The sequence below is a fragment of the Triticum aestivum genome, chromosome 6B, assembly GCF_018294505.1.
Source record: "Triticum aestivum cultivar Chinese Spring chromosome 6B, IWGSC CS RefSeq v2.1, whole genome shotgun sequence".
Lineage (NCBI taxonomy): Eukaryota > Viridiplantae > Streptophyta > Magnoliopsida > Poales > Poaceae > Triticum > Triticum aestivum.
Window position 1 is genome coordinate 554,335,815 of NC_057810.1, and position 72,089 is coordinate 554,407,903.

At 44.3% G+C, this 72,089-nt stretch overlaps 1 non-coding gene and 1 pseudogene across 1 annotated transcript; both read right to left on the reverse strand.

The window, feature by feature from the left end:
• Positions 1 to 5,818: 5,818 nt before the first annotated feature.
• Positions 5,819 to 5,901, reverse strand: LOC123140285 (small nucleolar RNA SNORD24). Its single transcript, XR_006469913.1, has one exon. It is a non-coding gene; the product is annotated as a small nucleolar RNA SNORD24 (small nucleolar RNA).
• Positions 5,902 to 8,088: 2,187 nt separating this feature from the next.
• LOC123139370 (uncharacterized) lies at positions 8,089 to 28,001 on the reverse strand (annotated as a pseudogene).
• Between the last annotated feature and the right edge of the window lie 44,088 nt (positions 28,002 to 72,089).

Here is a 72,089-nt window from a genome sequence, read left to right on the forward strand (position 1 = left end):
CAAAGACACTAGAACATGTCTTCAAAGGCATGAGAGCAGAGGGATTACATCCAATATCCATAACACAAGTTACTGAGGCAAATATACCCTCTTAAAAGGTAGCATTGATGTTCATAAAGTACTCCCTCCGTCCCAAAATTCTTGTCTTAGATTTGTCTAGATACGGATGTATCAAGTCACATTTTAGTATTAGATACATCCGTATCTAGACAAATGTAAGACAAGAAATTTGGGACATAGGGAGTAGTTGAAAGTAATCTATAACAAATCAGTGTCAACCTCTCGCATGTTTTGGTCAAAAGAGGAATTTAGAACCGTCATTTGGCACACTAAAATCACATGCAAGATCACCCAGAAAGTTGTACTACCAGTACTAGTACTGCGTGTTTGATGAAAAAACACGATCAAGATCGAGACAAAGTTCGTCAACAAGAGACATTACCTGGACTTGCTTAATGAGGGATCCCGGAGAGGGGGGCTTGGACAGGGCGATGGCTTTGAGCTTGTTTGCGGTAGTCGCGGCGGGGTGCTTGCGCTTCTTCGTACCATGAGCCTCGACAGTTTTGGCCAGAGCCATAGACATCACGTCGGCCGGTGCTCCGGCGTCCATCCAAGAGAGGAAGCTGAGAGAGAAGAGTGAAAGGAGGAACGAGATGAGGGAGAAGCGAAGCGAGTGGGGTTTTTCTTCAAGAGAGGAAGCTGAGAGAGAAGAGTGAAATGATGGTTGCTTCGTCCGTCCAACTTACAGCTGGAAAGGAGGGGGCTTTGTGATTTGACAGCTCATTGGGCATTACTGCAGCAGTTCGATCGAGGTAGTCTACCGTCACTCTACTACGGAGTAATTTAGTGCATGGCCGGTGGACCCAGGTGCTGGTTGTCCCACACGTCGGCGAAAGTGAGTAATTTAGTGCATGGCTGGAGGAGGATCCGCACGGTAGCGCGTGTCCACTGTTTTTCATTCTGAAGAAATAAATGATTATAGCAAGCGTTTCCACTCTTACGACGGAGGAGTGAAAAACACAGCAGCCACTTGAACATACATAGTGCTCCTACTACTAGGCATGTGCAGTGGTTCATACGTCAGTACTACACAATCTTGTTGCTAGTGTTGTGCGCATGTCAACTACTCCTATATGTAACATAGTACCACTTTTTCGACTGTCCGGTCGAGAATGAACGGTGAGATCAATGTTAACAGAACTAGGTCCATAGCGCACGGAGAGTACGGTGCTACAGTACTCCACGAAACATGAACCATATGAAGCACATCCTATAGTGTTAAACAGGGTGTATGAAGGGTGCATGGGATGGGAGCAAAAGTTCCCTTCTCGACCCACTTTTGGGTGTTTGGTAGAGTGCATGAAGGGTGCATGAGTCCACACTAGTAGGTTGACAAAAATACACGAAGAGGAAACAACTATATTGAGATGAGAATGCAACCAAACACACCCACACGCTTTGTGCTATAGTGACGGATCTGCACCGTCTGAGTTTGATCCAACGGTCATATTGCGCCGAGACATGGACATGCCCATGCAGAGGGCGCCTAAACACCACCGAAGTCCCTCTGCTTCTCGAGGCGCACGATGTTGGTGATGCAGGGTGCAACCGCCCGCAGAGCCCGCTCCCGGTCGACGGGAGCCAGCTCGTCAAAGATGGCGTCCAATAGCACGAATGGATTCCGGTGATGGAGCCCTGAAAGGATTCGCCCGGCAACGGTGACGGCAGCGCGCAAGCCCTCCTTGTCCAGCTCAGCCCCCACCATCGCCCGAAGAAGGCTTAGCTCCTCGGAGATATAGGTGAAGAAGGAGAGCAGGTCAGGAAGCCGCAGCTCGTTGAAGTCGACCGGGTGGTCGAACGGGTTTAGCCCGACGGCCGGCATCGTCACGCTGGCACGACGGTAGGCGTCGCGCAGCCGCAACACGTGCATGGCAACTTGGTTCACCAAGTGGCTGAGGCGATCCTGGATCTCGTCACGATCGGCCCGCTCGCGCTCCAGCCGGCTCCCCTGACGACCTATCATATCTCCCGCTTTCTGCAGCAACGCCGCCGACGCCTCGAGCATCTTTGTGGTGGACGCCTGCCGCTTTTGAAGCTCCATGAACTCCCGCACATAACACAGGAGCATGGCACTCCTCTCCTCCTTGAGCTCACGGATCTCCACGTCCTTGGCCCTGAGCTCCCATCCTTGGCATGGAGCTCCTGTGTCAGGCGCCTCACCTCGGACTCCGTGATCTGCTGCGCCGCCATGGCACCAGGTAGAAGCAATGGGGAGAGGAAGCAAAGGGGGCGAAATGGCTGAAAGGCAATGCAATCTACGGGAAGGCGGACGGAGCCAGCCGAGGAGCGGGGAATCTTTTGGTTTTCACCACGGTAAAACACCAGTCGACGCCTTCTCACATCAGGGAGCAGTGGGTTTTTACAGGCGTAGTCATCGTGACTAATTGCTACCGTGCCTGCTCCTGTCAATCAAAAAATTAAAAATCCTGCCGCGCCTGCTCCCGTCAATCAAAAAATTAAAAATCCTGCCACACCCAAACACCAGAGCACCGCCGCGGTGGATATTTAAATTTACCTGCCTGCAAGTAGATAAAAAAAGGGGTGAAAAAACAAATGTGGCGGCGGCCTAGCTAATCGGTCGAACTAGCCCAACCAGCTAGCCACCATGCTCGGCGGGAAAGGTGGTCTTTCGTGATTTGATGACTCATTTACTTGCTTCGGTGCTACGACCGAGGAGGACCCAGAAAACGTGCGGTAGGGCGTCCCACGTCAGGAACAATATATGCGTGCACCACCTGGGAGGACCCGGAACCGCGCGGTAGGGTGTGCCACGTCTCGGCTCGGAGGAAAAATGTGCGTGTAAAAATATACTGTATCAGACGTTGTACCTATGGTTCGACCATGGGACCCAGCCAGTCGGTCGAAAACACCCCACTAGCCACACAGCTTCATCATGCAAACGTGGCACGGTTAGCTCCGTCTCGACCAGCCGCAACATCTCTTGTTCTAGGCGATTCTTCTATTTCCAAGCTTTTTTTAGTTGTAATAACACCACAGTAAGCTAGCGCCGCTCTTCGTGTGTGCCCGTGCAAAGGTTAGACGATGGAGAGAAGAGAGATTGAGATCGCAGACCTGGGACCCAGCCGTAAGTGAGAAAATGGTCATGCACATGTTGACGAGGCACTCCCTCTACTCTACTCAACGCAAGTACTATATAAAATCAAGTTATGGGACAAAGCCAACAACCGTTCGTTTTTTCAGGCTATCGACTTATGCTTTGTAGTCCAGGTTGCCAGTTCGAATCTCATCTTTCAGATTTGTTAGTTTTAGGTCCAAATTTGATTAATGACAAGTGGGACCCTCGTGTGTTGTTCCGATATTTCAGTGTAGGATGGTTTTTTTGAACAAACACTTTGCATGGCTAGACAAGTAACAGCACGAGTTACACGTATTTTGCAAGTTTACAAACAAAAATGACAGCGGAATGGAATATCACATCCACCCAGCAGCTTAGATACTATGGTGATATGAGTTTTTACACCGTTGGAAGTGAGATCCAATGGCTTGGGAGTAGTCTTTGTAATTATGCGCAATTTCCAAACTCTGCAAAGTTTTTTTTGCAAATAAAACATTCAGGCCTCGTGTGTGCCGCTGCATCTTCGATCCAACGGCTCCCCGGTGCTAATATTAGGTGCTCCTTGTAGCTTAATTACCCGCTACGGTGATATGAGAATCTAGTTCGTATGATCAGTGCACTACAAGAAATATGTCAACTTGTGACCAACACTATTGGTTACTGAATGGTCACTGTTTTCAATTTGTGACCTTTTTGTGACCAAAAATATAAGGTCAAAAGATGGCGGTCGTAAACTGACTATAGCGACCTTTCTTCTGGAATGGTCGTAGACGTTTATGACCAAAATACGTCTACTATGGCGTTTTGGTCACTAGCAACCTCCCCAAGCCACGTAGGCATCTAGCTGGCAATCTGATGTGGCACAAGATTCAGCCCGGTCCAATTCAATTTTCTACATGGCCCAAGCCCAACAATTCGGCCTTTTTAATATTTATTTTTCCTATTAGTCTATGCTAGCTACATGGGCCTGGCCCAACAATTCAGCCTTTTTATTTCTAGATGCACCCTTTTACAACGTATGATCTTTTATTTTTTGCCATTTTATTTTCCACTATTTTACATTTGTCCCAAATATCATAATATCATACACTGGTACCACACGTCAGAAATTTCAAATGTGCTCAAATTATTTTGATAAGTGGGTCGCATGAGTCATGTTTTCATTTCACACATTTTCAAATCAGATACATAATTACTATTTCATATGAAACAGTAATTGTAATTCTGAAACATACATGAAATTCACAGAGAGAAGATACATTAAATCACATACATAATTACTATTTCATTCACAAACAGAGAGAAGATACATTAAATTCCCAGATAACCCAGCTATTATTACATAACTTGCTATATAAGAATGTCTTGGAGCTTCTTTGAACATCTTTCGTCTTGAATTTACTCAAAATATCTGCCAACAAGAAAACATAACAGCAAGGATAGGGTGAACAACAACAACAACAACAACAACAACAACAACAACAACAACAACAACAACAACAACAAGGGGTGCTATTTAGTAGTAAGATCAAGTTTGGAATGTAAGAATGCTTTGTTGTGTCGCCAACAATCACCATGTAAGAATGCTTTGTTGTGTTAATACATGCACATCAAGTGAGAGTGGCATTCTGCTCTTACCACAGCGGCACAAGTGAGATGATGCCCAATACGACTTGCTTCTCCACAAGACTCGACCAACAGCACGCATCCTTGAAGGAACCAGTGGCACTGCTTGCTCCCTTTGCCCAGCTCCTTGCTGCGGAGGACAGCTGGGACTCGGATGTGGAGATCCCTGTGCACAGCATATTGTGTCAATGCTTGCAGCAAATAGAAGGACCTCACATATCATAGAATTTGCAGCAAGTTCAAACAGATGTAATAGATAATCCCAGCTGTAATTGATAACTAAAATCTACAACAGCTCAAAGTGGCAGTAGCTAAAACACAATCTCAGAAAAAGCATATAATTGATGTGACATAACAAACTAGACAACCAAGAAATTGATGTGACATAGCTAGTTTCCAGCAATATCCAATGACAAGTTGATGTCACATATATGTATCTATCATGCAACAACAAATACAGGACATTCAAAACAGAAATGCACTGGTGTAGCCGATGAGCAGTTAATAGTCCTAATTCAGGTTATGTTATCAAATGAGGTATTTCATCAGGACATCTAGGGACATATGTAAAAGATCCTCAAATAATCAGCAGACGCCACAATTAGCTCATTCTGGTCATCAATGAACACATCCCCTGCGTATGTAGACACACACCAAGACAAACTAAGCATTAACTTGTGAGGATCAGAGCAACCTACCTACTACAGTAACTTACAACGATGAGCAAGTGAGTGGGTGACAACTAGTTATCACAACAAATGAAGGAGGATGTGTAGGATATATAATCCGCGAGCTAGGAAAGAAAGCAAGTATGCTTATTACATAGTAGTGGTTGAAAAAAAATCCATTCATGGCATAGTTTCGTCGACCTGGGAGCTTCGCCAGTTGCTTTCTCCTGTCGTAGGAGATCTTGGCCTTCTCCTTCCTCTTTTCCTCCAGCTCCTGAATACCAGGCCAGAGAGTGATGAGAAACGGTATGCACAAACATCATCTCATAATGAACAAAAATTGGCAACAGCGGATGTACTGTACTGATAACATCAGACTAGAAATAAGAGCCTTAGAGATCTTGGTGGTTAAGATCATCAAGTGGGATAAACCCATTAAGAGTAGCAAATATTTTGATAACATCACATGCTTTGTTTGGCACGCAGAAAATTAATCAGTTGAAGCAGAGGCGATGTTTGGCATCACTGCATTTTACAGTTCCAAAACAGACAGACAGATTCAGGAATCGGAAGCAAAGCAAGTATACGTATATAGGAATCTCTACTTGGAACCTAGAGTAAGAAGCACGGCTAGAAGAGCCCAAGAATTAATTAATCATGTGTTATTCTTTAACTGGAATGTACGTGCATCATCAACAGAGAGGTGTGAGCTCTGGACTTAATTGGTTGTGAGAATGGACTGGACTATTACAAATACGTGCATCATCATCAGTTCCGTGAAGCAAATCTACATATCATATTTCTAGAATGGGCGCACCCAGTTACTCACAAGTAGATTCAAACCCAACTTGTAATGCAATGATGTTTCTTGTACAGTATTACTATAGTTACCTAAATTGCCATGGGAATACTGACAGCAGAAACAGGGGAATGAGAAGTAAGTTAAATTAGAGCTAGCAGTTCCAAACAATCACTAAAAATAGCAGCAAAAGCAGACACAGATGCCCGCCAGAGCCATTCCCACAGGCAAAGCAAGCACCTTAAGCCCTCTCGCCACGGATCCTTGAAGAGACCCACCAGGTAGGTCTCTGCAGCCTCCTGAAGGGCCAGCACCGCATGGCTCTGGAAGCGGAGGTCAGTCTGCACAGACAGAACAGGATGGTGCTTTTAGTTTACTTGATGCATCATACTATAAGAATTGACACAACAGGAGCATCACAATGTAGTGCACAAGTTGATTTATAACCTTGAAGTCCTGGGCAATCTCCCTAACAAGCCTCTGGAATGGAAGCTTCCTGATGAGTAGCTCCGTGCTCTACTGGTACTTGCGGATCTCACTGCAAAGTCAAGCACAAAATTTACTCATTTGAGAATACTTCAAAACAAAACTATAACACATGCTAGAATAGGTTGGAAGATTTTACACATCGAAGAGCAACAGTTCCAGGGCGGTGACGGTGAGGCTTCTTCACTCCTCCAGTTGTGGGAGCAGACTTACGGGCAGCCTGTCAAAAAGCAAAGTAGATCACATGGTTAAATTAACAATAATACCATGATAGTCCATATACATCAGTAGGATATCTGGTCATAAGCTGGCAATGAAGGTTGAGGTTCAAATTATACCTAGTTCAATTTACCTAAACCATAAATAAAGACATGGCATAGGTAAACTATCAATATTGCAGTCACAAACCTTGGTGGCTAGCTGCTTCCTAGGAGCCTTTCCTCCAGTGGACTTACGAGCAGTCTGCTTAGTACGGGCCATGAGCAAAACCTTGGTTTACCTGAAGCAAAAACAGAACATAGTCAATTCTATAAATTGAATATCACAACAACACAACTATAGTCTTATCATAACCAGTAAATTGTGCCTGGCACCTTGTTGCTAGCAAATCCATTCAATAACTATAGAGTCCCAACAATCATCAGCCTAGAATACCTACCAAAATTTTGTACATCAAAAACTAACAACGTCATACAACACAGCTATACACCCCTTCAGATAGAAAGCAGTGTATTTCTAACTAAAACTTTTCATTCAAAAGATTAGACCCAAGATAGAATTCCACTTCATATGAAAGTCCTGATCTACCTTTACCATAGTTTGTTCACTCGAAAGACACATATAAAGGTGACACACTAAAAAACTACAGCCTAGTACTTTTTTAACACTAAAGAAAACAAGGCTACCATGATCACCTAATTTTGCAAACAGAAGCAAGAAAAGAAACAGCAGTCCACTGATAAAAATATGCTTCCTTGTTATCACATGTAATGGTTGAATATCAACTTCGCATAGTTATGTGCATATGATTTTAGTAATTATCTAACTGGCAAGTTGATACAATTCAAATACAATAAATGTGAATGTGCATGTACTCAATGTGCATGTACTAAGAAGCCAAGAACACTGAAGAATTTACTGAATGTGCATGTACTGCGACTAGTATGTGTGTCTATCTGCAAGTGATAGTAGTAGCTAATATGTGCAATCTAGATGTATAGCACGAGGACACGGTCCCAGTCCCAGCTAGCGCTATCGGAATCTGCCCAGAATTTCTCCCCGCCCGGAACCAATCTGGCAATTGTGCTATCTACTGTAACTAATAGCACACCAAAAAGTGAAAATAACATAAGTAAGAAGCACAGTTGCAGTGATTACAATTTGGCATGAACTTTCTCAAGTGGGACAGGCACAATTTGTAGAGTGTGCTCAAACAAGAGGTAGTTATTCATCTCATCAGCTACAATCTTGGCCACCTGATATACCAAGAACTAACGGTTGGTACTGCAACTCTCTCGGACGAGTACTAACTAGAAAGACCACCATGGGGACGGGGAGGGTTGGATGGAAATCTCACCAGGATGAGGTCGAAGATGAACCAGGAGGTGCCGAAGAGGAACACGGACAGGAACGGCAGGAACGGCATGAACTCCAGCCCTCTTCGACCAACCTCTGCACATGCACAACCACACGCATGGCTCATGACCGAGTAGTCAACACGTACACCAAACTGTTGACTGTGGATTTCAGAAATGTGTGTGTGCGTACCGTGAAGACGGTGATCCGTGAAGCTGATCGTGACGTCGACGCAGGGCACGGTGATGGAGCCAAGCCGCAATGCCGCTGCCGAGGACGACGAGGGAGAGGACCAGGACCCCCGCTCGCAGTCGGTGGTGGCGACCATGTCCACGACGGCCTCCGTCTCGGGCCGCGGGATGAGCACGCCGTCTCGGACGGCGACCACCAGGTCCTTCCAGTGCTTGTTCCCGAGCAGCGCGCTGGACGGGGAAGGGCCGGAGGCATCGGCGAGGAGCCAACTGAGATGGCGGTGGAGGTGCGGCGCCGAGGGCGGGACGAGCGCGGCGGCCCTGCGGTGGAGGGCGCCGACTAAGGCCTCCGGGACGGGCGGAGGAAGTGCGGCGGACGTTCTCCAGGAGGCGACGAGGACTGGGTGGTGGCGCGCGGGCGCGGGCGGCAGGGTCGGATCGGAATCGGGAGGGATGGGATCGGGGAGAGGGAGATAGGGCATAGGGTGGCGAGAGATGGTGAGGGGAGGGATGGACGAGGTCGGCAGCAGTGGGTGAGGAGGACGGCGATGTCGGCGGTGGGTGGGAACAGAGGGGAGAGGACTGGATCGGGAGGTGGCGGCGGCGGCAAGGAGATGGGGACGAGGGAGGAGGGGTGCGATGGGGGAAGGGGTCGATGGGATCTGAGCTAGGGTTTGGGCAGCGGGTGGGGGTATCTCTTTTTCATTTTTTTTCTTTTTCTGTAGATAGATGGATGGATGGATGGACGGCCGCCATGTCATCAATCCGTGGGAAGAGTTGTGATTGGTTTAAAAAAATCAGTGATTTAAAATAGTTTCCAAGTACTAAAAATAGAGGTATTTTGTGAAGCAGTCATCCATTTTTTTTTGCAAAAGGGCACCACACAAATTTTCACTAGAGTTAGATCGCATTTTATGGATGAGGACCAATTTGTATGCATTTCCGATATTTCTAGCTATTTTTCATCATTTTCTGAGTGCCCAAAATGAGTTTTTTTGTGAAGGACCTATAATATATTTGTTGCAAAATTGTACCAAATAAATTTTCTAAAATACTAGGACATATTTAATGCACAATTGACAAAATGGTTGGGTGTAAAAAGTTTTGATCCACCTCTGGTGAAAAAGACAAATTTCCACCGATTCAGCTAGAAACGGGTCAAATTTAAACTGTAGCTGCCTTATAGTTTGCTCTTCATTTTTCCCAAAAATTATTTCTAGGTACATAAGTATCTATTTATTCGGAGAAACACCAAAAAAATTCCAAGATTCAACCACTAGATAGGAATGGTCAAGCCCGCCGTTTTGACCGCATTTTGAAACGGGCATAAAAAATTCAAAAATACTCAAAAAATTGGAAAACCTTCGCATTGTGTCATTATATGTGACCAAGTTTGCAGGAAAAATAATAAACTTGTAATACGGTAATTATTTTTAAAAAGTGTTCTCAGAAATGAGCTATCAAGTGTGAAGATTCATGGCTTTCAAGCCAAATGATCAATATTATGGCCACATTCATGGCATAGTTTGTTCAAATGATCTCATTGTGCACAAGGGTGCATCTTGGAATTCCAAACAATGTTGCCTAAGGAAGTTTTCATTTTCTTTGCACGGAAAATTTATTTTCCATTTTCTGAGTGCCCGAAATGAGATTTTTTTGAAGGACCTACCATATATTTGTTGCAAAATTGGACCTAATCAATTTTATAAAATATTAGGCCATATTTAATGCACAACTGACAAAATGGTTGGGTGTCAAAAGTTTTGATCCACCTCTGGTGAAAAAGACAAATTCCTGTCGATTCAAGTGGAAGCAGGTCAAATTTGAACTGTAGCTGCCTCGTAGTTTGCTCTTTATTTTTTCCAAAAATCACTTTAGGTACATAAGTATCTATTTAATCACAGAAACACCAAAAAATTCCAAGATTCAACCACTAGATAGGAATGGTCAAGCCCGCCGTTTTGACTGTATTTTGAAACGGGCATAAAAAATTTGAAAAAAATCAAAAAATTGGAAAACCTTCGCATTGTGTCATTATATGTGACCAAGTTTGCAGGAAAAATAATAAACTTGTAATACGGTAATTATTTTAAAAAAGTGTTCTCAGAAATGAGATATCAAGTGTGAAGATTCATAGCTTTCAAGCCAAATGATAAATCTTATGGCCACATTCATGGCATAGTTTGTTCAACTGATCTCATATTGTGCACAAGGGGGCATCTTGGAATTCCAAACAATGTTGCCTAAGGGAGTTTTCATTTTCTTTGCACGGAAAATTCATTTTCCATTTTTCGAGTGCCCGAAATGAGTTTCTTTGTGAAGGACCTACCATATATTTGTTGCAAAATTGGACCTAATCAATTTTATAAAATACTAAGCCATATTTAATGCACAACTGACAAAATGGTTGGGTGTCAAAAGTTTTGATCCACCTTTGGTGAAAAAGACAAATTCCTGTCGATTCAGGTGGAAGCGGGTCAAATTTGAACTGCAGCTGCCTCGTAGTTTGCTCTTTATTTTTTCCAAAAATCATTCTAGGTACATAAGTATCTATTTAATCAGAGAAACACCAAAAAAATTCCAAGATTCAACCACTAGATAGGAATGGTCAAGCCCGTCGTTTTGACTGTATTTTGAAATGGGCATAAAAAATTTAAAAAAAATCAAAAAATTGGAAAACCTTCGCATCATTGTCATTATATGTGACCAAGTTTCCAGGAAAAATAATAAACTTGTAATACGGTAATTATTTTAAAAAAGTGTTCTCAGAAGTGAGATATCAAGTGTGAAGTTTCATGGCTTTCAAGCCAAATGATAAATCTTATGGCCATATTCATGGCATAGTTTGTTCAAATGATCTCATATTGTGCACAAGGGGGCATCTTGGAATTCCAAACAATGTTTCCTAAGGGAGTTTTCATTTTCTTTGCACGGAAAATTCATTTTCCATTTTCCGAGTGCCCGAAATGAGTTTTTTTTGTGAAGGACCTACCATATATTTGTTGCAAAATTGGACCTAATCAATTTTATAAAATACTAGGCCATATTTAATGCACAATTGACAAAATGGTTGGGCGTCAAATTTTTTGATCCACCTCTAGTGAAAAAGACAAATTCCAGTCGATTCAGTTGGAAGCGGGTCACATTTGAACTGCAGCTGCCTCGTAGTTTGCTCTTTATTTTTTCCAAAAATCATTTCTAGGTAAATAAGTATCTATTTAATCAGAGAAACACGAAAAAAAATCCAAGATTCAACCACTAGATAGGAACGGTCAAGCCCGCCGTTTTGACCGCATTTTGAAACGGGCATAAAAAATTCAAAAAAAAATTAAAAATTTAGAAAACCTTCGCATTGTGTCATTATATGTGACCAAGTTTCCCGGAAAAATAATAAACTTGTAATACGGTTAATTATTTTAAAAAAGTGTTCTCAGAAATGAGCTATCAAGTGTGAATATTCATGGCTTTCAAGCCAAATGATTAATCTTATGGCCACATTCATGGCATAGTTTGTTCAAATGATCTCATATTGTGCACAAGGGTGCATCTTGGAATTCCAAACAATGTTGCCTAAGGGAGTTTTCATTTTCTTTGCACGGAAAATTCATTTTCCATTTTCCGAGTGCCCGAAATGAGTTTTTTTTGTGAAGAACCTACCATATATTTGTTGCAAAATTGGACCTAATCAATTTGATAAAATACTAGGCGATATTTAATGCACAATTGACAAAATGGTTGGGTGTCAAATTTTTTGATCCACCTCTGGTGAAAAAGACAAATTCCCATCAATTCAGCTCGAAGCGGGTCAAAATTGAACTGCAGCTGCCTCATAGTTTGTGAAAGTGCTAGTTTCGACTAGAGGGGGGGTGAATAGGCGATTTTTATGAAAGTCTTCAAAACTTGAAGTTTCGAAGACAAACAACAGAAACAACCTAATCGATATGCAGCGGAAGATAAACTACCCTAAACAAGCCATAGTCAAGTATATAATGATGTGAAAGTACCGGACTAATAGCAGTTAGGTAGTAAGGATCAAGATGGAAGATAGTGTGAAGCCAATCAACAATAGTAGTCAAGCAATGAAGTCAAACAGATAAACAGATGGGCAATGACTTCACGAAGACAAACTTAAGTAAGGTTGGAAGGGATAGAACCAGTTGCTTGTTGAAGACACAGGATTTGTTCGACCAGTTCCTGTTGCTGTGACAACTGTACGTCTGGTTAGGGAGGCTGAGATTTAACTCAGAAGACCGTGTCTTCACCTTATTACCCTTGAGCTAAGGACACCCAGTCCTCGCCCAATCACTCTGGTAAATCTTCAAGGGAGACTTCCAAACCTTCACAGACTTCGTTCACCGGCAATCCACAATGACTCTTGCATGCTCAGAACGCGACGCCTAACCGGCTAGAGGATTCACAGTCCTCAAGTGTAATAAGTCTTCAGGTCACACAGACAGAAAGACTTCAGTGATGCCTAACACTCTTTGGCTCTGGGTGTTTGGGCTTTGTCCTCGCAAGGATTTCTCTCTCTCAAATGCTTCGAGGTGGGTTGCTCTCAAACGACAAAAGCCGTGCACAAACTCTGAGCAGCCACCAATTTATGGTGTAGGGGGTGGGCTATTTGTAGCCACTAGGCAACCCGACCTGATTTGTCCAAAATGACCCTGGGTCACTAAGGAACTGACACGTGTTCCAACGGTCAGATTTCAAACACATGCGGCAACTTTACTTGGGCTACAAGCAAAGCTGACTCATCCAGCTCTGGATAAGGTTTGCTCTCATTGTCTTCGCTCGAAGACATAGGATTTGAGTTGAGCATCACATCAGTCACTCTGACTTAGTTTACTTGGACCCCTCTTAACAGTATGGTGGTTCCTATGACTCAACAAAGAAGAAAATGAAACAGCGAAACCACACAGTCTTCGCGCTCCATAGTCTTCACACAATGTCTTGTCATGTCATAGTCTTCAATATGAATATCTTCTCTTACCACCATTGTCTTCAATGTCTTCATACATTTTTAGGGGTCATCTCCGGTAGGTAAACCTAATTAATGAGGGACACTACCAGTGTTATCCTGCAATTCTCACAAACGCATTAGTCCCTCAACCAACTTTGTCGTCAATACTCCAAAACCAACTAGGGATGGCACTAGATGCACTTACAATCTCCCCCTTTTTGGTGATTGATGACAAACTGATTGAAGTTTTCAACGGGGATAAAGTATGTGAAATTGTAGGGATAGGGAATTGTCTTCATAAGTTGCAAGGGCTCCCCCTGAAGATGTGCATATAAGTAATTTGCTTTTGGAATGCAAATGCACATGGCAGGTTGTACTTGTGGAGATCCACTTCAACTTATGAAGCTAATTCATCATGCATGAAATGATATAGCAAGTAAAATGACATGCATAATGAAAAATGGACGTCTGCAGAATGATCTAAGTGCGGAAGTTATCATCGCACATGCGGAATTTATCATCGCATCACAGTAAAGCAAATAAGTAACAGAAGTAGCAGACGACCATCAAGTTTAGGTGTTACAACTCAAAGAACCAAATGTTTCAAAACGCAAGAGTTGTAAGCACGCAGCAAAATATAATGCAACCGCCCATATGAACCCGCTTGAAGACTATCAACTCATACGCTTCTCCCCCTTTTGTCAGTAATGACCAAAAAGGTTTGAAGACATAGAGCATCTACTCGCCATGAGTAGGTGAAGCAGATGGGTCATTGTCGTTGGTTGGCGTTGCAGATGAACTTGGTGCAGTGTCGATGCGCGCAGTTGTAGGAGGTGGTGAAGTAGCATCGTCTTCATCATCGATCACTCTGGCATTAACTGTTGCCGCGGAAGAGGAATATTCAGAGTCTTCAAGAGATGGAGTTCGACGCAGGGTAGCAGTCCGTGGAGGAGTGGAATCAAACTGGAATCTTTCATTGAAGCCATCATCTTGAAGATCAGCTTCAGCACTGAGTAATGTCAAGCTCTTCCATGATCTCCGGCAAGTCTCATGAGCAACAAAGGCATTCTTGGTGGCAAGGTTGCGAATGCGATTGACATCCACCAAGAGGCTTTGCATCTGTCTCTTGAGCCAGAAATGATGCTTATCCTGTTTCTGATGAAGGGCCACAAGAAGTTCTCGGTCATTGAGAACACGAGAACACTTCCGAGGCCTTTGGGCAATGGTGCTTTCAGTGGCTTCAGTGGGCGCTCTGTGAGGCAGACGAGTATTACCTGCCAGTGGATAGATTCTTGTCGCTGCTTGAACACCTTCAATAGGCTGAGTGAAGCTTTGGTGCTCAATGTTCTAAAGACAAAGTGGCGTCTTGGCAGGGTCAGAGTATATAGCATCAACTGACATATCAACCTCTGGCAGAAATATTATATGATTGCGAGCAGAGGGCTGATAATTGACAAATGAGTGTCTCTTGATGAGGCGCATGACCCATGGAGCATAAAACTTCAGACCAAATAGGTCAGAGCCGGAAGCAGCAAGTTGCCTGATGAAGAATTCCTGAGTGCTGAAGCTGATGCCATTGAGAATATAGAAGACCAAAGTCTTCATAGCTCCTTCAAGCTTGGCCGCTGATGAATGTCCCTTGACTGGCCATAGAGTTCGCCTGATGATATGATATATGGTGCGAGGCAGATACTCAAGGTCTTCAACAAATAAATGTGTGGGATACTCAGCGTCATATGGCAAAGGCTTCATCATGCTTAGCATTTGGCTCATATTGGGTTCTGGCTTATGAAAGATGCTCTCCACAGCATTGCGGTGCAGTTGACAGTCGGGCTCATATAGTTCTCCTGGAGTGGCTAGCCCTGTAAGCTCGATGATATCCATAGCTTTGGCTTCATGATGAACATTTCCAGTCATCCACTTGAGAACCCATGTCTTTATGTCTCTGTTGTAGCCACGAATGTGCAGAGTGGCATAGAATTGAAGCAATAGCTCTTCATTCCAATGTTCTTTGTCTGTCACAAAGTGGAGCAGACCAGCATCATGAAAGCAATCAAGTGCTTCTTCCAAGCACGACAGTCCAGCAATAGCTTCAGTGTCAAGATGCATATGAGGGAAAATGCGCCCTTGATCATATAACACGCATGAGTCATAGCTTCTCTACTGATAGCTCCAGAACCGATCTGATGATATCCTTGGCTTGGAGTATGGGTTCTTGGTGTTGTCAAAGAAGGTATTGTGGCTTTTGAAGCCATTAGCATTGAAGGACCCTGGTGAGTTGGTAGTACCTGGAAACCCTGGCAACCTGGGCTTTGGCTTCTGGACCTGAGGCCGATGCTCAACATGATAATCAAATTGGGGTCCTGAGGCAGAAGGCGGAGGCACCAGAATGGGCCATCGGACAGTGGTAAGCTGACCGTGATTGTATGCTTGCTCAATAGTGTGAGGCCTTGGTGGCGGAACATGAGAAGGGGCAACATCAGAGGAGTCAGGCTGCACAACAGGTGTTTCAGGAGCAGTTGTCATATTGGTTTCTGGTGCAGCATCCTCATTGGCTTCAGGTGCGGCAACCTCATTGGTTTCAGGTGCAGCACCCTCATTGGTTTCAGGTGCAGCACCCTCATTGGTTTCAGGTTCTGTGCCCACACTTGCTTCGGGCACACTAGTTGGTGCAGGCTCCACATTGGCGTCAGTCATGACTACGTCATTGGCTTCATTGGCGTTGGTGGTGGCAGCCTCAACATTGTCAACCTCCTCTTGACGAACAGGAGGGTCGGGCATAGGCACGTTCTCATCTGGAACTGCTTCTTCTTCTTCAATAGCTGGGGGAGTTGGTACACGTACTTCTTCTTCATTTTCCTCGGCTGATGCAGCCGGAATGTCTTCAGCAGCATGTGCTTCAGACTCGGAGACATTCACAGTTGGAGCAGGTTCAGAAAATACTTGCCGTGCAACAGGTGAACGTTGCACTTCTCCTTCTGGAACGCTCGACAGAGGGACTTCAGGCCTTTGTCCTCTGTGAAGCCTGCGAAGTGTTGGCTTCAAGTTAGGAGATGGAGTTGGCTGAGCCTGAAAGTCTTCATCCTCTTCTTTCACTGGGGGTGTAGCTTGTTGTTGTTGTTGGGGAGTACCGGGGAGTCTTGTTGTTGTTGTGGGTGATCAGCCCACGATGCATCCTGAGCAATTGGCGTCAATGGACGACCAATGCTGATGAGTTCTCTGTTCGTACGAACAGGCGATGATACCACTTGATGTTCGATCTGATGAAGAACTTCATCATCATTTACATTGTCATCTTGACTAATGTCTTCAGCAGCGGTGTGTTCAGCTACTGGAATATCTTCAGCTGCATGAGCCTCTGTGGGAGCAGGCTCATGGACTACCATTCTTCGTTCTTGATGTACTGACACATGGCGAAGCACGGAAATGGGTTCAACGACTAAGGGCTTTGTGGAAGCAGCCCTAGTCTTCTTGGTCTTGCGCTTCTTCTTGGAGGGAGCAGCATCAGAGGCTTCAGTATGCTTTCTCTTTCTGGCTTCAGCCTCTGTAGCCCTCGTCTTCTTCTGTTCTGAAGCTGTTGTGGTGACCTTTGGCTTCGAGCCAGTCATGCTGCTTGGGAAGATAATGTGAGGGGCTTCTTGGCTTGAAGGTTCAGGCTGATCAGCAGGGCGCTTGTTCTTCTTCTTTGCAGCCATCCTGGGGTCAATGCCAGGACGGCCAAGTGACTTGCGCTTCTCAGCCTCATTGTAGGCAAGCACACACTTATCAGCCAAAATCTTCATGCGTTCTCGTGAGCCCTGAGCTTCTTGGCGTTTCTGGAGAAAAGCTTCTTTAAGCTCATTCAGCATGACCTTGAAGTTTCTGACGTCTTGAACACTTAGCTTGGCCACATGCTTCTTGAATTGAGCCTTCTCAAAATCAATCTTGTTTTTGAGCTCAACGATGCGCTGAGCAAGAGCTAGCTCAGAAGCAATGGCGCCATTGAAGGCGACACTGAGGCCAATTGGAAGTTGTAAGTCTTCAAAGCCGACGTTGGGGGTGTCGAACCACTCATCAATGAAATTGTGGATGATGGCCACATCAAAGAGAGGCAAGTTGCTGAAGATTTCAGCTTCTTCTTTGCTCTTGATCAGCTGCTCAAGGGCATCATCAGCAAGATCTTCATCACTTGATAGATCAATGGGTTCTTCACGCAGAATTACGGCAGGAGTCAAAGCTCTTTGATCAGATGGTCTAACAAGTTGCTTCTTCTTGTCCGTTCTCTTGGAGACACGGGAGAGATCTTCAGATTGCACACTGGCTTCAGGAGGTGCAGTGGCTAGTAGTTTCGCACGTGAAGTCTTGGGAGGTGCAGCTGAGGTTGAAGCCTTTGACTTCTTTTGCTTCTGCGGCTTTGGAGGAGGAGCAGGGACTTCATCAGAGTCAGCACCATCGTCAGAATGATCTACTCTGGCGCCTTGGACCATGATGTAGGTGATGAGGCCGTCAAGGTTGGCGTAGGGGCCAATGACATTGGGATTAGCATCACGGGAGCCGTCAACACGGGGAGCAGAGGGACCTGGATTGAAGTCCAAACACAAGGACTTCTTGTTCTTCTTGGCCGAAGCCACAACAAACTGGTAGTTGCGCTTGAAGAGAGAGTCATCACGACACCATAGTAGTGAGGTGGGATCTGCGTTCGCTGGCTGTGGCCCATGGACCATGCAAGGATAGAAGCCTTGATCAATGGCTTCAGCTAGGCTCTTGGGTTGAAGGCCTCGATAGAGGATATCACCCCAAGATCTCTTGATGGCATTCTTCTCTGCATATTCCTTTGTAACAAACTTGTACTTGAACCACTCCTCTGCCCAATAGTGTCGAATCCATTGGATTCACGTCTTCCTATGATGATAGTTCTCTCCAGGATTTGTCTTGTATAGTTCTGCTAAATCATCAGGCAGATCTTTAGATGTTCCTTCTCTGCGCTGTCTGCCACCCTTCCTTGCTGAGTTTTCTGCAGCCATGAACTTCAAGCTGAAAGGCTTTAATACGTTCAAAGGCTTCAGAGATTTGCGCTTGCTGGTCAAGCAGGAACTGGCTTCAGGAGAATTTATATGATGCTGTAAGTATTCTACAAACGAATGCAGACTATGAGAACTAAGGGATCCTCCCACGGACATGTACCTGTGATAGCATTAGAGATGCGGGGGAAGGGGAAGAGGTCATATGCATTCTCAGAAGATTTTGAAGATAAATCATTTTGAAGACATTGACCTCATGATGCAAAGACATTTACTTATATAGGTGAGTTGGTTCCAGATTTGTACCAATCCGTGAATAAGTACAAGTGAGGAATCAAACTAGACAAGAAATCTAAGTGAATCGACTAAGCAGTATGAGATGCAGACGGAATAGATCTAGCTTGAACAGACAGAAACTACTTTTGGTAAACAAGATGAATCTTGAAGATCAAAAAGGTGGTAAAAATAGAGTTATAATTACCACACGAAGAATTGCTAGATGGAGGAATAGGAGACCGAGTAGTTCAGCCCACCGTGCCCTAACTTGGCGACGGAGGACACCTACGGCGACAGCGGAGAGGACGATGTCCACGGCCGGCGTGAGGACGGCGTCGGAGAAGTCGCAGCAGCTAAGCGCTTCGTTGTCGGCGTCGTCGCGAGCTAGCGGTGGCGCTAGGGTTTTGACGGAGGTGTAGAGGTGGGAGAAGGATTTCTTTACCGCAGGGGACAAGTATTTATAAGTAGGTGAGAGACACAACGCAATTACGCTGGTGCCCCTGGCGGTTCATATGTGAGGGGTACGTGGCAAGCATGCAACACACTCAGGGTTGTCCCACGTTCCCACGCCTGCCAAGCATGTCGGAGAGTTGTTCTGGTTTCTCCGGATTTCAACAGTAAAAATAAGTCATTTAAAACAGATTTAATGTTTGTCTCTTTGCCTTCTGCTGACTAGGACGCAGAGAAGACATTCGACAGTTTCAACAGAATGCATATGATTTGGACAGATAGATTTTGAGATAGGAAGCATAGAGAGGTTAGGGTCCGATCACATTCACTTAGTTCAAAAGATCCAATCTTGAAGACATAGCTATAAGTGAATGCTGTAGAGGACAGAACACTAGTATATATAATATATCAGAAAGCAATCAAATCATCATAGTGCAGAAAGTCAGGAAGACAAATTGAAACTGAAGACAAACCAAATGTGAAGTCATTGCAATATAACGCCTCGAGTGAAAACACTTCAAACAAAGAGCTGGTGGTGGCGTTACCCACCGTATAGGAAGTATTGGACCCAGACAGGGCGCACAATTATCGTGGCGCTCCGAAGTCAAATTCCATGTTAATATATTCACACTCAGAGTGTAAATCTTCATTGATTGAAGATATACATTACTTTGTGTGTTGCACATCTAAGTCATCAACATGCACAAGTGTTAGGATGTGTGCCTGATCACAGGACATTAGAGGATTCCAAGATATTTAGCTCACACGTAACTTGCAAAACCTTTTCTCATCCAAGGGCTTTGTGAAGATATCTGCCAGTTGCTCTTCAGTGTTGACGTGAATGATATCGATATCTTTCTTCATAATATGATCTCTGAGAAAGTGATGACGAATTTCAATGTGCTTTGTCTTCGAGTGTTGGACTGGATTGTTGGCTATTTTGATGGCACTCTCGTTGTCGTAGAAGAGAGGTACTTGTTTCAGGTTGATGCCATAATCCTTGAGAGTTTGCTTCATCCATAGAAGCTGAGCACAACAGGATCCAGCAGCAATGTATTCAGATTCAACAGTTGAGAGAGATACACAGTTCTGCTTCTTCGAAGACCAACAGACAAGTGATCGACCAAGAAAATGACATGTGCCAGATGTAGACTTGCGATCTACCTTGTCACCAGCATAATCAGCATCCGATAATCCAACCAAATCAAATTTTGAGCCCTTGGGATACCATAATCCAAGTGTTGGGGTGTAAGCCAAATATCAAAGAATTCGCTTCACGGCTAAGTGATGCGATTCCTTTGGTGCCGCTTGGAATCGAGCACACATGCAAACACTAAGCATAATATCTGGCCTAGATGCACATAAATAAAGCAAAGAACCAATCATGGAGCGATATACCTTTTGATCGAACTCTTTACCATTATCGTCGGGACCAAGATGCTGTTTGGTTGGCATTGGCGTCGTGTAGCCTTTGCAGTCTTCCATTCCAAACTTCTTCAGACAATCTTTGAGGTATTTCTCTTGAGATATGAAGATTTCATTCCTCTGCTGACAAATTTGAAGACCAAGGAAGAACTTCAGCTCACCCATCATGGACATTTGATATTGCTCTTGCATCATGTACCCAAACTCATCACTATACTACTGGTTGGTGCAGCCAAAGATTATGTCATCCACATATATTTGGCACACAAACAGTTCACCATCATATGTCTTCATGAAGAGAGTGGGATCAAGAGATCCAGGTTTGAAGCCTTTGCTCTTCAGGAAGTCTTTGATTGTATCATACCAGGAACGAGGGGCTTGTTTGAGGCCATACAGTGCCTTGTTTAGCCTGTACACCATATCAGGATGTTTTGGATCTTCAAAGCCACGTGGTTGTGCGACATATACTTCTTCTTCGATCTTGCCATTGAGAAATGCACTCTTTACATCCATTTGATATAGCAAGATATTGTGATGATTAGCGTAGGCTAGCAGTATGCGAATAGCTTCAAGCCTAGCAACAGGAGCAAATGTTTCATCGAAGTCAATTCCTTCAACTTGAGTGTATCCTTGAGCCACAAGACGTGCTTTGTTTCTGACGACTTGACCATGCTCATCTTGCTTGTTTCGATATATCCATTTTGTTCCAATAATGTTATGCTTGCGAGGATCAGGTCGCTTGACAAGATCCCAGACATTATTCAGTTTGAACTGTTGAAGTTCTTCTTGCATGGCTTGAATCCATTCAGGTTCCATAAAAGCTTCAGCAACTTTCTTGGGTTCTGATATTGACACAAATGAAAAGTGCCCACAGAAGTTTGCTAGCTGTGTTGCTCTTGATCGAGTGAGCGGACCAGGTGCATTGATGCTGTCAATTATCTTCTCTATTTGAACTTCATTTGCAACACGAGGATGAACAGGATGAAGGTTTTGCTCTGGCTATTCATTGTCATTATTGGGAGGATTGTCTTCGGACTGAGCATTGTCTTCAGGTTGATTTGGTGCAGAGATGATAAGTTCCTCTGCAGGCTGTGCTTCAGAGGGCATGATTTCACCAGTTCCCATCAGCTTGATAGACTCGTTTGAAGGAGCTTCATCAAGTGTACTTGGCAGAATCTCTCTCTGTGAACCATTGGTTTCATCAAATTTCACATCCACAGTTTCAACGATCTTGTAGAGATACAGGTTGAAGACTCTGTAGGAGTGTGAATCCTTTCCATAGCCAAGCATGAAGCCTTCGTGAGCCTTAGGTGCAAATTTTGACTTGTGATGGGGATCCTTTATCCAGCATCTAGCTCCAAATACTCTGAAGTAACTGACGTTCAGCTTCTTGCTAGTAAGTAGCTCATATGATGTTTGTTCAGAAGCTTATGAATGTACACACGGTTGATGATGTGACATGCTGTATCAATAGCTTCAGGCCAGAACTTTCTTGGTGTCTTGTACTCATCTAGCATTGTTCGAGCCATCTCAATGAGGGTTCTGTTTTTGCGCTCAACGATGCCATTTTGCTGAGGTGTGTATGGAGCAGAGAACTCATGAGTGATTCCCATTGTATCCACATACAGATCAAGTCCAGTGTTCTTGAATTCAGTGCCATTGTCACTTCTAATGTGCTTGATCTTCACACCATAGTTGTTCATAGCTCGATTTGCAAAACACTTGAATACATCTTGCACTTCATTCTTGTAAAGAATTATATGAACCCATGTGTATCTTGAGTAGTCATCAACAATGACGAAGCCATAGAGACAGGCAGTTGTTGTGAGGGTGGAGTAGTGAGTAGGTCTGAACAAGTCCATGTGTAACTGCTCGAAGGGTTGAGATGTTGTCATGATTGTCTTCGAGGGGTTCTTTGCCCTTGTCATCTTTCCAGCTTCATAGGCACCACACAGATGATCCTTCTTGAACTTGACATCCTCGATGCCAATGACATGCTTCTTCTTGACGAGTGAGTGTAAGTTCCTCATGCCAGCATGTCCCAGCCTTCGATGCCAGAGCCAGCATTCTGAAGATTTTGTGAGAAGACATACGGCAAGCTGTGGACCAGTGTCAGTAAATGTGATGTGACTCTTGTCGGATGGACGTAAGGTTGAGTCCATGAGAAGACTTCGATCACCAGTCATATGATTTTTGCATCCACTGTCCATAATCCACTCTGAAGCTTTTGGTGATGTACCCGACAGTGCAGTTATGAGGAGAGGCTTCACAAGAGTGTTGTGAAGCATAAGCATTTGACACATATAGGGACAGTCACATCTTATATTAAGCTTAGGACATAGCATGACTAATACGAAATTCAGATGTGAAGCATATTGAATGACATTTTATCGTGCGTCCTAAATCAGTTTTAGGTCCCCAGCAATAGTATCGGACGCCATTGATTGCTGGCTGGAGACCATTTTCTGCAAAAGAGAGTTAGTTCTTCTTTGCCACCCACATCTTTAGTGGGGGCTTAGAAGCAATGAGTCTAAGTGCAGCATCTAAGAATTTTGGCTTTGAAGCCCTAGCAAATAGCCTTGCAGGAGATGAATGATACTCATATGAATAGGCAGAAAAGTTCTTAGTCCTATGAACATAGCGGTTCGAAGATACACGCTCATATTCATAAGTCTGAGCATGATTTCCCTGCAAAACATTGGCATTAGGGTGACTCATGTGAGTCCTGTATCTGTATGAAGCCTTTGGGCCATATGAAGCTATAGGTCCGGGGTTTGTCTTCTTCCTTGGTGGTGTCATGACGACATTCACAAGAAGATTCTCAATGTACCGCTTAGGTACCCAGATCTTCTTCATAGGTGGTCCATTCCTGCAGTTAGTACCAATGTACCTGGCAAACACTTCACCATTCTGATTTTTGAACAGCTTATAGTTTGCATCAAAGGATTCATCAATAATAATAGGATTAGCACAGGTAAAGCCAGATAAGGTAGATGGATCTACTGAAGGTTCCTTTGCAGCAACCCATGTGGTTTTGGGGTACAGCTCAGGCTTCCAGTACGAGCCATCAACATTCATTTTCCTTTCGAACCCAACACCCTCTTTACTAGGGTTTCGGTTCAGAATCTGCTTTTTGAGGACATCGCAGAGAGTCTGATGTCCCTTCAAACTTTTGTACATCCCTGTTTCAAGCAATGTCTTCAACATAGCATTTTCATCAGCAACAGCAGTGGTATCCTCCGCAGAGGGGTTAGTAACCACATCAGTAGGTGAAGACAATGAAATAGTAGCAGCAGTGGAACATTCAGCAACAGATGTAGCGTTATCACGCTCAATGCATTTTAGACATGGTGGTTCAAATCCATCCTGAGCGGAACTGATCTGTTGAGCGCGAAGTGACTCATTCACTTTTTGAAGATCTTCATGAGCCGCTCTCAATTTCTCAAGCTCTTGTTTCCTTTGAAGATAATCATAGGAGAGCCTTTCATAAGTAGTTGAGAGTGATTCATGACGACCTTCAAGTTCTTGGTACTTAGCATGAAGATTTTTTATGTCATCAACTAAGGACTGTGAACATGTCATTTCAGCGTCCAGCAGGTTATCGCTTTTGTCTAACAGTTTTTGAGTATGTTCCATAGCCTTTTGTTGTTCAGTTGCAATTTTAGCAAGTGTTTTGTAGCTGGGTTTGGATTCACAATCAGAGTCATCTTCACTTGAAGTTTGAAAGTAAGCATCGCGTGATTTTACCTTGGCACCACGTGCCATGAAGCAGTAGGTGGGAGTAGAATCATCTTCGTCATTAGCTTCAGCGTTGGTGTGGAAGTCATTGTCTTCAGTGTTGAAGATGGACTTGGCAACATAGGCTGTGGCTAGAGCCAGACTTGCAACGCCAGGGTCAGACTCCTCTCCAGACTCCACCTCCGCCTCCTCCGAAGCAGACTCCTCCTCTGAATCCATTTCCTTGCCAACAAAAGCACGAGCCTTGCCAGATGAGCTCTTCTTGTATGATGAAGACTTGGAAGAAGACTTAGAAGACTTTGAGAATTTCTTCTTCTTGTTGTCATCAGAATCATATTCCTTGCTTTTCTTCTTCTTCTTCTCATTGTCCCACTATGGACACTCAGATATGTAGTGACCAGGTTTCTTGCACTTGTGGCAGGTTCTCTTCTTGTGATCATGTGTGGAAGCTTCATCATTCCTTGAGCTAGATCGTGAAGACTTTCTGAATCCTCTCTTCTTTGTGAATTTCTGGAACTTCTTCACAAGCATAGCAAGCTCCCTTCCAATGTCTTCAGGATCTTCAGAACTGCAGTCAGATTCTTCTTCAGATGAGGAAACAACTTTTTCCTTCAAAGCACGAGTTCGGCCATAGCTTGGACCATAGATATCTCTTTTCTCAGATAGCTGGAACTCATGTGTGTTGAGCCTCTCAAGTATATCAGACGGATCGAGCGTCTTGAAGTCAGGACGTTCTTGTATCATGAGGGCAAGGCTGTCAAAGGAGCTGTCAAGTGATCTTAGTAGTGTCTTGACGATTTCATGCTTGGTAATCTCAGTTGCGCCAAGAGCTTGAAGTTCATTTGTGATATCAGTGAGGCGATCAAACGTAAGATGGACATTCTCATTGTCGTTTCTCTTGAAGCGGTTGAAGAGGTTGCGAAGAACACTGATTCTTTGATCTCTCTGGGTTGAGACGCCTTCGTTGACCTTGGATAGCCAGTCCCAGACTAGCTTCGACATTTCCAAAGCACTCACACGGCCATACTGTCCTTTGGTGAGATGACCACAGATGATGTTCTTTGCAGTAGAGTCCAGTTGAATGAACTTCTTGACATCAGTGGGGGTGACACCTTCACCAGTTTTGGGAACGCCATTCTTGACGACATACCAGAGGTCGACATCAATGGATTCAAGATGCATGCGCATCTTATTCTTCCAGTAGGGATATTCAGTTCCATCGAACACGGGGCAAGCAGCGGAGACCTTGATTATCCCTGCAGTCGACATAGCTGAAACTCTAGGTGGTTAAACCGAATCACACAGAACAAGGGAGTACCTTGCTCTTATACCAATTGTAAGTGCTAGTATCGACTAGAGGGGGGGTGAATAGGAGATTTTTATGAAAGTCTTCAAAACTTGAAGTTTCGAAGACAAACAACAGAAATAACATAATCGATATGCAGCGGAAGATAAACTACCCTAAACAAGCCATAGTCAAGTATATAATGATGTGAAAGTACCAGACTAATAGCAGTTAGGTAGTAAGGATCAAGATGGAAGATAGTGTGAAGCCAATCAACAATAGTAGTCAAGCAATGAAGTCAAACAGATAAACAGATGGGCAATGACTTCACGAAGACAAACTTAAGTAAGGTTGGAAGGGATAGAACCAGTTGCTCGTTGAAGACACATGATTTGTTGGACCAGTTCCAGTTGCTGTGACAACTGTACGTCTGGTTAGGGAGGCTGAGATTTAACTCAGAAGACCGTGTCTTCACCTTATTCCCCTTGAGCTAAGGACACCCAGTCCTCGCCCAATCACTCTGGTAAGTCTTCAAGGGAGACTTCCAAACCTTCACAGACTTCGTTCACCGGCAATCCACAATGACTCTTGGATGCTCAGAACGCGACGCCTAACCGGCTGGAGGATTCACAGTCCTCAAGTGTAATAAGTCTTCAAGTCACACAGACAGAAAGACTTCAGTGATGCCTAACACTCTTTGGCTCTGGGTGTTTGGGCTTTGTCCTTGCAAAGATTTCTCTCTCTCAAATGCTTCGAGGTGGGTTGCTCTCAAACGACAAAAGCCATGCACAAACGCTGAGCAGCCACCAATTTATGGTGTAGGGGGTGGGCTATTTATAGCCACTAGGCAACCTGACCTGATTTGTCCAAAATGACCCTGGGTCACTAAGGAACTGACACGTGTTCCAACGGTCAGATTTCAAACACACGCGACAACTTTACTTGGGCTACAAGCAAAGCTGACTCATCCAGCTCTGGATAAGGTTTGCTCTCATTGTCTTCGCTCGAAGACATAGGATTTGAGTTGAGCATCACATCAGTCACTCTGAGTTAGTTCACTTGGACCCCACTTAACATTACGGTGGTTCCTATGACTCAACAAAGAAGAAAGGGACAATTGCATTTTTACACCTAGTTGGTTCCTACCCATGGGTTTTGCCCTTACTTTTCGAGCTTGCTCAGTTTTTCCCTTAGTTTTTCCATTGAGATCCCTTGAATGCCCTTTGACCGTTTGACCAAAACTTTGAAAATTCATAACTAATTCATATGAACTCAGAAAAATGCAAATAAGATATCAAAATGTTCAGATAAACATTACCTTTATGGGCATGTCATTTGCATTCAGGACAAAAGCATCATTTAAACTACCCGAGGTAATTAATGTTATTAACATTATTAAAAATAAATAGGTATAAACAATTTTTTTTCATGAGTAAAAATTATATGCAAATGTAGGTGATGTTTTCTGAACATCCTGATACCTTATTTGCATTTTCCTGAGTTCATATCAACTTGTTATGAAGTTTCCCAATAATGGTCAAAGTCGTTAGAACATTCATAACAAGTTGATACATACTCAGAAAAATGCAAATAAGTTATCAGGATGTTCAGCAAACATCACCTACATTTGCATGTAATTTTTATTCATGAAAAAAATATTGTTTATACCTATTTATTTTTAATAATGTTAATAACATTAATTACCTTGGGTAGTTTAAACGATACTTTTGTCCATAATGCAAATGATATGCCCATAAAGGTAATATTTATCTAAACATTTTGATATCTTATTTGCATTTTTCCGAGTTCATATGAATTAGTTATGAATTTTCAAAGTTTTGGTCAAACGGTCAAAGGGCATTTGAGGGATCTCGATGGAAAAAGTAAGGGAAAAACTGAGCAAGCTCGAAAAGTAAGGGCAAAACCCGTGGGTAGGAACCAATAGGGGTAAAAATGCAATTGTCCCAAGAAGAAAATGAAACAACGAAACCACACAGTCTTCGCGCTCCATAGTCTTCACACAATGTCTTCTCATGTCATAGTCTTCAATATGAATATCTTCTCTTACCACCATTGTCTTCACTGTCTTCATACATTTTTAGGGGTCATCTCCGGTAGGTAAACCGAATTAATGAGGGACACTACCTACGTTATCCTGCAATTCTCACAAACGCATTAGTCCCTCAACCAACTTTGTCGTCCATATTCCAAAACCAACTAGGGGTGGCACTAGATGCACTTACAGTTTGCTCTTTATTTTTTCCAAATATCATTTCTAGGTAAATAAGTATCTATTTAATCAGAAATACATGGTTTGATGGCGAGACATCGAGGTTTGGACGGTGGCCGAGGGCCCCAACTCTAGAGCGCGTAAGCTCGCATGCCCACCGCGTGGTCACCGCGTGACCATGGTGTTGCCATGTGTTCTGGGCGGGCTAGGCATGTCTAGTGGGTTGGGAACGGCCCAGGTAGGTTCTAGGAATAAAATCACAACATAAGGTTCTCACGAGGAGACCGATCGATGCTCAAACTTGAATAAGCAGCCAAGTGTTTGATTTGCGGTATGGGAAATGCACATGGATAATGGGCGTGAGTTTTGGCTGAGGATGATCACTTACTAAGAAGACCATCTTCACAAATTTTCACCTCAAAAGGAGGAGCTTAGGTGGTACTTGCTTTGCAAAGTACCACACTGGACATAAATACAAATGTTGAAGCTGGGCTCAAAATAATGAATGGATTGAGCTGGCATTTGGTGGAGGATGATTATTTGGGCATAGGAAAGCACTGTAGAAAATGGATACCATTTGGACATGCCAAAGTGGTACTTCCTTCACAAAGTGCTGCTTTGAACATGATAGGAAAATGAATATTGTTGAGTTATTTTAGAACTAGGCAAGGAAGGTTTTTGACATATTTGATGAAGATATGATCCAAAAAATTTATGAGAATTTTTTGGGAATTTTTGGAATAACAGAAATACAGGTTGCTTCACAACCTAGGGCCAAAATTGACACATGGACATGACACATAGGCAAAACTGATGAGATGGTGCCTAGTCATCACAACCCACCACAATCTACAAGGCTATGACCATCTATATTGGTCGTTAACAACTAGAAATAAGGTAGCAGACCTGCACAGTTTGCTTTGTGACCATTTCGTGTAAGGAAATTATGACCTTTCTGACCAAAATGGTCGCAATGGTTTAGGGTTTGGAGCCCCCCGAACAGCTTTTAACCAATTGGTCTCAAATGGTCATAGATCTATGACCAATTCTTCCAGGGTCACTGATAGAAGGTCACTAGTTGACATATTTCTTGTAGTGGTGATCAGATGGCACATGCATAGTACTTGTATTTTCTGCGCATTTCTCAAACTCTTTCAGCAGTATATTGCAAAAACATTCAAACCTCCTATTGTGGGCCATTAGATCTCAGTGAACTTGTATCACCATAGAATCTATGGTGCGGGGGCACCTCATGCTCTCCCGTGCAAGAAAACATAAGGTGTTATCGCAGCTTGGATGCTACGGTGATACGAGCTTGGAGGTCGTTTGATCTGAGATCCAATGGCATCTGAGCAGTCTTTGTGCTTGTAAGCAGTGGCCGAAATCTTGAGGGGCTTTTCTGCAAAAAACCATTCGAACCACCGAGGAGGTGTTGGGTCACAAATCCAACGCCTCCGAAGAGCTTGTATCACCAAAGCATCTAAGGTGTGGTGGCACATGATATTCTTACATACAGGAGAATTTGATGTCCTCCTTCATCTTAGATGCTACGGTGATACGAGTTTCGAGGTCGTTGGATATGGGATCAAAGGGCATCTAAGTAGTTTTTGTAAAAATTGTGTGCAATTCTCAAACTCATCAGGGTTTCCTGCAAAAAAATTAAGACACATCATGTGAGCTGCTATATCTCAGATCTACAAGCTCCAAGCAACTCATATCGGCATATAGCATGTAAGGTATGGGGGCACATGATATTCTCATGGGGAGGAGGGGTGGGGGTGCACAACCAATCGGTGGTTGGGAGGGTGGGGACAAATATAATCTAAACAACCCTAAACAGAGCTCCACAATTTTATCTAAGGTCGAGGGGTTGACCCCCGACAATCATAGCTCCGCCTAAACACAACATTTGCATGTACTGTAGTACTAGACTTAGTATTCATGTTTCAGTTTCATGTTCATTTTAAGTATTGAACTGAGGACCATGGATGTCTTACATTTTACTCCCTTCGTTCCTAAATATTAGTCTTTTTAGAGGCTTCAAATGGACTGGCACATACAGATGTATATAGACATATTTTAGAGTCTAGATTCACTCATTTTGCTCTGTATGTAGTCACTTGTTGAACTCTCTAAAAGACTAATATTTAGGAATAGAAGGAGTATTTTTGAACTCGTGTCATACATGCATGGGATGGAAAAATAGATGCACTATACTTATTGGATTGTTATTGTGTTCGTGCGTGTGTTACTCTGTGTGTGTGTGTGTGTGGTCATATGCTTGATACATACAAAGTTTTCTCACCTCTATATTGTTCATCTTTTAAATTTGAATTTGCATTGGCAAACTTAGTAGGGATACCATGAAATGTGAAATCCACGTTGAGATCACTATATCACAAATTCACTCTAATTCAACGACTCGTCATAAATCAATTACCACGTTGAGATTAGTATTTGCAAGGAAAATCTGGGTATTGTAATACACATAAATTCATTCGGCAATTTAAAAGGTTCCTTTCGCGTTCTCAAATGGTATGACCCAACGGCATACCAGCCAGACCTTGGCTCGTGTTGATCCTAAAAAAAGGGCTCCTGTCTTCGGTGGCGTGCGTGGTACACACATTAGGCAACCCCAACCAGTCGAGCCTCAGCGTTTCAAGTCAAAATATCTGGCGGCCAGAATTCCAGCCCTAGGAAATTCCTCTCATGTCCCAGGTCCATAATGACTACCGATGAACAACAGAGGGATGCTTTAGTAACTAGACAACGTTACCTACCGTGCCGAGCACGGTTCAATTCCCTCGGTCGCCGCTCGTCAATGTCACCCGTTAACTGCATTCCCTACTACTACTACTACACCAGGATGAGCACAAAATTGAGCCCCTTTGTTCGTGCATAGTACTTGAGTTAATATATCAGGCAATGCACTGGTACGGAGAGATTATCCTTTTACTCCCTCCTTTCCGGTTTATAGGGCTTATCTCAAAATTTTAGTTTTCCCATTTTATAAGTCTCAATTTGGTTGTTCCCCATCACATGTTCAGATTTCAAGGTGCAATAAATCATTACATGCATGCATGTACTTTATGCATGCATGCATTGCAATTAATGCATTCGTAAACACAATTTTTGAGGAAAACAAGCTCATTAATTGAGTAGTTCTGCAAACTACAGCAATTTTTCCACAACTCACCATCTACCTTAGTTGGTGAGATTTTTGAATTGAGCCCTATAAACCGGAAAGGAGGTTTAACTAAGCAAAATGTTTGACCAAATCCTTTCTTAAGAAATACAACATGACAGATGTACGGCTTGAAAATTTATTGCATGATGCAGGTTATGATATTGTTTCGAATCCTGGGTCTTAAATTTCAGAAAATCCAAAAGTGAGCATAAATTCTTGAAACTGAGCATGGTCACGTGATATGGCACATATATTACTTCGTAAGTTTTTTCTTCAATTCGAGACAAGCTGCTTATGACAAGTTGCACAGATGAAGAGCGAAGGTATTTTAGAACAAAGACCTGTCACGTCAAGGTGAACACTTTCACTATTGAAACCATGGGCATGCACGAGTCCCCTCTTCTCATCGGCAGGTGCCGTCCCAGCAAGCGTGTGAGTCGACGGGAGGCGTGCGAGCAGACTGCTGCGCTGGCTGTCAGGGAGGCGTGCGAGCAGACCGCTGTGCAGTCTCACCGGGAGGCGAGCCCTTTGACCACGCTCCGCCGCCCACCGTCGTCCCAACTGCTCCGACTTTTAATGTCGCCGGCGCCACAGTTTAAAGTCAACCCCGCACTACCCGGTATCGCTACAATCCTCTCTCTTCCTCTCCGATTCTCCTGTCGTCTACCTCCAACTAGCCTGACCTAAATGTACGCCATGCCGCATCACGATGGTCTGCCCTTAGTGTTCCAGTTTCATGAGGAAGACACCCAACCGGAGTCTCAAAAACATAAGGCGCTTTGGGATGAGCTTGAACTGGCCTTGCGGGAAGACGTCGCGCCTGTCCCCGCTCCCGTTCCGGCTCCCGTCGCCCCGACTGCGCCAGCGCCCATCCCCGTGGCATTGATGGGCTGGGAGCCGCACATTGTCGCCGAGCTTGATGCCACGGGGTTCCACGAGGTCTCCGCCGACTTTCACGCGCCCGTGCACCTGCCAGCGCATGCGCCTGCGCGTGCACTGACATGCATGCCCGTGCCGATGCCCGTGCACCTGCCAGCGCATGCGCCTGCACGTGCACTGACGTGTGCGCCCGTGCTAGTGCCCATGCACACGAATGTCTCCGTCGCGCCGTTGATAGCGCCTGTCCCCGCGCGGGTACCAGTGCCCCCTCAGCGGCATGGATGGCCGCCATCGACCGCTTCCTTGCACCAACGCCAGTCGCCTCCTCCTGCCAGTTGACTCGCTCCAAAGTCCAGAACATTTTGGCCTTCCTTGAAGCTAGGCCAACGTCCAGGAGTACGCCAACAACGGCGCAAGACGTCGCTGTCGCTGTCGGTCAGTGGCCCGACGACACACATAGCACGGCAGAGGAGCCGCTTCCCACCGCGAGACGCCGCCGCCGCCTCCGCATAATCTAAATTTGCCATGAAAAACGTTCGGATTGCCATGCTTAAAATCCAAACATTTATCATTTCCCGTTTATTTTATATCGATCGTCGTATAATTTAAAGTCGGGGTCAGACTGAACGAAATGTATGGTTTGATCGATTGAATGTTCTGCTAGAGCCGTATCAAATTAAATATAAAACATCATCAAGCCACATGTATTCCTTGTCATCCAACGACCTAGACTGCTTCAATGTCGAGCGCTCAACACGTTTAGCGTGCAGTTAATTTCATGCCAAAAATAGTGCTAATCACATGACAACACGCAAATAATATCCTAGTAGTTAATATCCGCATGCACTTAATATGCTTCCAAATTAACGTGCATTGCACGTACACACTGACTAGTGCTGCTAGTACGTGAAACTGGTGCCGTGACTTGTGAACGCGTCAAGATATGGTCAACGACAACATCGCCCGCGAGTTCTTCCTGTTTGCCCGTGCGTCTAAATGCAGAAGGGGAGGAAAGAGAGAGAGCACACATGGAACCCACCAGTAAGTGAAGGCGAACAGTACTAAAAATAATATTACATGTTATCCATTAATTAGGCTGTGGTAATATAAAAACATTATGTGAACAAAGGGGGTACAACAAACATTTCTATTCTACGTATGTTGCCTATTGACGTGCGACTTGAAGGCTCGGTCGCATGTTCGATCCTCGTCCTTTATTTTTTTAATTTGTATATGGCTTCAAATTTGTTTCATGACATGTGGGCCCCTTGGTGTGTAGTTTGTAGCACTTTAATTTTTGGGTCGAAGTTTGTTCCATTCCAGGTGGACTATCGGTGTGTAGTTTTGTAGCTTATTTATAATAATTAAAGAGAACAACATAGTTTTTTCAATAATACCATGGTGCAACATTGAAGGTGAGAAAGGACGTGCGAGAGAGCGATGACCGAGCCAGAGGGAAATCAACTAGGGGAGTTGCGTGGGTTGCAATGGCGTTTGGAGTAGTTGTGGGCCGAATGCTACGAAAATATAATCTAAACCGACCGGAATAAATGCCTACACAAATTAATCCAAGGTTGGAGTGCCCCTCGCAATGTAAATAGCTTCGGCTTTGCGAGGGTTGGAGAGGTAGTAGCTTCAACGCGTGGAAGATATGGTATGAGAAAGCGAGGTCAATCGAGAGACATATAGATAGAGAGACAAAGTGAGTGTGGTCCGACATTCATTGAACAAATATATATGCTCCGGAGAGATATTTTCCGATTGAGCTTTTGGTAAGGGTGAGGGCTGTAAGATAGAGCTTGAGAGATGATCCAGTCACAGACGTGTAGATATATTTTGTGCGTGGGAGGAAGCAAGGTCAACCGATCACATAGGGTCGCCGTGCGATCGAAAGAGTGAGACGGGTTGGAGAGAGTGACCTAGATAGACGATGTGTGTGAGAGAGTATACAATGTGAATAGGTCGAATTGGGCTCACACATGGTGATATATCGATTTTGTCCGAGAAAGAGCAAGGTAAATCGAGACATACAGAGAAAGAGAGAGAGAGAGAGAGAGAGAGAGAGAGAGAGAGAGAGATAGAGATAGAGTGAGCGTGGCCCACCATGAGGTCGAAAGAGTGGCGGCGGCTTGAATGGACTGACGTAGATAGACAATCTACGTGAGAGAGTATAGAGTGTGTCGATCGAGGCCCGAACAGGTAGATATATCATGTGTGTGTGTGAAAGAAAACGAGGTTAAATGAGACTCAGATAAAGAGAGCGAGATTGAGGGAGTGTGGCCTGCCGTGCGGAAGAAAGAGTGAGACAGTCTCGAGGGAGTGACCTAGATATACAACGTGCGTTCGTGCGCACGAGAGGTTGGGGGGGCCAGATAGGCAATGCATGTATTTAGCGCGAGAGGGTGAGAGGGAGAGGGGGAGAGAGAGAGAGCTCGGCATGGGGTGCAATGGCGGGTGCGTGAGGTAAATACATTTGGTAACAGGAGTGGAAAAATGGATTGTGTAGTTGCGAGACTTAGAGATCAAAACATGGAGAGAAAGAATGAACGTGTGTTGGAAACCGATAGCTTGCTAAGGTGGTTAGGAGAGGAAGATTGACCGATACAGGAAGTATGTAGCGTTTGTGCGCGCGGGGGGGGGGACTAAAAACAACATTTGAATGTACATAGTATGAGACTTAATATCGATGTTTCAATTCGGTGTACATTGTAAGATTTGAACCGAGGACCAGGCATACGGGTAATTATTTCGAATTCGTGCCATACTAAGTTTCGAAAAGTTGACATTGGCTCAATTTGTTGTTCTATTTTGTAGGTCATATGTTTGAATCCATCCAAAAGTTTTCTCACTACCACGGTGTTCATCATATACATATGAATTTGTATTAAAAAAGTAGCGTGGATACAGTGAAATGCGAAATCCATGTTAGAATTGGAGATCGCTACGTGACACACACTCTAATTCAAATAACTAACTACGTGAGACACACTCTAATTCAAATAACTAATTATGTGACACACTTTAATCCACGTTAGCATGGGTACCATTTCAATTTTTTTTCAAATAACTCCTCATTAATTAATTTATAGTGCTCCCTCTGTTCACTTTTATAAGACCTTGAAGACATTTCAGACAATGTGCAAAACAATTCATTTTAAGTTGTCTGAAACGACTTACAAAAGTGAACAGATGCAGTATCTCGTTTCGAATGACTAATTATTGCAAGAAAAACACGGGAATGGTAATACATACAGATTCGTTTGCAAATGGAAGAAGATTCATTTGTATTCTCAAATGTAGGCGCACCAGGCAGACCAGGGTTGTGTCGGGGTGGACGCTGCTTCGATGCCTTAAAGGCAACAACCCTCGGGTGACTGACATGTGGGCCAGCCACCTGTTGGGCCCACATGTCATGGACACAAAGGCAGGTGCCTTAAGGCACCGGAGCGTAGTCCTTTCGGGGTGGTCGCGTGTGTCGGACGGACGCGTAGCACCCAGCCACCCACCCTCCCCCCCAAAAAAGGACGACAACAATATTAGTTCGCGCTTCCACATTTTGGATTGAAATATCTGGCGGCACCAATTCCAGCCCTGCAAAATCTCCCTTCTCCACCGTCCCCTTCCGTGCCCAGATTGCTCAAATCCCTAATTCGCCGCCATCCCTCGAATCGCCCCTCGTCTCGTCTCTTTCCCCACCATTCCCCACCTCTGTGCCGGACGACAACGACGAAGACGATGGTCATGCTTCACCACCGCACCGGAGCTACCTCATCTACGCCCTCGTCCGCCGCACTGGGTGGTCCACCGACAACGTCGGCCGCCGCAACCGACGTGCCTCACAGACACCGAGTTCCACCGCATCAGGTGCGCTTCACCGACGCCGTCTCCCAGCTCACCGGGTCTACTTCACCGAGCACATCGTCGCACCTCCGCCCCCCGAGGTCGTTGGGGCTTCACCAACGGTCTCATCCACCGCATCGTAGCGCTCCGCTGCCACTCAAGATCTGCATCCGTGCGCGGCCAGCCAACGCCAGCGCATCACCCTCAATGGCTCTGAAGTGACCCACACTCTAGCTAGGCGAACATGCCCAAACACCGGCCTGAACTAGGTATCCACACATCACTCCCTTATGCACTGTTCCGACGATGTTTGGATATCCTTTCACTGGTCTCTTAGCTTACACGCCTATGCAACTCTAACTTTACTCTTATTTCTTCTGGAGATATCATCTAAAACAAGCAAATCCATTTTTTAGCGAAGCATGACGGGGCTACGGGATCTGATACACATCCTGCACACCCGTATAACCTTGTAAGTATCTGTCCTCCGGTACAACATCAAGGTCGATTCCTCTTATTTGATCAAACATTCGCCGTGTCAAAAATGCAGAGAGGGATGCAAGGAGCACAAGGCCTGCACATCCAAGCAAGTGGTAATATGGACTTGTACATGGAACATCCCAAGCGCAAGCAGAGCTGCAGTGATCCTGTACAATGAGCTAGTGTAAGTCCCTGCATTTCATTTAGTTCATACTGGCATTCGTGTATGATTTGTGTGCAGTGGCTGATCCACGAATTCAAGTTACTAGGGGCGAACATTTAACTTAAAAAATATGAAGGCACTTGCACTCCGGAAATCAACATAACTTGAGAAATGTGAAGCTACATACACTTTGAAAACCAGCTAATGATCCAAAGTAGTTCAGATTATAAACACTAAATGATGCAAGCACCAAAAAATACAAAATGCAACATGGTGTACAAGGACTACAAACATGGTCTGTACCTGCTTGAATTATTCATTCTCTAGCTGAAAATATCAAAGTGTAATTGCACGTATAACCAGTGCGCAAATATCAATATATCTATCCCGCGCAAGTAGGTCAATAGTTTCAAACAACAGATTAGAAAAATATTTATGCTATATTGTCATGATACGGGGACTTTCTGGTAGATGGCCTCGACGTTTCCTCAAGCTATGAAAATGCACTATAATTTGCTTGTCATCAATGCCTGCAAATGTCTGTCTCTCTCAACATAATAGATCATCATTAGACACTAAATCCTTCAATGAACTTGCAAAATGCTTGCATTAGATCCCTCATTAGACACTATATGTTCATCACCAGGAGCCTGTAAAATGTTTGCATCAAATCCTTCATTAGCAGTCTGTTCATTAGACACTTCAGGCTCAAAAACAACATGAGCTTGTATGTTTGCACCGGAAACTTGATTAGATACATCGAATTCAGTCAGTTCGGTATTGAATGGGGGAGTTATAAAATAAGTAGAAATTGGTTTCATTTTCTCATAAATTCCCTACATACAAGCAGTTTTACAACACGGTCAGGTTTAATCAGGGATGTGATGTACCTGCTCGTTGCGCATGCTACTCTTGCAAGCTGCGATTGTCCGTTTGCGCAAGCTCGATGCCATGCCCGTGCTGCCGTCGCTGCCTCCCATGCAGGCTACACCCAGGGTTGGATCTTCATCTTCTTGTCCTTCCGTTCGCTTGAAGCCCGGCGACCGCCCTCCAACGAGGGCGTGAGGAAGTGCTGTGTCGGTCTGTCCAGCGGTGGCTAGGTTAGGAGCGAACCAAACTGGAGGCTGGAGCGAATGAATTGGGATTTTCCTGTTGTCGATCGATATGGAAGGCGCTCGTTTGGGCCGCGAGCCTGCTATAGGGCCTGCCTTGCACTTATGTTATTGGCCCATCCAAATTGAAACATTGTTCTTCATTTTTTACATTGCCTGCTCGTGCGTTGGGACGAACAAAACTAGCGTGGGCCAACCTGGACGACTCAAACTAGGTGCACACTTTCCAGCCACCTGAGGCGGCCGCCAATACCCGCCCCTATGGTGGCGTCGCCCCTTTTTGCGTCTATGATTGGATAGTAAAAAATATCCCAGTGGAGCTTTTGATTTACCCACAGAATGGTTGAATTGCTTGTTTCTATGAACTGAGTTCGCCAATAATATGAAGGATGCCAGTCTTTTCATCCTATTATAGATTGCTTAGATCTCGATATGCCAAAAGTAATCGCATGAAATATACAGTAAAAGCCAGTGTGATGTGTTGGGCTACAACTAGTCTGACTACACGTCCTCATATAACATATCAAGGACGCACCATCTTACCAGATTAACCATTTGAATTACCCATGCAGTGTGGGAAGAAAAAAGTATTGGGACTGCGTATCCACGCAATTGATGCCATGGACTCCTTTGTACAACCTTGTAAGCAAAAAAGAAGTTGTAGTGTGCTTGTACAAAGAACTAGCGTAAGTTCAGTTACCTGCTTCTCGGAATTTTAGTTAGCCACTTATTGCAAAATTGTTCAATTACATTGCTTCGCTTAATTTAGTTTGCTACTAATTACATAATGGCACAACCTGTTAATCATATTGTAGAGTGCGCCGATCTATGTGTTTGATACATACTGTTAAGAATTACCTGTTTGCCTTAACTTAAATATGTACTTGTTTGTTTAACTGTTTTGCTGCTGCAACAACGGGTTACAATGATGTTAATAACTGAAACTCTTTAATTCCTTGTTTGTTTAACCGGTTTGCTGTTATAGCTCCCAGTTGAGATGTTTTGCTAACTTCAACTTTTCTGAATCCAGTCAGAACTTTAATGGCAAAACAGGTTAGCCCAAGATCAAAGAGCGAGGTCCCCATGGACGTTGCATCATCCCACAGCAGTGGAACCGGCCCAATCGTGCTTATGAATTGCCAACTGCTGATGCTCTAGAGGCTAAACTAGTGGTAGAAAGAGATTCTGCTTCTGCACTTAGAGATGAAGTTGACATGTTGAGGAAGCAAACAGCACAATCACAAGCAGTACTCAAGACAACCATTAAATATTTGGTGGATTTCAAAACGAAGCAAGCTGAGACTGACTAGATTGTTAAGGTCCTGAAGGAAAAAAGGAAATTAAATTCCTACTTGGTAAATCATAGATGAAATGTTCTTTCCATAGTTGAATAACCTTTGTGTTGTCTGTTCATGTAATCAATCAAACTATTTGTTTTAGAGATCATGTAATAATTTTTTTTTGTTTTTGGTTTGTAATATTATTTGAGCAAAAGTCTGCATTAATTGATAAGACTCGGAGACATTTCATTTGGATTGCTGTGCCAGACCTACAAATATGCCAATTGGGCTGAATGTGCATTCAGCAATAGTAGTAGTATAGATGGACCATAAGTGGCACACATCGGAAAGAGCCAAGATGCTGGCTAAAAAAAGATGATGTTGTAGCCAAAAAAAAGTACAGCGGCCTGGCTTATGTATGTTAGTTGATATTATTGATCCATATACTCTGTAAGTGTTTATATGTCTGTTAGTTCTGTACATTCTTGGTTGATTGACTCGGTATTTGAATCTTGATACATCGCTTGTGTACATATCTAAATGGGAGTACACATTATGATGCGTGTGACATTTGAGTTGGACATCAAGTGTTCCAAATATTTGAATTCACGTTAAACTGGATACTAGTTTCTGAATTTGAGTATCGGCATTTGTAAAGCATATTCATATATGACGGTGGAATATATCTTTGTCGTCCTTTTGAAGATATATAAAAACACATAGAATGATTTATAAAGATTCATATAGGAATACAAAATGGATTCGGATTTAGTTGCTAGGGTAAACGTGGATGCTTATTGTCCCAAAATTCAAAAGAAGCAGCAAAATGTCCACTCCCACGTCGTCTGCCCGAAGCCAAGTGTTTGGGAGATAGAAATTACTGTCTACCCATTACACGGACAATCCATCGGCCTGATTTCCACTGCTCTAAATAGGGGTAGGTTAGTAACTTCAATTAGACGTGACACGACTGCCTCTGAGCCCATTCCAACACGGTGGGCGTCAAACATGGGCGGGAAAACACATTTGATTCAAGCTCGTCCGAAAGACCTCTGTTTCTCCCTCCATTCCCCATTCATACATGGTGGGCGGCAAAACAAACTCGACTCGGCCGAAATCGATGTACGCAAATATTTTCAATAGGGGCAGGTTTGTAACTTCACTCAGACGTGACACAACCGCCCTACCTGTCAGCCCCGTTCATACACCATGGGCGCCAACCACCCTCTCCTCGCCCGAACACCCCATCCTCACACCAGTCTCCGTCCTCCACCACATCCATCGCCGCCGTCCTCCACCACATCCATCGCCACCGTCCTCCACCATGTCGGAGCGCCTACCAAGACCGTGCCGTCCACTCCTAGAGATGGACGTTTCTCATCCATGACGATGGACCAATAGCCTTGCATCGCGTCCTCTCGCTTCATCAGCGCCGTCGTCCTCTTTACCGTCGCAGATTTGCTTCAACGCCACCGACAGCCATCGCAACCCCGATGCCTACACGGCACCGCAAGAGAGGTGGTACTTCATATCTCCTCAACCTTTTGATCTCAACCAGAAAATAGATCTTAACTTGGTTACTCTACTTTCTTTTCAGCTCTTAGAATTTAGTTCTTAGTTTGAACCAAACAATGGATGCTAAATATCATTTCTCCGGTTTGCAGCTTCAAATCTGCCATGGCACAGCCATTATACGGTTTAATTCATCTTGCTTAGGGTTTAATTGATCATGTTGGTTCCGTGGTGGTTTCTTTAATAGAAGTTGGAGGGAAAACCCTCTTTTGCTAAAAAAATATGATTAGAGTTTCCCATTTTATGATCACTATACGATCAGAATATGTGCTTCGTGTCATAATAACACTGCTCCACGCATCAAGCTAAACAAGCTTAGATGTTCAAATACGAAACTGATATTATTAAAATAGAGTTGTTTAATTGGTTAGCTAAATGTTCCTAAATTAGTTTTGAAAATGCATGTTCGCCGCTCGGGTGTGTATCTCTACAGGGTGCCCACGGTGGGCCAGCCCACCCTGAGATTTTGCATTGTCCCAGGCCCCGATTCCCCTCTGTTCTGCTACGCACTTCCGATCTCTGCTCGCCCCAGCCGCCTACCTCGCCGGGGACTTGCCGTGCCCAGACGGCATGACTCTAGGAGGAGACGCCAGACTAACAGGAGGCCAGGAGCCGCTCGCCCAATAGCGTCACCGCTGCCCGGGCGCGCCGCCGTGCCTACCTTCCCAGTCTGTTCAGGGCTCAGGCGTGCAGCACCCACCAAGCCAACCCGATTTATCCTGAGATACGTCCTCAACACTCAGCAGCCACTCCTCATCACCCATTTTCTAATTGATTCATTACTCATTAGGCAGGACTGTCACTAGGGTTTGTTGTGTGCTCAGTTCTACCTACACTTAATGGTTAAGATGTATTTTGGTAATCTTTAGTACCTCTAAAGTTCACAGGGTTTTGAAAATTCCGGCCCTCGGAACAGAAACTAGTCCTTTTGGATTGTTGGTCATAGTGACATTGACCTAGATTACTACTGCAAGCCAGGTTTCTTGACAATTTTACTTGGCTTTCTTACTCATTCGATATAATATCCAATTATTCACGTCGATTAGTTGCAAACAATAAGTGCTAGACAAACTTCTTCATTCAGATTTTGGACGGTCTCTTACTGTAGTTACAATTCTGCATACTTGTCCTACTAAGCTCACAAGTAAATGATTGATTCACTACATGTATGCTTGCGTTGTCATATTTGTTGTCAATATTATTTTACGGTGGACCACCTTGTTTCTAAATACTGGAACCGTAGACCTGAGTGAATAGTATTTCTCTATGTGATCTCTTCCATCATGTGTGGGTAACGAACACTGCATTGTATATAAAGAAAGTGTCATTTCCAGCTTTTACATAGGTTTCGATCTTTTACATGGAATACAATCTGCCTACTTGCTTTGTGTCACACGACCAACACTCCACCCTTGAAGCTAAACATTACGCCACTCATAATTGCTTAGTTTATTTGTTCAAATACGAATTTCATATGATTCTAATGTTCCTACTTCAGTTTTGAAATGTGTGCCTGCCTGTTATAGAGACATAAGGGGTTTGTATTTCTGTGTGTGGTCTGGTCAGCACGGTTGGGGAGGTGAACTTTGCATATGCATGGGTTTATAGGGAGACACTCTCCGAGTTAAATCCGTAATGCATTCCATAGATAATCTGACTACTTTTTATGTTTTCATGAATCTCAGGTTCTGAACAACATCATAATGATTATGAGCTTGCGCGCATGAAAAGAATAAAGCAGAACAATGCCATGGCTGTCAAACTTGGCATTAAAGGACTGAAATCAAGTCTGGATGCAATGCAATGCAAACGCTCTCCACCTACAGATTCATGCTCAGAATTTGATCCTAACAGTGATTCTGAGCTAGAGGGAGACCTAAGTCAATGTAGCTCCCTAGTGGAGGAGTCAGAGGAAGATGCCCTATCTTATTCACCCATCAAGGTACTTGCTCTAACTTTCAAAGGTTATATTGCTCGCACATATCTTGCAACTGATGCTTTGCATTGCTTCTACTTTGTTGAACTTCCATTAGCTTAGTTTACACATCGTGTATTTGAATACGGCCTGCCTATCAATTTTCAGTACATATTCCATCTGTCATCATACCATATTTATCCATTCAAATGTTGTTCTTGTGTATCAGCCATTCAAAAGGAAGAGGGTGATTGCTGATCGTGGAGGAGCACAAGCCAAGTATTGGAAAAGGTAGTGGCACCTGATAAATCAAATAGCCCATTAGGTGTAGTTGCAATATCACCTGACCCACAAAATACCCCAACTCTAGCAGACTCTAGCCCTACTACACTTGTCATTTCTGATGCCCCAACTCAGCAGACCCCAACTGCAGCAAACAGTATGATTATGCCAGTTGACATAGCACCAGCTGTACAATGCAAAACCCCCATTCCAGCAAAGAGTACACCAAATCCAATTGCCAAATCCCTTTTCAAACCAGAGAGAGCCCCAATTGTAGCAAATAGGACCCCATGTTCCATTTCTTCCCAGTTTAGAAGACGAAGCTTATGTTGTTGTCAAGAACTTTGTGCGCATCTTTCCTTCATGGAAAGATTATACCGCAGACACAGAACAATTTCCAGTCTTCCTCCGCAACTTACGCGTATGTAATGTACTAATGTTATTCATGGTCATTACTGCATAAGTTTCTGCTGAAAGAAGACACAAGATTTCATTCTTTTAAATAGGCGAGGAGCAAACTGGATTGTGATGACGAGCAAGAGTAGGTTGCGCTTTTCAAGCACTCGTTGATGAAGTATCGTTCCTACCTGAGGCAAGCGCACTTCGATGGCAAGCCCGTGAACGAAATTTCTGTAAAGTCTCCGGTGCTACATTTATCCGACGGTGACTGGAATAATCTTGTTACACATTGGTCTTGGCTGCAGCATAAGGTACTGTCTATGATATCACACCACAATTTGAACTACATTTCTGCATTTGCCTTAATGTCTCACTTGTACAAAAACTGTTAGCAGAAGAACATTCGTTCTCAAGGGACCATAGAATCTCGCAACCATACTGCACACTGCATTGCTCTCGTGAGTACCTCTTGCCCTGTATGACCATACTTACTTTCATAGCTGTTTCATTATGTAGCATCACCGCACATGTTAGCCTCGTAATCGCCCATTTGGTGGACATTATAAGATCCGTATGGACTCTTACACAAATTTAGAATCAACCCAATGCTTTTGAAGAGGTTTAGCTCTGCAATCCTCTTGTAAGGACTGAACGTGGTCTATCACTGTACTTACATTAACAGCTACTCCCTCCATCCCATAATATAAGAACGTTTTGTAAGTACACCAATGTTCAAAACACTCTTGTATTATGGGAAGAGGGATTGGTTCAATTTGTAGCATTCTGCATCTTATCCCCCTCACCCACTGAGGGAGTCCTGGACTAGGGGGTGTCTAGACAGCCGGACTATCATCGTCAGCCGGACTCCAAGACTATGAAGATACAAGATTGAAGACTTTGTCATGTGTCCGGACGGGACTTTACTTGGTGTGGAAGGCAAGCTTGGCGATACAGATATGTAGATCTCCAACCATTGTAACCGACTCTGTGTAACCCTAGCCCTCCCCGGTGTCTATATAAACCGGAGGGTTTTAGTCCGTAGGACACAACAACCATTACAACAATCATACCATAGGCTAGCTTCTAGGGTTTAGCCTCCTTGATCTCGTGGTAGATCCACTCTTGTACTACCCATATCATCAATATAAATCAAGCAGGAGTCGGGTTTTACCTCCATCGAGAGGGCCTGAACCTGGGTAAAAACATTGTGTCCCTTGTCTCCTGTTACCATCCGCCTAGACGCACAGTTCGGGACCCCCTACCAGAGATCCGCCGGTTTTGACACCGACATTGGTGCTTTCATTGAGAGTTCCTCTGTGTCGTCACCGATAGGCTTGATGGCTTCTTCAATCAACAACAACGCCGTCCAGGGTGAGACTTTCCTCCCCGGACAGATCCTCGTATTCGGCGGCTTTGCACTGCGGGCCAATTCACTTGGCCATCTGGAGCAGATCGAAAGCTACGCCCCTGGCCACCAGGTCAGATTTGGGAGCCTAAACTTCACGGCGGACATCCACGGAGACTTGATCTTCGATGGATCCGAGCCGCAGTCGAGCGTGCCGCACTGTGTCGAGGGGCATGACCTAACTCTGCCGCCGGACAGTACCTTGGAGGCCGCACACGAATCCGCTCTGACCCCTAGTCCGGAGCCGATCGCGCAGATCGAGGACAGGTGGCTGGACACCGCCTCGGGACCTGCAACTTCCACGGCGATGGAGCCGAACACTATTCTCGTCCCTTACAAAGCTCGTGACCCCAAGGTGCCAGACTCCCTGTCAGACTCCGAACCGCCCGCGCCTCTGCCAATCGAATCCGATTGGGCGCCGATCATGGAGTTCACCGCTGCGGACATCTTTCAGCACTCACCCTTTGGCGACATCCTAAATTCGCTAAAGCGTCTCTCGTTATCCGAAGAGCCCTGGCCGGACTACGGCCAGGATGGTTGGGCTGCGGACGACGAAGAAATTCAAAGCCCACCCACCACCCACTTTGTAGCCACTGTCGACGATTTAACCGACATGCTAGACTACGACTCCGAAGACATCGACAGTGTGGACGACGATGCCGGAGACAATCAAGAACCAGCGTCTACAGGGCACTGGAAGACCACCTCGTCATATGACATATACATGATGGACACCCCAAAAGATGGGGACGGCGAAGAAGCAGCGGAGGCCGATTCCTTAAAGAAACAGCCCAAGCGCCGACATCAGCGGCGCCGCTCTAAATCCCACCACAACAAGAATGGAGATTCCGGCACTGGAGATAATAACACCCCAGAAAGTGCCGAAGACAACCCCCTCCAGTACAACTCATCACAGGTGGACAGGGAAGCCAGCCCTCGAGAGAGAGCGGCAGACGAGTAGTTAGAGGATGACAATTACATGCCTCCCTCCGGAGACGAGGCAAGCCTCAACGACAACGAATTTGTCGTGCCCGAGGATCCCGTCGAACAAGAGCGATTTAAACACAGGCTAATGGCCACGGCGAATAGCCTAAAGAAAAAGCAGCAACATCTTCAAGCTGATCAAGACCTGCTGGCTGATAGATGGACCGAGGTCCTCGCGGCCGAAGAGTATGAACTCGAACGCCCCTCCAAGAGCTACCGAAAACGCAAGTTGCTCTCCCGACTAGAGGAGGAAGCATATATACCTTCATCACCAGCGCACAATACGGCAGACCGACCACCCCGTGGTCGGGACAGGGAGGCACCTAGGCCCTCCACCAAGACCATACCCCGGCATCGCTCAAAAAGTACGAAGCCATGAGGGAACGAATCGGACTTGCGGGATATATTGGAGGACAAGGCAAGGCAATCCAGATCTATCTATGGATCACGTGGGCGCCCCACGACCCACGACGAATACCGTCGCACCGGATACAGCAACTCCGGCCGGGCCAAACACAACAGACAACGCTCTCTTGAGCTACGTCGTGATATTGCTCAATACAGAGGCGCCGCACACCCGCTATGCTTCACAGACGAAGTAATGGATCATCAAATCCCTGAAGGGTTTAAACCCGTCAACATTGAATCCTACGATGGCACAACAGACCCCGCGGTTTGGATCGAGGATTATCTCCTTCATATCCATATGGCCCGCGGCGACGATCTCCACGCCATCAAATATCTCCCGCTCAAGCTTAAAGGACCAGCTCGGCATTGGCTTAACAGCTTGCCCGCAGAGTCAATTGGGTGTTGGGAGGACCTAGAAGCCGCATTCCTCGACATCTTCCAGGGCACATATGTGCGACCACCAGACGCCGATGACCTAAGCCACATAATTCAGCAGCCAGATGAATCGGCCAGACAGTTCTGGACACAGTTCTTAACCAAGAAAAATCAAATCCTCGACTGTCCGGATGCAGAGGCCCTCGCAGCCTTCAAACATAACATCCGCGATGAATGGCTGGCCAGGCACCTAGGACAGGAAAAACTGAAATCCATGGCAGCCCTCACATCATTAATGACCCGCTTCTGTGCGGGACAGGATAGCTGGCTAGCTCTCAGCAACAACCTCAGCAAAAACGCTGGCAGTCTGGATACCAAGGATCACAATGGTAGGTCGCGTCGAAACAAAAACAAACGTCGCGTTAACGGCGGCAACAATGAGGATACGACAGTCAACGCCGGATTCAGAGGCTCTAAACCCGGTCAACGGAAGAAGCCATTCAAAAGAACTACTCCGGGTCCGTCCAATTTGGACCGAATACTCGACCGCTCATGCCAGATACATGGCACCCCCGAAAAGCCAGCTAACCATACCAACAGAGATTGTTGGGTATTTAAGCAGGCAGGCAAGTTAATTGCCGAAAACAACGACAAGGGGCTGCATAGCGACGATGAGGAAGAGACCCGGCCGCCGAACAGTAGAGGGCAGAAGGGTTTCCCCCACAACTGCGGACGGTAAACATGATATACGCAACCCATATACCCTAGAGGGAGCGGAAGCGTGCACTAAGGGACGTATATGCGATGGAGCCAGTCGCCCCGAAGTTCAATCCATGGTCCTCTTGCCCGATCACTTTCGATTGAAGAGACCATCCGACCAGTATCCGCCATGGCGGATTCGTCGCATTGGTTTTAGACCCAATCATCGATGGATTTCACCTCACGAGAGTCCTGATGGACGGCGATAGTAGCCTGAACCTGCTTTATCAGGATACAGTGCGCAAGATGGCCATAGATCCCTCAAGGATTAAACCTACAAAGACGACCTTCAAGGGCGTCATACCAGGCGTTGAGGCCAATTGTACAGGCTCAGTCACACTGGAAGTGGTCTTCGGATCCCTGGACAATTTCCGGAGCGAGGAGTTAATCTTCGACATAGTCCCGTTCCGCAGCGGCTATCACGCCCTGCTCAGACGAACCGCGTTCGCAAAGTTCAATGCGGTGCCGCATTACGCATACCTCAAGCTCAAGATGCCAGGCCCTCGTGGAGTCATCACGGTCAACGGAAATACGGAACGCTCCCTCCGGACGGAGGAACATACAGCGGCTCTCGCGGCAGAAGTACAGAACAGCCTTCTAAGGCAATTTTCGAGTCCGGCCGTTAAACGACCGGACACGACCAAACGCGCCCGGAGCAACATCAAACAAGACCACCTGGCACGTTCCGAGCAAGCGTAGCAATGCGGTCCCAACCCCAGCCCTCACATGATTGCAAGACAAGCCCTCTGCGTACATCATTACGCTTTGAAGATACCATGGGCATAGGGGGAGGGGCACGACCACAACAGACCCACCGTGCGGCTCGACCACACCAGGGGATCCCAAATGTGTCGCTCTTTTTGTTTTTACTTCTTTTTATATACAGGACTCCGTTCACCAGAGGCCCTGTCCGGCGGCGAACCCGCCGAACTCACGATGCAACAGCCAGGGAGGGAAAAAGGCTGCGACGAACACTCAGGTGGTCTCCATTACGAGCATTAAATTTGATTATATACACCAGTCCGCAGCCCACCCCTGGAGGGGGACATGTTTAATTAGTCCAATCCCTTGCTTACCGCACTATTTGTATCATTCTGCACTCATTATACCTGGGGGCTTCTTTACCAGAAGCTTAATTATAAGGGCTCCTGTGCTTACCCCTACGTTCCCGATTGTTCGGCTATGAGGTAAAGGGAGCACCTCTGCGATTGTTACTGCCGGGTCAGCCGGATGTGTACCTCAGACTGGGTGAAGCCGAAAGCTAGCGTTCTTAAGGGAATATTCGGTCGGTGACTTGAAAGATGATTTTTTACCTACTTATTTATTTGCCCCCAGATGTTTTCCTACTCTTTTCGCAGTCCGGACATGCACTTTAGGGCATGCCTCCCAGGGAAAGGAACCCTTAACGGAACTATTCTCCCTGGAAGATGTTTCTTACTAACCATGTAATATTACATAACTAGTTGGGCACTTGTCTGATAAAGCACTAATGACCCCTACGCCTGGTCTCCATGCATGCCCCGGTTGTTTTTTAACCGAGAAGGTATTCAGACACACTCCGGACTCTAGGGTCCCGAGGTTGAAGCGAAAAGGTCGGCAAAGACAAACGATCTACAATCTGGCTAGAAGGCATTTTACATGTCATTTTAAAATACATTGTCAAATCGATTGACTGTATTCCTCCTCAATCCCGTCTAACAGGCTGTCTAATTTACAGCCCCGTTGGGAAAATTTAGCGGCCAACTCTACTTGGCCATATACTAAACTCACAGGGATCTCCTTCCCATCGGGCCCCACCGGTCCGACCTCGGCCATGTGGTTGGGATCCGCCTTCTTGTACCGCGTCTTCACCATGGCCCAGGCCTCCCTGGCACCTTGGTGGCAGGCCGAAATCTTCCATAAATGGAAGCGCTGCCGCACTCCCTGAAGCTTCTCCGCAAGCTCCCCAAGGCCCTTGGGTAGGGAGAGGGATGGCCAGAAAGCCTGGACGACGCCGCTCAGCGCTTGCCGAACTCGTTCGAGCAGTTGCAATAGTTCGGGAAGTTGATCACCCATTGATACGGGCATCTCCTCTGTAGGGCGACCTGTGAGTATACCTACAAGACATATTTTGTCAACTGGCTTCCTCGCCGAACTCTTCTTTTCAAAGGAGTTCGCTCAAGCACTTTCTACAGATGCCGCGACGAAGCCGCTGATTCTCCTTAACGGAGCCAGACAGCTCGGCCCGAACACCCTTCAGCTCCTCTCCAAGCTGGGCGTGGCCATCCTGGAGCTTGTTCCTTTCCAGCTGCACCTTATTCAGCACCCTCTCGCCGGCCTTCAGCTGGCGCAGTAGTTCTTTCCTGTCCGGATCTTGTCCGGCAGCACCTGCAATGTCATTATTAGACTCTCGCGCATGCCGCACACGACTTATCTTTTAAAAAATAATGTGTTACCAGGAGGGGGCCATGTGTTTCCTCATGCGGCAGAAAGCGCGGCCTCAAGTTGGGCCTTACACTCTTGCAGGTCCTGAGACAGTTGGGTATTCTTCTTTGTAAGATCCTGCATTTCAAATGATCCTTAAATCAGTTAAATATAACTACTTTAAGTCTCAGGGGCTACTGGAATATACAACTATTAAAATCTCTCGCCCGTATGTCTTTTACATACTGCTTTGTGGCTCTGGTTAAACCATCTTGAGCAGCATGGAGATGCGCGTCCCTCGGGTTAAAGGCATCCAACGCCTCAGGGGAGAAGCACGCGTCACGTAAAACTGTCCGGCGGCGCCTGTGGTTCATGGCACTCTCCACCTCAGACTTGGTGGCGGACAGTCTGTCGGCATCCTCCGTTGGAGGAGTATCCGGCTCGTGCATTGCGCTCGCCTCCCCCTCCAGACCAGGTGCTGGAGCTTGGCTGGTAGAGGCTGGGTTGGCAACCTCTACGCCCGCAGTCCGGAGGGCAATTTTCTCCTACAAAAGTCATGAGCATTCAAACGCTTCCTAGGAACGTTGCTCTAAATAACGGACCATGATCTATACCTTTGCGGCGATGTTTCAGTCCGGACCGCACTCCTCTTCCGCCTACTGGGCCGGACTGACCCTTGTTGGTCAGCCACCGTGGGCTCGGCTTCCCGCCTTGAAGGCACCTCCTGCAAAGAACCATCGTATACGGTGGTCAGAAACGAGCAAGGAAGAAATAATGGTGTCAGGACTTCGGTCGCAATCACCTGGGAAGCCGGACACAGTCTGGCGTAGTCAGCCGTAATGGCGACTAAAGCGTTATCCATGCTGAGCTGGTGGAACACCCCGTCGATTAGCTCCACCTTAATGTTTGTGTCCTATTCGGAGGCCGGATCCTGGGATCTCTCTGGATCCTCGGGTTGCGGAGCGGGACTAAGCATACCCTCCACAACCCAACGCAGCTCCTGCGTCGAAAGCATAATATAAGAAACTTAAACTTTGAAAGCATGGGTCGGGCATACAAAGTGTTCGCTTACCCAAGGCCGAGGGTTATTCATGGAGAACCCGTTTAACGGGGTCGTCTGGAGGAAATCCTCCTTCTCCCCCTTGTATAGGCCGGACAGGATCTTCGCCAAGTCTTCGGCCGATCCCGGCCCTTTGCGGCCATGACGGGTGGCATCGTCCTCCCCGTTGAAATCCCACATAGGGTGGCCCCTGTATTGCAGTGGCTGCTCCCCTCGCATAATGCATGTTGCCATGACTCCAATTACGGTCAACCCGGAATGGGCCAGTAGCCTAATCCGGCCCATCAAATAATGGATGCTCTTGTCTTCCTCCAGCTGGGGGCTCCGTGGGCGCCAGCTGAGGCGTTTCTTCAGAGGAGCATTACTGAACTCCGGGAGGTCGATCCGAACAGGGTCCGGCAGCGGAGCGTCTTCTACGTAAAACCATACTGAAGGCCAGTCTTCGGACGCCTTCTTAGGGGTTTCGGATGGATATCCGGTCCCAGCGATGCGCCATATTTCGGCATCGCCCACTTTATATATAGACCCCTCGTGAGAGCGGGGCACAAGGCAGAACAACCTCTTCCACAGCGTGAAATGGGGCTCGACCCCCAGAAACAGCTCGCAAAGAGCTACGTAACCCGCGATATGCAGGATAGAGGCGGGCGTGAGGTGATGGAGCTGCAGTCCGTAGAACTCTAGGAGCCCGCGGAGGAACGGATGTATGGGAAATCCGAGCCCCGTTATCAGATAGGGGACGAAGCATACCCTCTCCCCTTTGTTGGGATTTGGGGTAGCCTCCGCTTGCTTCCCACCTTTGTAGGTGGCTAGCCCGGCTCGGACCGGAACCATGAAGGCCGGAGGGAGATATCCCTCCGCTTGAAGCGTCACCAGCTCGTTGTGCGGGACAGAACATCTCCTCCAATCTCCTGGCAGAGGGCTGGGAGCGCGAGAAGAGGAGCCACGGCGACGGTCCATGATGGAATGGATTTTTGAGTCAGAAGCGCTCCGATGAGTACTCGCGGAAGGAAGATGGTGTGATTTGGATCTGGATTCTTGCCTCTCTTATAGGCAAGTTATTTGCGCAGCTAGGGGGTAAAACATAAAAGATACCCTGGCTTTTCGCATTCGTGGGACACGTGGGAGAAGGCCATTATTGGGCGTGGAAGCCAAGAAGCGCGACATTGATAAGGAAGCCGGACACTGTTCGGCAGGTACATGGAGCTTAAAGGAGAACCCGCCTTGCAACACCGAAGACTACGTATGTGCTGGACTTATCGTCATTGAAGCCTGGTTCGGGGGCTACTGAGGGAGTCCTGGACTAGGGGGTGTCCGGACAGCCGGACTATCATCGTCAGTCGGACTCCAAGACTATGAAGATACAAGATTGAAGACTTCGTCCCGTGTCCGGATGGGACTTTACTTGGCGTGGAAGGCAAGCTTGGCGATACGGATATGTAGATCTCCTACCATTGTAACCGACTCTGTGTAACCCTAGCCCTCCCCGGTGTCTATATAAACCGGAGGGTTTTAGTCCGTAGGACACAACAACCATTACAACAATCATACCATAGGCTAGCTTGTAGGGTTTAGCCTCCTTGATCTCGTGGTAGATCCACTCTTGTACTACCCATATCATCAATATCAATCAAGCAGGAGTAGGGTTTTACCTCCATAGAGAGGGCCCGAACCTGGGTAAAAACATTGTGTCCCTTGTCTCCTGTTACCATCCGCCTAGACGCACAGTTTGGGACCCCCTACCCGAGATCCGCCGGTTTTGACACCGACACCCACCATTTACTAAAAAAGATCAGATATATATTTAATCTTACCAACAAGTAGAATACACAGACAATGCCAGTGCAGAAGTGTAGCCCATTGCTCTTGTCAGTACATTTTGTCCTATAACGCTTGTACTTCCAGGGATTGGTAGTTGATTATGTAGCATCAATCTGCATCTTATCTTCATTATCCTCTATCCCTTCCAATATTATCATATCTATAATTACTCTCTACAAAATGTAGAGTACATGCAATGCTTATGAAGAAGATTTTGTGCTGAAATTCTTGAGTTATCCTTCCCTTGACATGGAGAAGGGCATTATAAAGCCGGTGTAACTGTTAATGTAAGTCAGTCCTTCTAAAGCCTTTATCATCAACTGCTGTTTAATTTGCTCATACTCCCTATCGTTTACTGCTGTTTAGTTTGCTATTTCTACGAAAATGCATGTTCGTAAGAACCGTAAGTTCTAAGGTTTACTTGTAAAACCAAATTTCTTATTCATACCATGCACATTACTTAGTACTCCCTATATGTATGCTTGGTTTTGTGGATCTATAATCTAGTGTGTGGTGAAGCAGCCCATGTTTGCACCTTGTCATCTCCTGTTTTATCTTACTGATGTAGCTGATGATATGAACAACATGCCATGCACATTATCCAAAATAGATACAATGATTTTCTTTGCCCTTCATCTATGCTTGTTATGTTGACATGGTAATCCAGTAGTGTGGTAAAGCTCCCTGCATTATGAATAATGCCAAATTATGCTATTGATATTTCAAACTTACTCTTTATTTTCTAATTTGAAATTGGATAGAATTGACAGAACAGTTATCATCTTTGTTTATACATGTGCAAAACCTGTCATCTCTCTGCTTTGTTTCAGGGTGATATGCCTGATGGCATGCACAAGTCTGCTGAAGGCTGTGAGACAAGCCCAACATATATTGTAGCAAAGAAGGCAAAACATCTTGAAGATAGCGAGACAACCCCAAAGTCTTGTCTTGATGCAGTGTTCAAGTTACTTGAGACTAACAGTCGGACAAGATCATAGAATTCGTTGTCTGAATCAGTTCGAAGGTTACTTGATTGTAGCAAAGAAGGCAAAACATCTTCAGTCCCAAGTTCTAGCAGAAAGGCATTCTGCAACTCAACTTCAACTTGAAGTCCTATCTCTAAGAAAGGTTGCGGAGAACACCAATGAGAACCTCATCGCTAAATAGCTACACCTGTAAGCTATGACCGACATGCTAGGCCGGTCTCACAGCCTTGCTCAGCAGCTTGCGCAGCAGTTCCCCCACAAGGATAACCTTTCTTGAACTGTCTTGGAAGTGGTCTCATTTCAGTATTATTTTGTTACACTGCAATGGTGCCCAGTTTTTGTAATCTGCTTCTTCATTGCGCTTTATGATCACTGGTGGCGAACTTCGATGCCCAGTGGATGTAATATACCTTAAATCCTTTATTGTATAGTGTAGGTTTATTCTTAGTTACTATGCCGTAATTTATTTATTGTATAGAGTAGGTTTGTTCTTAATTCCTACTAGTTACTGCCATCATTCGCTATCTGAAAAAAAATCGAATTTAGTCGACCGGGCCGAAACATTCGATAATGGGCCAGGTTTTTAGCGGGCCACAATTGGGCCGGCCTGCGTCTTTCTTGGGCCCGAATGATTGGGGCCTTCACACATTGCGCCAGGCCCAAACTTACACCGGCCTATATTTTAGTTGGGCCTTTTGTCGACCCAGCGCTTAGTTTGGCCCAGGTAGCGTTGGGCCATTAACAGGCTGAATATTGTTCTAGCTTGTTATGGCCGAGATGAAACCACGGGCCTTTAGCAGGCCAAAATGCATGTTAGGCCTCAATTTTCACTAGTCGTCGACGGGCCTTCAACAGGCCGAAATGTAGACCGGGCCGTTATGGGCCCAGTTAGCTCACGGGCCGTTACCAGGCTGAAACATATCTCAGGCCTTAGTTGGCCCACTGATATCATGGGCCTTTAAGAGGCCGAAAGCTTAGTACAGGCATCAATGGGCCGAATTACATGACAGCCCTTTAACAGGCCCAAAGTCACGTTGGGCTTAACTGTTGCCACCTTTAGCACGGGCAGTTAGTGGGCCCGATGTCCCGTCGGACCATATATGGCCCATGGGCAGCACGGGCCATTCCTAAGCCAAAAGTCACAACGGGCTGAAATGGGCCCATGTCTACATCAGGCATCTAACAGGCCAAAAGTCACTGGGCTGTAGTTGGGCCCGAATATTCGGTGAACAATTAATGGGCCAGATCTGGCTTCGGGCCGCAAATGGGCCCAAATATTGGGCGAACAATTAACAGGCCAGATCTGGCTTCGGGCCGTAAATGGGCCCAAATATTGTCCGAACAATTAACGGGCCAGATCTGGTTTCAGGCTCTAAATGGGCCTTTATTAAGCAGGCCGTTATTGGGCTGGCCCACTAGTACCTGATTAAGTTCTACGGGCCTTTGACTGGGCCGGCCTTTTTAACCTATATGGGCCTCTGTTGGGCCCAACCATGTGTCAATGTACCATAGGCATGCCTCCTCCAATGGATGGGTGACATCTGGCCCACTAAAGAGCTGACAGGTGTTCCCTTCGGCCAATCAGAATTTTACACGTGGAAATTTCCCATTGGTCAGGGCTGTTAACGGGTTATCGGATCCAAAATCTGACCCGATAGCTTAACGGCGTCCCGTTACGGTGGATGCCACGTGTTGGTCACCCTTGACGAAAGCACTTCTGTCACACGCGATTTATCGTCATGGAAGTGGACACCTCCGTGATGATAATTTTGGTAATGTCATGGAACACTTCTACGACAGCACAGGTATGACTATCTTGACTCTGTCATAAATTTGTCATGGATGTACATGCATGACAAAAAACGCGACCTACTGTGACAAACACGTATCATCACGGAAGTGTATTTTTTTGTAGTGCGTGCCGTTGCGCGACCCGTGTGCCGTGCGAGCAGGCGTGAGTTGACGGGATGCGTCCGCCGCGCAGGCAGACGGGGAGGTGTGCGTGCAGGTGTGTGATTTGACGGAGGTGTGCATTGTGCAGTGTCATCGGGAGGCGTGCGAGTAGCTGTGTGAAACTTTGGTAGGCATGCCAGCAGTCTGGTGCGCAGGCTCATCGGGAGGCGAGCCATCGGTTTGACTGCCGCTCGCCTCTCTCCCACAACTCCCAGTACTCCATATTAATGGTGCGCCCAAGCGGCCGCACCCCCCATCCTCGCTACGCACACACAATCCTCTTTCGTCGCTTGCATCCTCGATGTCACTCTCAGTCCTTAAAGCCGTCAGTGTATGAGGATGCCACCGAAGAGCCCCATCGGAGGGAGTGGCGATGCCGGGGCTACTGAAGCACCGAAGCATGCCGTGGAGATGGAGACAGAGGTTGCCGTCACCGCCGGCGAGTTATCGCTGCACCCTCACATCGTCAACGGTGTCGAGCTTCCACAGCCGGAGGCGGAGTTCCACACCAACTCCGATGACCACTACGGCGACGACTCCGACGACCACTCCGGCGATGACCCCGACGACCACTCCAACGACGACGGACAGATGGTTAGTCATCTATACCCATTTATGTGTCAAATAGATCACAGGGTTTCTCTGGTTACTTCTTCCTCCTACTTTTTCGAATAGAAATCCTATGGTTATGTTCTCCCAATCCATGAAATCTGAGTAAGTTTCGTTAGATCCGTGTAGCGTATTGATTGTTTGAATGGTACATGCGATAAGTGATTAGTTGTTTCATCTATGCAAATATTTTTGCTAGTAATCCGACTAGGGTTAGTGTTCGTGCTAATAATTCCTAGCCAGGACTTGACAATTGATTTTGAAAGACCTACATATGTTTGTGCCATTATTTTCTTCAAGATTGGTCTGTACATAGACGACTGTGCTTAAAAATCAAACCATAATCTCTGGATATGTACAAATAAATAGCCATAAATTCCTAATCCTATTTCACGGCATGTAATCAGTGATTTGATGCCAAATTTATTTTACTATTTGTATAGGTGATGTCTGACGATGTGGACAGCGGGGATGAAGATACCCAGTGGAAGTACAAGAGGCGAATCCTGAGGGAGCTTTATGCGGGAATGCATAACAGGCGTATTAGGACCTGGAATGACGGCTATGGATGCCCATTTTGCAACCACAAGCTTCATGACGCGTATTTAAGTGTTCTGGCGCATGCAAGAGGACAATCTGTTGGCTCCTTCAAGCTGAAGTATTCTCGCAGAATGGCGCACGACGCGTACGCCGAGTACCTGGAGAAGCTTCAGGATCGTGCCAGACGCATGTGAGATGAGATGTGGGATGGATCGAACTATGTACGCTTGAGTATAATTAATGACGGTTGAACTATGTACTTATGGTTGAACTACGCTTATGTACGTTGATATGTCTCCGTCGTATCTATGATTGTTCCATGCTATTATTATACAACTTTCATATACTTTTGGCAACTTTTTATACTATTTTTGGGACTAACATATTGATCCAGTGCCTAGTGCCAGTTCCTATTTATAGCATGTTTTTTGTTTCATAGAAAATCCATATCAAACGGAGTCCAAACGGGATAAAAACTGACAGATATTTTTTTTGGAATATATGTGAATTTTCGGAAGTGGAATCAATTCGAGACGATGCCCGAGGGGCCCATGAGGGTGAGGCGCGCGCCCTGGGCCCTCATGGCCACTCCATAAGGCGGTTGGTGCCCTTCTTTCGCCGCAAGAAAGCTAATATCCGGATAAAAATTGTGTCCAAATTTCAACCCAATCGGAGTTATGGATCTCCGGGTATATAAGAAATGGTGAAAGGTGAGAATCTGGGAGCGCAGAAACAGAGAGAGACAGAGAGACATATCCAATCTCAGAGGGGCTCTCGCCCCTCCCATGCCATGGAAGCCAAGGACCAGAGGGGAAACCCTTCTCCCATCTAGGGAGAAGGTCAAGAAAGAAGAAGAATAAGAAGGGGGGCTCTCTCCCCCTCTCTTTTGGTGGCGCCGGAACGCCGCCGGGGCCATCATCATCACCGCAATCTACACCAACACCTCCGTCATCTTCACCAACATCTTCATCACCTTCCCCCATCTATCTACAGTGTTCCACTCTCCCGCAACCCGCTGTACCCTCTACTTGAACATGGTGCTTTATGCTTCATATTATTATCCAATGATGTGTTGCCATCCTATGATGTCTGAGTAGATTTTTGTGGTCCTATCGGTAATTGGTGAATTGCTATGATTGGTTTAAATTGCTTGTGGTTATGTTTCTGTCCTTTGGTGCCCATCATATGAGCGCGTGTGTGGATCACACCATAGGGTTAGTTGTATGTTTATAGGACTATGTATTGGAGGGCAAGAGTGGAGAAGCTTCAACCTCGCATAGAAATTGATGCATACGGGATTGAAGGGGGACCAATATATCTTAATGCTATGGTTGGGTTTTACCTTAATGAACTTTAGTAGTTGCGGGTGCTTGCTAATAGTTCCAATCATAAGTACATAGAATTCCATGTCAGGGATGACATGCTAGCAGTGGCCTCTCCCACATAAAACTTGCTATCGGTCTAGTAAAGTTGTCAATTGTTTAGGGACAATTTCGCAACTCCTACCACCACTTTTCCACACTCGCTGTACTAACTTTATTGCTTATTTATCTAAACAGCCCCTACTTTTTATTTACATGCTCTTTATAATCTTTTAAACCTATCCAAAAACACCTACAAAGTACTTCTAGTTTCATACTTGTTCTAGGTAAAGTGAACGTTAAGCGTGCGTAGAGTTGTATCGGTGGTCGATAGAACTTGGGGGCATATTTGTTCTACCTTTAGCTCCTCGTTGGGTTCGACACTCTTACTTATTGAAAGAAGCTACAATTGATCCCTTATACTTGTGGGTTATCAAGACCTTTTTCTGGCGCCGTTGCCGGGGAGTTATAGCGTGGGGTGAATATTCTCGTGTGTGCTTGTTTGCTTTCTCACTAAGTAGCTTTTATTTGTTGTTCTTAGTTGTTCTCTATCTTTAGTTATGGATATTGAACACGAAATACCAAAAAAATTAGGTTTACTTGCTACTCAGAGAGATGGGGGACCTCCTAAAACCCTCAATGCTCATTATGTGAACAATATTATGCACTACTTTAATAATCCTGAGAAAACCTCATTCAATTATATAATGGGAGACATGTTGGATCAACGTGAATACTTTAGGGATTATCACTTGACTCAAAAAGGGAAACTATTATGGGATCAAATTTATATGTTGCATTGGTATGCTCGGGATCTATGCTTGAGACATGATTATACTTGTTGCTCTAGGATGAAGGCTCCACACCTTCCCTTTTCATGCAAATTTAATGACAATGAAACCTTAGCTTCTTATGCTAATGGTATATATGATTACTATGACGTGGAATGGATAGAAGAATTTGTTGCTTTTAAGGGTGCATGTGAAATTGAATCTTTGTTTAAAGAGTTTGAAGATTTTGATGATTCAGTTTATAGACCTGAAAATTTAGCTATCCTTAAATATTTCTATGAGAATTATAAATACAATTATGATATTTATGAATTTATTGAGAAAGTCTCCGCTGTCCAAGAAGAGACTAATATTTGGCAGGAGTCTATGGAAGAAGAAATTAATGACATTGTGAGATAATTGGATGAAAAAGATGAGGAGGAGAGCGAAGAACAAAAGGAGGAAGAGCGGATTGATCACCCGTTCCCACCATCTAATGAGAGTAACTCTTTATCCCATACATTGTTTCCCTTCGAATTTACCGAAGGATGAATGCTATGATGATTGTTATGATCCCGTTGATTCTTTTGAAATATCCCTTTTTGATTATGCTTGCTATGCTTGTGGCCAAGATGCAAATATGGATTATGCTTATGGAGATGAACTTGCTATAGTTCCTTATATTAAACATGAAATTGTTGCTATTGCACCCACGCATGATAGTCCTATTATCTTTTTGAATTCTCCCACTACACTATATTGGAGAAGTTTGCCCTTATTAAGGATTATATTGATGGGTTGCGTTTTACTACTACACATGATGATTTTGATAGATATAATATGCATGCGCTTTCTGCTCCTACTTGCAATTATTATGAGAGAGGAATTACATCTCCGCCTTTCCATGTTTCCAACACGATAAAATTGCAAGAAAATTCTTATGCTATGCATTGGCCTTTACTTGATGTGCATGAATTGTTCTTGTATGACATTCCTATGCATAGGAAGAGAGTCAGACTTCGTTGTTGCTTGATATATGTTACTTTGTGCTCAATACTAAATAACAAATCATTGTTAATTAAAATTGGCTTTGATATACCTTGGGATCCAGGTGGATCCATTACTTGAGCACTATATGCCTAGCTTAATGGCTTTAAAGAAAGCGTTGCCAGGGAGACAACCCGGAAGTTTTAGAGAGTCATTTATTTCTGTTGTGTGCTTTTATATAGTTCAAAAACAAAGAAATTAAGAGGGGAACCCAAAAATTTTCAAAAAGGAAAGTGAAAGTGAGAGAGACAAGCATTGTTGAAGTGGGGGAGCTCCTTGAACTTTGTTCATGCTCACGGAAACTTTTTGAATCTTGATTACAGAAAATTTTCAACAAAAATAATTATCCCCTTGTACAATTCCATTGTATTATAAAAATAATGTGCCAAGGTTTGCCTTTAGGATGATTAGATTGCTTGTTGGTTTGTGTGGTGCAAAACAGAAACTTTGGTTGTAGTGCGCGATTTTACATTTTTTACTGGAATGCCGAACGGTTTTGAAACTTCTTTCACAATCTTTCTATACAAATTGTTTATTTTTTCTATTTTTTGGAATTTTTGGAGTATAAGAAGTATGGTGAATGTTCAGATTACTATAGACTGTCCTGTTTAAGATAGATTCTGTTTTTGATGCATTGTTTGCTTGTTTTGATGAAACTATCATTTTCTATCAGTGGATTAAGCCATGGAAAAGTTATATTACAGTAGCTACAATGAAAAAACAAAATATGAATTGGTTTGCAATAGTACTTAGAGTAGTGATTTGCTTTATTATACTAACAGATCTTACTAAACTTTCTGTTGAGTTTTGTGTGGCTGAAGTGATCAAAGATCGAGGAGGTCTCGATATGAGGAGAAGGAGGAGAGGCAAGAGCTCAAGCTTGGGGATGTCCAAGGCACCCCAAGTAAATATTCAAGGAGACTCCAGTGTCTAAGCTTGGGGATGCCCCGGAAGGCATCCCATCTTTCTTCAACAAGAATCGGTATGTTTTCGGTTTTGTTTCGTTCATGTGATATGTGCAAATCTTGGAGCGACTTTTGCATTTAGTTCTCACTTTTCTTTGATGCACCATGCTGGTATGAGATATTCCATGGTTGATTTATAGAATGATCATTGCACTTCACTTATATCTTTTGAGTATGGCTTTATAGAATGGTTCATGTGCTTCACTTATATCATTTTAAGTTAGGATTGCATGTTTCTCTTCACATAGAAAACCGCCATTTGTAGAATGTTCTTTTGCTTCACTTATATTTGTTAGAGCATGGGCATATCTTTTGTAGAAAGAATTAAACTCTCTTGCTTCACTTATATCCATTTAGAGAGTTGGCAGGAATTGGTCATTCACATGGTTAGTCATAAAATCCTACATAAAACTTGTAGATCACTGAATATGATATGTTTGATTCCTTGCAATAGTTTTGCGCTATAAAGATGGTGATATTAAAGTCATGCTAGTGAGTAATTGTGGATTGGTAGAAATACTTGTGTTGAGGCTTGTGATTCCTGAAGCATGCACGTATGGTGAACCGTTATGTGATGAAGTCGGAGCATGATTTATTTTTTGATTGTCTTCCTTATGAGTGGCGGTCGGGGACGAGCAATGGTCTTTTCCTACAAATCTATCCCCCTAGGAGCATGCGCGTAGTACTTTGTTTCGATGACTAATAGATTTTTGCAATAAGTATGTGAGTTCTTTATGACTAATGTTGAGTCCATGGATTATATGCACTCTCACCCTTCCATCATTGCTAGCCTCTTCGTTACCGTGCATTGCCCTTTATTACCTCAAGAGTTGGTGCAAACTTTGTTGGTGCATCCAAACCCCATCATATGATACACTCTATCACACATAAGCCTCCCTATATCTTCCTCAAAACAGCCACCATACCTACCTATCATGGCATTTCCATAGCCATGCCGAGATATATTGCCATGCAACTTCCACCATCTTCATATACAAGACTTGAGCATTCGTTGTCATATTTCTTTGCATGATCGTAAGATAGCTAGCATGGTGTTTTCATGGCTTGTCCGTTTTTTGATGTCATTGCTACTCTAGATCATTGCACATCCCGGTACACCGCTGGAGGCATTCATATAGAGTCATACTTTGTTCTAGACATCGAGTTGTAATATTGAGTTGCAAGTAAATAGAAGTGTGAGGATCATCATTATTAGAGCATTGTCCCAGAGAGGAAAGGATGATGGAAACTATAATTCCCCCACAAGTCAGGATGAGACTCCGGACTTTAAACAACATAAAAGAGGCCAAACAAGCCCAAATAAAAAAAGAGGCCAAAGAAGCCCACCAAAAATAACAAAACAAAAAATGAGAGAAAGAGAGAGAAGGGGCAATGTTACTATCCTTTTAGCACACTTGTGCTTCAGAGTAGCACCATGTTCTTCATATAGAGAGTGTCTTGAGTTATCACTTTCATATACTAGTGGGAATTTTCATTATAGAACTTGGCTTGTATAATCCAATGATACGTCTCCAATGTATCTATAATTTTGATTGCTCCATGCTACTTTATCTACTGTTTTGGACTATAATGGGCTTTATTTTCCACTTTTATATTATTTTTGGGACTAACCTATTAACCGGAGGCCCAACCCAGAATTGCTGTTTTTTGCCTATTTCAGTGTTTCGAAGAAACACAATGTCAAACGGAGTCCAAACGAGGCGGTCATGAGGGTGGAGGGCGCGCCCCTCCCCCTGGGCGCGCCCCCCTGCCTCGTGGGCCCCTCGAAGCTCCACCGACGTACTCCTTCCTCCTATATATATCTACGTATCCCCGTATGATTAGATACGGAGCCAAAAACCTAATTCCACCGCCGCAACCTTCTGTATCCATGAGATCCCATCTTGGGGCCTGTTCCGGAGCTCCACCGGAGGGGGCATCCACCACGGAGGGCTTCTACATCAACACCATAGCCCTTCCGATGAAGTGTGAGTAGTTTACTTCAGACCTTCGGGTCCATAGCTAGTAGCTAGATGACTTCTTCTCTCTTTTTGGATCTCAATACAATGTTCTCCCCCTCTGTTGGGGAGATCTATTCGATGTAATCTTCTTTTTGCGGTGTGTTTGTTGCGACTGATGAATTGTGGGTTTATGATCCAGTATTATCTATGGAAAATATTTGATTCTTCTCTGAATTCTTTTATGTATGATTGAGTTATCTTTGCAAGTCTCTTCGAATTATCCGTTTGGTTTGGCCAACTAGATTGGTAGTTCTTGCAATGGGAGAAGTGCATGGCTTTGGGTTCAATCTTGCGGTGTCCTTACTCAGTGACAGAAAGAGTTGCAAGGCACGTATTGTATTGTTGCCATCGAGGATAATAAGATGGGGTATTTATCATATTGCAAGAATTTATTCCTCTACATCATGTCATCTTGCTTAAAGCGTTACTCTGTTTTTAACTTAATACTCTAGATGCATGCTGGATAGCGGTCGATGAGTGGAGTAATAGTAGTAGATGTAGAATCGTTTCGATCTACTTGTCACGGATGTGATGCCTATATACATGATCATTGCCTAGATATACTCATAACTATGCTCAATTCTGTCAATTGCTCAACAGTAATTTATTCACCCACCATAGAATACTTATGCTGTTGAGAGAAGCCACTAGTGAAACCTATGGCCCCCGGGTCTATTCTCATCATATCAATTTCCATCACTTTATTTACTTGTTTTGCTTTTACCTTTTTACTTTGCATCTTTATACCAAAAATACCAAAAATATTATCTCTATAAGATCTCACTCTCGTAAGTGACCGTGAAGGGATTGACAACCCCTAAGCGTTGGTTGCGAGTTGCTATCGTTTTGTGCAGGTACGAGGGACTTGCGCGTGACCTCCTACTGGATTGATACCTTGGTTCTCAAAAACTGAGGGAAATACTTACGCTACTATGCTGCATCACCCCCTCCTCTTCGGGGAAAACCAACGCAAGCTCGAGACGTAGCAAGAAGGATTTCTGGCGCCGTTGTCGGGGAGGCTTACGCAAAAGTCAACATACCAAGTACCCATCACAATCCCTATCTCTCGCATTACATTATTTGCCATTTGTCTCTCGTTTTCCTCTCCCCCACTTCACCCTTGCCGTTTTACTCGCCCTCTCTTTCCCAATCTCCTCCTCTCTTTCCCGTTTGCCTTTTTTCCCTTTGCCTTTCTGTTTGCTTGTGTGTTGGATTACTTGTTACCATGGCGCAAGATAATACCAAATTGTGTGATTTCTCGAATACCAATAATAATGATTTCCTTAGTACTCCAATTGCTCCTCTTAATAATGATGAGTATTGTGAAATCAATACCGCTTTGCTGAATCTTGTTATGAAAGATCAATTCGCCGGCCTTCCTAGTGAAGATGCCGCTACTCATCTAAACAATTTTGTTGATTTGTGTGATATGCAAAAGAAAAAAGATATGGATAACAATATTGTCAAATTGAAGTTATTTCCGTTTTCACTTAGAGATCGCGCTAAATTTTGGTTTTCGTCTTTGCCTAAAAATAGTATTGATTCTTGGAACAAGTGCAAAGATACTTTTATCTCTAAGTATTTTCCTACCGCTAAGATTATCACTCTTAGGAACGATATCATGAATTTTAAACAACTTGATCATGAGTATGTTGCCCAATCTTGGGAAAGAATGAAATTAATGCTTCGCAATTGCCCTACTCATGGTTTGAATTTATGGATGATCATACAAAATTTTTATGCCGGATTGAATTTTGCTTCTAGAAATCTTCTAGATTCGGCCGCGGGAGGCACGTTTATGGAAATTACATTAGGATATGCTACAAAATTTCTTGATAATATTATGGCTAATTATTCTCAATGGCATACCGAAAGATCTTCTAGTAAAAAGGTGCACGCTATAGAAGAAATCAATGTTTTGAGTGAAAAGTTGGATGAACTTATGAAGATGTTTGCTCCTAAAAATACTCCTCTTCATCCTAACGATATGCCTTTATCTACTTTTCTTGAAAATAATAATGAATCTATGGATGTGAATTTTGTTGGTAGGAATAGTTTTGGTAACAACGCTTATATAGGGAATTTTAATCCTAGGCCTTTTCCTAGCAATCCTTCTAACAATTATGGAAATTCCTACAACAACAATTGTGGAATTTTAATAAGATGCCCTCTGATTTTGAGAGTAGTGTTAAAGAGTTCATGAATTCACAAAAGAATTTTAATGCTTTGCTTGAAGATAAATTGCTTAAAGTTGATGATTTGGCTAGGAACGTTCATAGAATTTCTCTTGAAATTGATTCTTTAAAGCTTAGATCTATTCCTCTGAAGCATGATATCAATGAGTCTCTCAGAGCCATGAGAATTTCCATTGACGAGTGCAAAGAAAGAACCGCTAGGATGCGTGCTTCCAAAGATGCCTTTATTAAAGCGTCTTCTTCTAATCCCTATGAAAATCAAGATGAAGATAAAAAAGTTATTGATGCGCCCCCATTAAATCTTTGTTTTGCAATATGAATCTTGATGAATCTGAATATGATCTTCCTTTACCTAGAAGGCGTTCTAAGAATTTGGAGTTTCTAGATCTTGATGAGGAAATTGATGAAAGTAGGATTGAAATAAATAGAAACCGTGATGTTGCTAAACCTACTATTTTGGATCTCAAGGAATTTAATTATGAAAATTGCTCTTTGATTGGTTGTATTTCCTTGTTGCAATCCGTGCTAGAATCTCCTCATGCTTATAGTCAAAATAAGGCCATTAACGAACATATTGTTGATGCTTTGATGCAATCTTATGAAGAAAAACTTGAGATGAAAGTTTCTATCCCTAGAAAACTCTATGATGAGTGAGAACCTACTATTAAAATTAAAATTAAGGATTTTGAGTTTCATGCTTTATGTTATTTGGGTGCTAGTGTCTCTACTATTCCCAAAACTTTATGTGATTTGCTGGATTTCCGTGATTTTGATGATTGCTCTCTAAACTTGCATCTTGCAAACTCCACTATTAAAAACCTATGGGAAGAATCAATGATGTTCTTATTGTTGCAAATAGGAATTATGTGCCCGTAGATTTTATCGTTTTAGATATAGATTGCAATCCTTCATGTCCTATTATTCTTGGTAGACCTTTCCTTAGAACGGTTGGTGCAATTATTGATATAAAGGAAGGGAATATTAGATTCCAATTTCCCTTAAAAAAGGGTATGGAACACTTCCCTAGAAAGAAAATAAAATTACCATATGAATCTATCATGAGAGCCACTTATGGATTGCCTACCAAAGATGGCAATACCTAGATCTATCCTTGCTTTTATGCCTAGCTAGGGGCGTTAAACGATAGCGCTTGTTGGGAGGCAACCCAATTTTATTTTGTGTTTTTTTGTTTTTTGTTCTGTTTAGGAATAAATAATCCATCTACCTTCTGTTTGGATGTGGTTTCATGTTTTAATTAGTACTTGTGCCAAGTAAGACCTATAGGATAACCTACGATGATAGTTGATTTGATTCTGCTGAAAAACAGAAACTTTGCATGCACGAATTTAGTTATGATAAATCACCGGAACGTGATTTTGCATTGATTCTTTTTGATTCTGATAAATAAACAAATTTTCCAGGACTTCCTATTTTGGTAGAATTTTTAGAGTTCCAGAAGTTTGTGTTAGGTACAGATTACTACAAACTGTTCTGTTTTTGACAGATTCTGTTTTTCGTGTGTTGTTTGCTTATTTTGATGAATGTATGGCTAGTAAATTAGTTTATAAACCATAGAGAAGTTGTAATACAGTAGGTTTCACACCAATATAAATAAAGAATGAGTTCATTACAGTACCTAGAAGTAGTATTTTGTTTTCTTTCTCTAACGGAGCTCACGAGATTTCTGTTGAGTTTTGTGTTGTGAAGTTTTCAAGTTTTGGGTGAATTCTTTTGATGGATTATGGAACAAGGAGTGGCAAGAGCCTAAGCTTGGGGATGCCCATGTCACCCCCAAGAAAATCCAAGGACACCAAAAATTCAAAGCTTGGGGATGCCCCGGAAGGCATCCCCTCTTTCGTCCACTTCCATCGGTAATTTTCTTGGAGCTATATTTTTATTCACCAACATGATATGTGTTTTGCTTGGAGCGTCTTGTGTTATTTGTGTCTTTGCTTGTTAGTCTACCACAATCATCCTTGCTGTACACACCTTTTTAGAGAGCCATACATGATTTGGAATTTGTTAGAATACTCTATGTGCTTCACTTATATCTTTAGAGCGTGATAATTTTTTGCTCTAGTGCTTCACTTAGATCTTTTAGAGCACGGTGGTGGATTTGTTTTAAAGAAACTTGATCTCTTATTCTTCACTTAGATTATTTTGAGAGTCTTTAATAGAATGGTAATTTGCTTAATGTTAATATACTTGGTGTTCAAGATATGTGAAACTTTCTTTTGAGTGCGTTGAATACTAAGATAAGTTTGATGCTTGATAATTGTTTTGAGATATGAAGGTGATAATATTAGAGTCATGCTAGTTGAGTAGTTGTGAATTTAAGGAATACTTGTGTCGAAGTTTGTGATTCCCGTAGCATGCACACATGGTGAACCGTTATGTGATGAACTCGGAGCATGATTTATTTATTGATTGTCTTCCTTATGAGTGGCGGTCGGGGACGAGCGATGGTCTTTTCCTACCAATATATCCCCCTAGGAGCATGCGCGTAATACTTTGCTTTGATAACTTCTAGATTTTTGCAAAAAGTATATGAGTTCTTTATGACTAATGTTGAGTCCATGGATTATATGCACTTTTTCCCATCCTTCCGCCTTTGCTAGCCTCTCTAAATACCGTGCACCTATCGCCGGTATCATACACCCACCATAAACCTTCCTCAAAACAGCCACCATACCTACCTATCATGGCATTTCCATAGCCATTCCGAGATATATTGCCATGCAACTTTCCACCATCATCATTATGACACGCTCCATCATTGTCATATTGCTAGCATGATCATGTAGTTGACATTGTATTTGTGGCAAAAGCCACCTTTCATAATTCTTCCATACATGTCACTCATGTTTCATTGCATAATCCGGTACACCGCCGGAGGCATTCATATAGAGTCATATTTTGTTCTAAGTATCAAGTTTTAATTGTTGAGTTGTAAGGAAAAATAAAAGTGTGATGATCATCATTATTGGAGCATTGTCCCAAGTGAGGAAAGGATGATGGAGTCTATGATTCCCCCACAAGTCGGGATGAGACTCCGGACGAAAAGAAAAAAAGAGGCCATAAAAAAAGAGAAAAGGCCCAAATAAAAAAATAAAATAAAATAAAAATGAGAGAAAAAGAGAGAAGGGACAATGCTACTATCCTTTTACCACACTTGTGCTTCAAAGTAGCACCACGATCTTCATGATAGAGAGTCTCTCATTTCGTCACTTTCATATACTAGTGGGAATTTTTCATTGTAGAACTTGGCTTGTATATTCCAATGATGGGCTTCCTCAAAATGCCCTAGGTCTTTGTGAGCAAGCGAGTTGGATGCACACCCACTTAGTTTCTTTTGTTGAGCTTTCATATACTTATAGCTCTAGTGCATCCATTGCATGGCAATCCCTACTCACTCACATTGGTATCTATTGATGGGCATCTCCATAGCCCGTTGATATGCCTAGTTGATGTGAGACTATCTTCCCTCTTTTTGTCTTCTCCACAATCACCATTCTATTCCACATATAGTGCTATATCCATGGCTCACGCTCATGTATTGCGTGAAGATTGAAAAAGTTTTGAAAATGTTAAAGTATGAAACAATTGCTTGGCTTGTCATCGGGGTTGTGCATGATTTAAATACTTTGTGTGGGGAAGATGGAGCATAGCCAGACTATATGATTTTGTAGGGATAACTTTCTTTGGCCATGTTATTTTGTGAAGACATGATTGCTTTGATTAGTATGCTTGAAGTATTATTATTTTTGTGTCAATATGAACTTTTGTCTTGAATGTTTCGGATCTGAATATTCATACCATGATTAAGAAGATTTACATTGAAATTATGCCAAAGTATCACTCGGCATCAAAAATTCTTTTTTATCATTTACCTACTCGAGGACGAGCAGCAATTAAGCTTGGGGATGCTTGATACGTCTCCAACGTATCTATAATTTTTGATTGCTCCATGCTACTTTATCTACTGTTTTGGTCTATAATGGGCTTTATTTTCCAGTTTTATATTATTTTTGGGACTAACCTATTAACCGGGGGCCCAGCCCAGAATTGCAGTTTTTTGCCTATTTCAGTGTTTCTAACAAACAGAATATCAAACGGAGTCCAAACAGAAAGAAACCTCCGGGAACGTGACTTTCTCATCAGATAAGATCTAGGAGACTTGGACCCTCCGTCAAGAAAGCCACGAGGCGGTCACGAGGGTGGAGGGCACGCCCCTCCCCCCTGGGCGCGCCCCCCTGCCTCGTGGGCCCCTCGAAGCTCCACCGACGTACTCCTTCCTCCTATATATACCTATGTTTCCCCGTACACTACTAGGAAAAGGGCTATAGATAGGACTGATTGTAATGGCGCACCAGGTAAGTAGTGCGCCACTACTATATACTAATGGCGCACCGGTTGCTCGTGCGCCATTAGAGTGGAAGACACTAATGGCGCACCGTGCTCACGGTGCGCCACTACTATTGATTTTTTTCCCATTTTTTCATACAAGCTAATGGCGCAGGGATGGCAAAGTGCGCCATTACTAGTTAGAACTAGTAATGGCGCACGACTAAGACAGTGCGCCATTAGTATATAATTTTTTTTTACTTTTTTGCAAACCTACTAATGGCGCACTATGCCAAAGCCCAGTCGTGTTTATACCCGAAACCAAATCCAAGACCGCGGGCGCAAACGTCACCGCGAAAAATGAGCCATGGGTACTGGCTTCCCAAGTGGACCAATGCTTCTTCATTACCGACCCGCCAAAGCCCAGTCGTGTTGTCATGAGGAGAGGCAAAAGGAAGATCATCGGAATGGATGGAGTAGCCAATGAGCAAGACTTTGACAAGTACGGCGACCCGAAGATCGAACATGACGACGACGATGAAGTAGCAGCACACACCACAAGAAGAAGCAGGACCACCCTACCTAAAGGACGTCCGTTCCACAGAAGAACTCCATTTTCGAAAAAGAAGGGCAAGAAGATTGTGAACAGATAGCTAGCTAAGATCGATTGTATTTAAATTGTAGTCTTCATTTCTCGATTGTATTTCATGGGCACTTTTTGATATCATGAATATTTTTAAATTTCATGGGCACTTTTTGAATTCATGAGGACACTTGATCTCGATCCCCCTCCATCTCGATCTCGATTCCCCCTCCATCTCGATCTCGATCCCCGCACCTTCCCCCGCTCCACCGCCACCGCCGATGATATTTTCAAGTAAGAAATTTGAACATATTTTTAAAAGTTATTACTGTTTTTATAAAAAAATATTACTGTTATGATTTAAACAAGTTTGAACATATTTAAACACAAATAAATATAAAAAGCAGCATTTAAAATGCATAAAAAATATTGGGGAGCCTGGGAATCGAACCCAGGACCTCCTGGTGTGTGTGCTGCATGCTGACCAGTCGGGCTAGTGGGTGGGTTCTGTTGTAGATAGGGTTAGGTTGTAGATATGGTTAGTGGGCTAGATTAAAAAAAATTCTAATGGCGCACCGTGGGGTGGTGCGCCATTAGAATAGTCATACTTATGGCGCACGACTGGAAGGTGCGCCATTAGAACCCTCCCCCTAGCTATACTCTCTCCCTCTCGCCAAATCCCCTTCGACACTCTCTCCCTCGCCACCAGATGCACCCGCGCGCTGCCCCGACCCATGCCGCCCGCCTCCCATGCGCCTTCGTCTCCGTCGCCGCCCCCAGTCAGCCCCTGCCCTGCCCCCCATCGCCGTCCGCTCCCAATCCACCCCCTCCGTCTCCTTCCCAGCCCTCGAGCTCCACCGTGCGAGGCGACAGGCAAGGCGGCGGGCAGAATTTTCTTCAACACCGGGCCGGCGAGCCGCGGAACCAGGGCGCGATGGCGCTCGACCCCTCCACCCCCCCTTCCACCTCTTCTTCCTCGGGTCGCCGCTGTCTTCCTCAACTTCGGCCACCTCTGTTGCTACTAAGCTGTCGCAGGGCCTCCTTGTGCCTCCCCGGTGAGCTCCGCCTCCTCTCCCCTCTTCCTTCTCGCATGCCAAGAAATGCATAGCAATTATTTGCTTCACTTAGTCATTGATGGTCATTCAGTATGAAATTACAACCTGCAGGTATTGGTTGGAATGTGTAACTACAATTTACAGGGGAAATGTTTGCAGTTAAGTTATGTGGTTGGAAAGATCATATGTCATTAGAAACTTGGAAGCTAAAAACATTGCGATCCTCACCATAAGGATGATTATATCTTCCATGCCTGAATAGCTCTGCCTAAATAATAAATAGATAAAGGTAAAACTAAACCATGCTCAGCGATGAGTGATGTCAACTGACAACCAAAGCAAACTTGTTCATCATTACAAAAGCAAACTTGTTCAACATAACAAAAGCAAACTTGTTCAACATAACAAAAGCAAACTTGTTCATCCACATAACTACAAACTAAGACACAGTAGTAGGGGTCATCCCAATACCACAAACAACTCAATATCCCCAGTAGTAGGGGTCATCCCAATGATCCTCCGCCTCTTGCCAGAGCTCCAAACCTTCTTTGGTGATTTCGATTTTCTTCCATGCCTCGTAGGTGACGTACACATCTTTCGTGGCGTACTCAATGAGGTTGTTTGGCAGTGGGCTGTCCCCCCATAGTAGGTGGTCCGATTTCCTGTCGATCTTCTGCTTCATTTCCTTGTAGGTTGTTTGGTAGTGGGCAGTGGGCTGTCCCCCCATAGTAGGTGGTCCAATTTCCTATCGATCTTCTGCTTCATTTCCTTGTAGGATGGGTGGATGAGGCTGCCTGCAAACTCTGCCAAAGACTGCCACTTCTTTCCATTGTTTGGAACTCTCCATTTGCGCTGCAAGTCGACGGTCTTGTCGGGGTTGATCTCTAAACCAGACAACTTCAGCTTCTCCTTGTCGCCTCCAATGCAGAAGCCAACAAAGGTGTACAGCTTCTTCTCCTGTAGGAGCGGGCGGAGTCCCTTGGGCCTGCATCAAATTAATCTGGTGCATCAAATTCATCTACTTCAAAAACTTCAGAAACTACAGAATTAAAATGGGTTCAGTTGAAGCAAAATTCAGTTAAAATAGAATCTTCAGTTCTGACCAAAATCCAGTTAAAACAGTATGATCACAACAACTACTAAATGATCACAACAACTACAAGACAACATTCTGTATGATCAAAACAGCAAGCATAACATCTCAATGATGTATTTTTTTGCAATCTTTTGCATTACAAGACAACATTCATAATAGCTACTAAATGATCACAAAAACTTCTAGACAACATTCTGTATGATCACCAAAAAAGTACTAATTAAACAGAAACTTCATAACTTCAGAACTAGTATTGCATCTACTTCAGAACTTCATAACTATTGCATCCACTTCAGAAACTACTAATTAGACAGAAACTTCAGAACTGTATGTTTTACCATTTGGTTGCCGCGGTGATGTGGTATACCAGGACGAGATCCTCCGCGCATAACTGCAGA